Source organism: Gymnoscopelus microlampas (genome assembly GCF_963454915.1).
Source record: "Gymnoscopelus microlampas genome assembly, chromosome: 11".
Classification (NCBI taxonomy): domain Eukaryota; kingdom Metazoa; phylum Chordata; class Actinopteri; order Myctophiformes; family Myctophidae; genus Gymnoscopelus; species Gymnoscopelus microlampas.
The window spans coordinates 55,398,768-55,470,856 of NC_139948.1; the positions used below are offsets into that span (position 1 = coordinate 55,398,768).

The following is a 72,089-nucleotide window of genomic DNA, read 5'->3' on the forward strand; positions in this document are numbered from 1 at the left end:
CTAGAATATATACTAGAACTAGACGTTCGGGCCGCTACGCGGCCCGAACGTCTAGCGTGACGCGTCGTTCACTTTGCAGTGCCACCTTACAGGCACCTCACAGTGTGAGAGAGAGTTTTGTGCTCTCCTAAATCCACGGCAGGCTTTGAAAGTACCCACTTCAGAAAGAGGTGACGTGCATCACCTCTCCAATGACCAAAACCCACTTTGTGATTACTCAGACCTGGTATGGCAGACCTGTGGGGAGTGTGCAGTGGTGTACAATGTGAAAAGATAGTTGAAATCGCAGGAGATGAAGTTAGCAGTTTATTTGTGTAAAGGGTCGTCGGCGTGGGTTGTGTTGAGGATGGAAGCCGTCGAACTGGTGCATCCTACCTATTTATAGGTAGGATGTGATGTCATGCTGTCGTGAGATTACGTCACACTGGCGTGTCTCATCGTGATGTCACGACCGTGATGTCATATGACGTCACACTGGCTACATACGTACATACTGACAACCGACATGGCGCAGGATTCAAATTGTATACGCGGCCCGAACGTCTAGCGTGACGCGTCGTTCACTTTGCAGTGCGCCATGTCTGGCGTTGTATCTCCAGCCGTTGTGGCTTTGGTGAAGTTGTCGTCATTGTGGTGGAGAGAGTTCCTTGTATAGATTATTACTATTTATCACTATGGAAGCCGTCGAACTGGTGCGATCTGACGGCATCCTAGAATTTATAGGTAGGATGTGATGTCATGTGATGTCATGCTGTCGTGAGATTACGTCACACTGGCGTTGTCATCGTGATGTCAGATTACGTCACACCGTCACACTGGCGTCGCATACGGACAACCGACATGGCGCAGGATTCAAATTGTATATATATATAGATAGATTAACGACTTCCACCTGTAATGATTCATTTTGTCCACATGAGGGCGACAAGACCCTTGAATCCAAAGGGATGAACGGAGTCAGATGTTATTAGGCTACGGACCCCCATTTAATGGCAATTCTATCTCTAGGACCCCAATTCATATCGTAAAATCAATGTTAATGTAACTCTGAGAGTGTACAAATGGAACCAAATGGTAACGGGTCCATTTGGTTCCATTTGTACACTCTCAGAGTTACAGACCCATAAGGGTCCATTTGGTTCCTATCCATTATTTAGCTGGGGACCCCCTGGAACCCCCTCAAGTACCCCTGGGGGTCCCCGGACCCCCACTTTGAGAACCAATGGTCTAGATTCAGTCTATATCTAGACCAAATCTAGCCGATTGAATTTAAACAATTATTCCATAAATATTGATAAAAAACAACAACTGTAAGTTGCATAACTGATCTCCAAATATTGGACAAAAATATTTTGAATAGCCATGATCAAATATACAGTATAGTTTAGATTTAGCCTTGATCTAGATTCTAGACGTTATATCAAAACTACATATCAACGTTCAAATGTAGACCATTTCTAAACTTTTATTTTTTATTCATGTTGTTTGAAAATCTTTATGTTAGGGTGCTAACATTAGGTTCAGAAATGATTATATCTTACTATTATCACTATTGATCAATATACAGTATAGTTTAGATTTAGCCTTGATCTAGACGTTTAAATCAAAACTATATATCAACGTTTAGATTTAGACCATATCTAAACCATTAAATGTATTTAATGTTTTTGTCATGTTGTTTGAAAACGTACATATGTTTAGAAATACTATTACAGCGAAATAATGCAGTTTGCATAATGGTGATAATATGCAAATATATTTAAAAAATATGTATAAATATAACAAATAAAGGCAGTTTGCCCTAATGGTGATAGGCTAATATAAAATACAGAGGAACGAGTGAAAGCCAAGCAGTAAACTGCTAACCTCTCGCATCACTAGACTTTCTACACTAAACCGCAGATTGGGTTTGGAGGTCGTTTTGCTTGTTTCTTTCACAAGACTTGGCAACGTTGGTTTTGCTTAGCGGTCTCACAAGACGTGGCAACCCCTGGAGTAGTTTTGTAAGGTCACCAGACCTGTCGACCCAAGACAGGTCAACCCGGACCGGTCGACCCGCTGTCGACCCGCTTGGACCCGACAACTCGACCCAAATTCGACCCTGACCGAGAGAGAGAGAGAGAGAGAGAGAGAGAGAGAGAGAGAGAGAGAGAGAGATAGAGAGAGAGAGAGAGAGACAGAGAGAGAGAGAGACACAGACAGAGACAGACACACAGACAGACACAGACAGACACAGACAGACAGACAGAGAGAGGGAGAGAGAGAGAGAGAGAGAGAGAGGGAAAGAGACATAATAATAATAATATGTACATTGATTTACCAAAGAATTATTATTTGTCTGTCAAGGCTTTCAAGCAAGCACAGCCATTGAGATAGACACCTCCTTACCTCAAGCCCTATTGTCTTCTTGATGTGATAAGGCTTTCAAGCACAGCCATTAGACACCTCCTTACCTCAGCTCTAAATCCTTACAGTGTGTCTATTATCAATTGGTTCAGCCTGGCGATCCTCAATCTGTGTTGTCTGACAATTATTCTTGCACTCACTTTATTCTCCCCAAGACTGTATTGGTGTGGGACTGTTGGTGTTTTTGTTGCACTCGTTACAAAGCTAATGGAGGCTAATGGAAGCTAAAGGGAGCCACCCAGAGGCCGTTTACAGAACATCATAAAGTGACGTTCAGTCTACACATTAGCAGCAGCTCAGTCAGTGTTGTCGTATATGAGATGCAAATATTATAATTGGGATTTCATTTATATTGCATATTTCATCTTACTTACATTTTGTTTACCAGGTGAATATGTATGCTACACAGCATATGACCGTGTCCTTGTTTAAGGAAGGATAGGCTATCATAAATGTTTAGCTTCAGCCTATTTCCTTTTGATCACCTCAAACACTGATGGATGTAAGACTTGTATACATGTATGCTTGTACTGTCACAGCATAGCAGAGTAAGACCTGTCCTAGGGGTTTTGTGAATAATCACATGAAGTATAAAAGTCTGATATATAAGAAGTTATAGTTATAATGGTAATGCCTTTATTGATTGTATGCTGTGCTTTGAATACACTATATTATTTGTATGTGTTATGGAAATGATTATTTTGTCATTCAGTCATAAAGTGACGTTCAGTCTACACATTAGCAGCAGCTCTGTGTTTGACAATTATTCTTGCACTCTATTTCCTTTTCATCACCTCAAACACTGATGGAAAGTAACTAGTAACTACAGTTACTATAGGCTTTTTTGGTTGGTTATATCATTTTAGTTGACCTTGTAACAGTAAACTCATGTACTGTACTGGTACCTTTTCCTGTGCAAACTTCAATCAATCTAAAGGATCTGGTATTTCTATTATTGGCATATCTTTTTAATGTTAATAATGAGAGCTATACATTTAAGGAAGGATAGGCTATCATAAATGTTTAGCTTCAGCCTATTTCCTTTTCATCACCTCAAACACTGATGGATGTAAGACTTGTATACATGCTTAATGTCCCTTTAAAGTTAAAACTGTATATAGAATGCAGATATATGCAGAGAAACACAGAGACACTGGCCATCAACAACATCAATCATATTCCTAAGGCTAGCACCCATCATCAGCACCATCATTCATCCCCATAGCTTGATGGATGTAAGACTTGTATACATGCTTAATGTCCCTTTAAAGTTAAAACTGTATATAGAATGCAGCTATATGCAGAGAAACACAGAGACACAGGCCATCAACAACATCAATCACATTCCTAAGGCTATCAGCCATCATCAGCACCATCATTCATCCCCATAGCTTGATGGATGTAAGACTTGTATACATGCTTAATGTCCCTTTAAAGTTCTTTTGACAAGATAATTTCAAGATTAGAATTGTTAACCACATTTTCACAACTGAGGGAAAAAGGTTTGATTGGCCCATACTCATTGTGCTTGAGAATGGAGGTTTCCAAGTGATGAGCAATGGTCATCTGATGCTTTTTAGCCAGTGATTTTGTTATGTTTTTGAATTTTTTAAAATAATCTTTATATAGCAGATGGATAATGGATCATAAAGTGATGCTTCAGTATTACATTTCTGTGTGGATACAAATGCTTAGATAGTGTGTGGTGCTCCAAAATCAAATGCTTTAAATATGTTGTCATGCCTAGAGTGAGAGAAGGTGAAAACACAATGTTCATTATTTGAGGTAGCAACAGTAACAAATTCCAGTTTTTTGTTATTTGTTATTGTTATTTGTACACAGCAAAAAGTGGGGTGTTGTTAAATGTTTTACTCTTTATACCAGAGTTAAACACTAAAGGGATTAGACAAATAACACTTTAAAACAGTTTAAAACATTTATTTTGGCAATAATATCCCAGTCCAGTCAGTTTTTCTGTCATTCATTCCAACATTATGAATGAAGGTATAACATACAAACTTTCATCTGAAACACTGTATGAGCTCTGAACATCAAATGGTGTATACATTTTAAGTTCAGACAGTTTAATTATACACCTTGCCTCACTTTTTGATACTCTGAATGCATGATGATGCTCATCAAACTTCTCTGTAAATAGCTTGCTTGAAAAAAACAAAATGTGGTCCTCTACTAAAAGTATGTCACTTATTTGACAAAAGACTAGCATGTCTTCTTCTATTGCACTGCAAACAACAAGTCCAGCTTTATACTCAACACCATCTACTTTAACCCAAGTGGTTGAGAAAACCTCTTTTGACAAGATGCTTTTTAGCCAGTGATTTTGTTATGTTTTGAATTTTTTAAAATAATCTTTAAACATCTTGTGTTTAGCTTCAAACCTCATACACCACATATGTAGTAATGGGCCAATTTTCCTTATAGCAGATGGATAATGGATCATAAAGTGATGCTTCAGTATTACATTTCTGTGTGGATACAAATGCTTAGATAGTGTGTGGTGCTCCAAAATCCAATGCTTTAAATATGTTGTCATGCCTAGAGTGAGAGAAGGTGAAAACACAATGTTCATTATTTGAGGTAGCAACAGTAACAAATTCCAGTTTTTGTTCCCTGCAGGAGTAATGTCACCAAACAACAGTGGGATGTTTTTCACAAGACACAGTGTCTGAATAGAATTCAAACCAATGCCATTGCCAGCACTCTCCAAAATAATCTTTGTGGGACGGTTCTTTCGTTCTAAAAATCCATAATCAAATGAATAAATCCTGCAAAGTAAATCCTGTTCTGAAATAGTGTTGTGTGAGATATCCAAAAAAAATCATCTTACTTACATTTTGTTTACAAGGTGAATATGTAGAAACACAGAGACACTGGCCATCAACAACATCAATCACATTCCTCCCCAATCATCCATCCCCAATGGCCCATTTCATCAGCACCTTTGATACACACATAGATTCACACCTCACACCTCTCGCCTAATGGTCAATTAATGGTATGCAAATGTCTCCTGAAATCGTCTTTAAAAGCACAGCATGTCTGCTGCTATGCCACACAATCTCTGGACAGTGTGGTGTAAACATGTCTCGGCAGAGAAACGCAGGAAAACCTAGCCGCTATAATGACTATGTTCTCCAGGAGAAGAAGGAGAAGAAGGGTCGGAAAAGAATAGCTGTGCCTATACCAACTACAACTTCACCTGATTCTATTCTTCGGAGAGAGAGAGATGCTGCTTCACCTGAGCCTGTAACTACAGCACAGGTGTCACCACCACGACCACCAGGGCCTGTTCCTGTGCCTCGGAACAGAACGCGCACAACAGCTCCTCCAGAGACAGATGCTGCTTTAACTGAGCCTGTAACTACAGCAGTGGTGTCACCACCAGGACCTGTTCCTGTGCCTCGGAAAAGAACACGCACAGCAGCCCCTCCAGGGACAGAAGCTGTTTTACCGGAGATTATAGACCTAACTACACCACCACGACCTGTTCCTGTGCCTCGGAAAAGAACACGCACAGCAGCCCCTCCAGAGACAGAAGCTGTTTTACCGGAGATTATAGACCTAACTACACCACCACGACCTGTTCCTGTGCCTCGGAAAAGAACACGCACAGCAGCCCCTCCAGAGACAGAAGCTGTTTTACCGGAGATTATAGACCTAACTACACCACCACGACCTGTTCCTGTGCCTCGGAAAAGAACACGCACAGCAGCCCCTCCAGAGACAGAAGCTGTTTTACCGGAGATTATAGACCTAACTACACCACCACGACCTGTTCCTGTGCCTCGGAAAAGAACACGCACAGCAGCCCCTCCAGAGACAGACGTTGCTTTACCGGAGCCTACCGAGCCTGTAACCGAGCTTGTGCCACCAGCGCCAGCTGGCCAACCAACTGAGACTGTTTACACGATCATACCGCAAGGCACGCAACGTGGGGGGCCACTGCTAGTCGATACCAATGGACACAGCTATATTATGAGGCTCCCTGCTAGCGCGAACCCTACATGGCGTTGCAGTGTGCGTAACAAAGCGATGTTATGTCTCGCTACGGTTAAGCAAATTGGTGTTGTCTTTACGCCTGGGATACACGAACACATTCATTGCGGGGAGCCTGGAAAGGAAACAAAGGTGAACATATACAAAAACACCATTGCAATGGCTAAGGAAAACCCGTTCCGGTCCGCTGGAGGCATTGTGGAGTCTGTACTGAGAGACGACATGCCTCAAGATTCGACGTGCACAATCAGGCTGGATCATCTCACGAGGGCAGCCAATAGACACAGAGAGAAGGGCAGGCCCAAGCATCCCACAGATGTGAACTTTGAGGTGAATAATCTGCACATACCAGAGGACTTTCTCCAGGGCGACATCACCATCCCAGCGGCACGAGAGGCAGACAATGCCCGGCACCTGATTTTCGCGACACCCCAGCAACTTGATCTTCTGCAGTCTGCAAAGCAAATCTTTATGGATGGCACTTTCAAGGTAATTACTATTGCATTATTGTAACAAAAGTACGAGAGTAGGCTAATATGTGCTTATTTAGCTGCATTTTTATTGATTGCACATTGATTTTAATATTTGATTTGTTTGTTTTGTTTTAAGGTGGTGAAAAAAACGTTCACTCAGCTCTTCAGCTTCCATGCCTTCCTGAATAACGACCGAGGCGAGGACATCAAACAGGTGCCTCTGCTCTTTGCCCTGATGACGCAGAGGAGGAAACGGGATTACGTCGCCGTTTTCGAGGCTGTCAAACGCCTTGAGCCGGTGAGATAGTAGACGCATTCAATCGCCACACATCGACGTCGACAGAACGGCTAGAACCTCTTGTGGACTACATCCGTGACACCTGGATGAATGGCCAGTGGAAACCACAGCAGTGGTGCGTTTACCGACAAGCCATCCGAACCAACAACGACGTGGAGGGATGGCACTACAGACTCAACAACGCAGCACAGCGGCCAAGCTTGAATCTGTACCTGCTTGTGTCGTTGTTGTACAAAGAAGCTGGTACAATCTCACACCTACAACGTCTCGTCACAATGGATATGGTGGCACGCTACCAGCGAAAGAAAACTAAGGACACACAGGGCAAACTGGTGAAACTATGGGATGCCTATGCAATGAAGGAGTTGGACATCACCCAGCTGCTGGCAGCTGTTGCTGAGGTGAACACGATGCCACACGGGGTCGGACTGGCAAGAGCGGACAGCGAGGTCTAGCCTGGTCTCCTTTCTCTTTTTTATTCCCCCATTTTTTGTATATAACTATTTTTGATAGTTTGATAGTATGACTGAAATAGTGCACATTCGATCAGACTCAGCCTTTTTGTAATATACTACTATTTTTGACCTTTTTTTCAATCATTGAAATTGTTTTGATAGTATGACTGAAATAGTGCACAAAGACTCAGCCTTTTTGTAATATACATTTTATTTCACATTTTTTTGTATATACTACTATTTTTGACCTTTTTTTCAATCATTGAAATTGTTTCACACTGCCCTGTTTTGTCAAATAAAAGAACAGTTACTTTAATTCATTTCACCTCTTGTGTTGTGTTTAATGATGGCAACTAGTGTAGATCTGCTACTTTCAAATGATTTTAGAGGAGAGGAGGACAAAACAGGCTTACAATATTTACTCTTAAATATACTATAACACTTCTTAAAAAAAAGTATGCAACTGGGGGAGCATGCTTACAATATTTACTCTTAAATATACTATAAATACACTCAGGACCTCCCTCACCGTCACCTTGTACCTTGTACTCTACTACCCTCTAGGGGTTACACAGATATATACTCAGGACCTCCCTCACCGTCACCTTGTACCTTGTACTCTACTACCCTCTAGGGGTTACACAGAGCTACTACTTCAGACAACCAGACCCGGTCGATCTTGGTCGAGCTGTCTCAAAATCGCGGCTGGTCGACCTGTCTTGGGTCGACATGTCTGGTGACCTTTTGTAATAACACGGAAGTCAGCAGCAACGCATTGTCGCGTTCTAAACATATATATATATATATATATATATATATATATATATATATATATATATATATATATATGTGACAAGGGTGAAATGAGGGGTTCTTAAAACTTTTGTAATTTGTTTTTATTGGTGCTTAATGTGTATAATTGCCTCATTTAACCCCACCATCTTATTATTTTTGTACCAATTATTATTACGCACTGTATTGTTTATAATTGTTTTCCCCATGATCCCCTGGTCACATGGATTGAGAGACATTGAGTGGCAGAGCGGCAGTCACGCGGTCACGCCCAAGGCCACGGTCATGGCCAATGTCCCCAGACAGACTGTCACCACGGACAAATGAAAGAAGAGGGAGGTGTGGTTTGGCAGGTACAAAAGCGGAGGCGGGACCGTTTGAAAGAGAGAACAGAGCACCCAAGTGACAGAGGCGTCAGTGAGGAGAAGGACAGCAGAGGGGAAGGTTGTGCCGAGACACGGAGTAGAGGAGTGCATAGATGAAGTAGACATACCAGCCACCTAGGAGTTTGGAAGCCGAGGTGTGCCTACATTCAAAGGAGAAACCAAGAGGAGAAAGCGATCGAACCGAAGGGGAGGAAGAGGCGAGTGAGACCAGACCATATGAGAGACGAGTGAGACCAGACCATATAAGGAGCGCTGAGACTGGAAAGTGGCGATAACGTTGCATACGCAACCAACTCAGCGCCAGGTGTAAAAACCTGGCTGGCGAGTGAGTATTCGAACAAGCAACGTTGAATCCTTGTATAACCACTGCCTGAGACAACGCAAATGTATCGTGTAAATGCACAGTGAACTGGTCTAGATCTCTATAATTGCAGGCGGAGAGAAAGAAGAGAGAAGACGAAGACGACTGGCCTCAAACCCTTTCCCATTTTACCCCCATATATGGACATGCAGCATTACCCCTGAACAAACCGTGTTGAGTATCTTGAAGCACTTTATTGGCACAGCACTTTACTTGAAAAGTATTTGTTGCACAGAAACCCCCCATGCTAAGGAACCCTTGTGATTAAGCCCCGCGTAATTTGCACAACTTTATAATTTATTTTATAGTTGTTGTGTAGATTAATTGTGTTTTGTATGTTTATATAGGTTTTATTAGTATAGTGTTTATTTGATTGTTTTTAAGGCACAGAAGCCAATGTATTAGGGACCCAATAAATATGACTTACCTTTTTTGATACACTGTATTCGTGTCCAGTTTCTTAAAGGGACATTCTCATGCCAGTGTTGTATTCTCAAAACCAAAAGTATTGAAACTTACCAGTTAACCTCGAACCTGTGAAAGCCTGAAGAAGAAGTTAAAGTGTATTCAAAGGGGACTTCCCTCTATAACAAAAGTGGCGTAGTTGACAAACAATTAGTTCAGATAGGACTCACAGTAATTACGCACCCAGCACTTTATTGTGCATTTATATTTTATTGTTGTGAGTTTTATTCTGGATTATTTATTAAAGGAGAAGAGTGCAATAGTACAAACAAATTGCAAGTCAAATGTGATACAATTTCGGCCCTGTTCACATATTTGGCGTTGGCGGCAGGACTGGTTGAGAACAAACACATGAGAATACCCTTAAGAGAAACTGTACTGTTTTGTTGTTTTTGTTGCTTTTTGTTTTTTGCTTTACGGATTCAGAATGATGATGATGGCGGTGTATCCCGGTGCCCCATGGTTACCCACCTTTGGTGGAACAGAAGGCGAGAGTAAATATAGGGAATGGAAAGACCAGATTAGAGGATTATTAAGTACCCAGGAACTACCAGAAATCAGGAAAGTTGCTATTATAATTAAAACGCTAACCAACGAAGCTAAACGGCAGATTAGTGTGGTTGAGGAGGGCGAACGCGACACAGTGGCAAAAGTTTTTAAATACTTAGATGCTTTATATAAAGAAACTGTCTCTGTCGCAGAAATGCGCTCACTATTCTATCGGTGCGCACAGCGCGCAGGAGAGAATGTACAAACTTACACCCTGAGACTTAGAGAGCTGTTTTGTGGGCTGCGGCAGCACGACCCAAGCACCGCTCCCTCCGAAGCCATTCTTCGTGATCAGTTTGTTATGGGTTTAGCTGAGGGCCCCCTGGGCCAAGCCTTAAAAATATATGCTCGACGACACCCAGATGAAGATTTTGCTGCTTTACGCGAAGAAGCCTACCTGTTAGCTGCTGAACATGGAACTACTGAAATAACGTGCCACGCTGTTAATCCTATTTCTGTCCCCTACCCTTCTCAGGACCCTGCTTGGAGAGAAAAATTAAAACAGGAAATCATGGACGACGTAAAAACTCAAATGCAAGGATTCACGCAGGAACTCATGAAGGAAATCAGACCGCTCCTCCGCACTGGCACCAATGACGCACGAGCGCGCACTCCACCGCCACCTGAGCGACGGTATACGGCCCCTCAGCGCTACGAATGGGATGAAGGAGGTAGGCCGATATGTAGCCAGTGTAGACAGGCGGGTCATATAGCGAGATTCTGTAGATCCGACCGAAGTCAGTTAAACTAGTACGCCCTGTCGCCGAGGTCCGGGGGGCAGAGGTGCAACGTTCACAAAAAAAGTTAAGGGCCAATGAAGTGTTTGTGGGGGAATGTCCGACAATTGGGATAACAATGGGGGGAGTCCAAATGAGGGGTTTATTAGATACGGGGTCTCAAGTCACATTGATGCAGCAGAGTTTGTTTAACGGAAAGTTCTCGCAAGATAAAATGGAAAATGGGCCTCTGGTGTTTAGCCTACGGGCAGCAAACGGCCTTGATCTACCCTATTCTGGCTATGCCATATTCGATTTAGAATTAGAAGGACTGAAAATACCGGGAAGAGGAATCGTAATTGTAAAAGATGAACATTGTATTGAGCCGCTGATCATTGGGATGAACGTAGTCCACGCAGTGTGGCATGCATTATTTAAACTCTCTGGGAGGTCTGTGTTTCCATGCCAACAGGAGAGGACACCATGGAAAAAAGCATTCGCCGCCTGTAGGAGAGTGGAGGCAGTGACCCACGAAGACGGAGCATTGGGCTATGTGTGGCCTGTCGGCCGACGGAGAATCCGAGTCCCCGCCCGCAGTGAGTTAGTAGTATGGGGCCGTGCCTGGAAAGGTCCAAATGGAGCCGAATACGAGGCCCTGATGGAGGCCATGCCGGAAGGAACTGATCTGGGAGTGGCCCGAGCGTTGGTCACCGTGCGTAATGGCCGAGTCCCCGTGCGCATCTGCAACCCCCACGCGTATAGCGTGACCGTGGGCAGACATCAAAAGTTAGGGAAGCTATATCCAGTGGAGGAGGCCGACGTCCGTGGACGACGAGACCTGAACCTGTCCCTAGGAACCGACGGAGCCGTGGAAGTGTCCCTGGTGAGCATCGAAGACGAGGGACCCGTGAAGACCTTACCTGAGGAGATGGAGGCGTTGACCCGGCGAGATGACCTACCTGACCAGCAGAGAGAAGAGCTGCATGCGATGATGTGTAAATGGAAGAAGGTGTTTGCAGTCCATAATGAAGATTTTGGGCAGACGGACGTGGTGCAACACCAAATACCAACTGGAGACGCGGCACCCATCCGCGAGAGGCACCGACCGCTGCCGCCCTCCATGTATAGAGAAATGAAGACCTTATTGAGTGACATGCTGGACAAGGGAGTGATAAAAGAGAGTTGCAGTCCCTGGGCAGCGCCCATTGTCCTGGTGAAGAAGAAAGATGGCAGCTGGCGTTTCTGTGTCGACTACCGTAAACTGAATGCCGTGACGCACAAAGATGCCTTCCCTTTACCTCGGATTGAAGAGACTTTAACAAGCCTGACCAAGGCTCAGTGGTTCTCCACACTCGACCTGGCCAGCGGTTATTGGCAGGTGGGTATGGACCCTCGGGATCGAGAAAAGACAGCGTTTACCACCCCTTTAGGACTGTTCGAGTTCCAACGTATGCCGTTCGGTTTATGTAACGCCCCCGCGACCTTCCAAAGATTAATGCAGCGATGCTTGAGTGGCCAGGTGACAGAGTCATTATTAGTGTACCTCGATGACATTATTGTATATTCACCTGACTTTTCCTCTCACATGCAGCACCTTGACCAGGTTTTCGAGCGGCTGTGGAGACACGGATTGAAACTGCGCCTCGATAAATGCAAGCTTCTCCAACCGGAGGTAAAGTTCTTGGGCCACGTTGTAGACAAAGAGGGAGTGCGCCCGGACCCTGAAAAGTTGGCTGCGGTAAGAGACTGGAACCCACCCTCGACTGTCCGCGAGGTCCGCGCTTTTCTAGGTCTGGCTGGTTATTATCGCCGCTTCGTGTCCTCATTTGCTGCCATAGCTAGGCCGTTAAATAGTTTGTTGATCGGAGTCCCGAATGATGTGAAGTCCCATCAGTGTAAAATAGAGTGGTCCCCTGAATGCCAAAACTCGTTTGATGCTCTTAAAACTGCCCTTACGCAGGCTCCAATACTGGCTTATGCAGATTATGACCGACCGTTTGTAGTGTATACTGATGCGAGTGGCCGCGGGCTCGGCGCCGTTCTGGCACAGGTCCAAGATGGCCAGGAGCGAGTAATCGCCTACGCCAGCCGAAGTCTACACCCTACCGAACAAAATGATGCAAATTATAGCTCCTTTAAATTAGAACTCTTGGCACTTAAATGGGCAGTGACCGAAAAATTTAAAGATTACTTAACTGGCGCTCATTTTACGATTTATACAGATAACAATCCTGTTGCGCATCTTCAAACAGCTCGACTAGGCGCGGTGGAACAGCGCTGGGCAGCCCAGCTAGCATCATTCACCTATGATATAAAGTACCGACCTGGAAAAAGCAATGCGAACGCAGATGCCCTGTCTAGGTTCCCTGTTCAACCTGTAGGAGTGGCCGTAGTGGAGTTGGCACCGGTGGAGAGAGAGGACGGGTGGGCTGGAGCTGAGTGGCGGGGAACACAGGATCGAGATCCGGACATCCAGATGGTGAAGAGTTGCGTAGAGCGGAGGAAACTGCCTACCCTTATGGAGAAGAGGAGTTGGTCACGGGAAGCCAGGCAAATGTTACGACAGTGGGACCGGTTGCGCATCAGAGACAATGTGTTGTATAGGCAAGTGATTGATCAGCATACACAAGAATGTTACTTACAGCTTGTTTGTCCAGGGGCGCGACGAGAGGAGGTGTGGAAAGGACTCCATGAGGCCTCGGCACACGCCGGAGTGGACCGGACTTTGGCGCAGCTTCGGCGCCGGTTCTACTGGCCGGGCATGGAGGGGGCGGTGCGACAGTTCCAGCGAGGTTGTGTTGCCTGCAGCCTACTGAAAGACAGGATAGAGCCCAGGGCCCCCTTACAGCCATTCGAAGTATCGTATCCTATGGAGGTAGTGGCTATTGATTTTCTCACATTAGGTAGGCCGAATGACGCATGGCAGAATATTCTTGTAGCAACCGATTTATTCACCAGGTACAGTTGGGCTATTCCAACGCGTGACCAAACTGCGCCCACGACTGTCCGTGCGCTTTGGACACATATTATTCAGCCATTCGGTTGCCCGGCTCGTTTCCATTCGGACCGAGGCCCGAATTTTGAATCCGAATTAATGCAGCAATTGTGTCATACATACGGTATTACTAAGAGTCGCACCACCCCTTACCACCCAGCTGGTAATGGGGGGGTGGAGAGGTTTAATCAAACACTGTTAAACATGTTGCGCTCTCTAGATACTGATCGCCAAGGCAGATGGAATGAACACTTACCTGAGTTAGTACACGCTTATAACAATACTGAACATGGTGCGACAGGTTATGCGCCTGCATACTTAATGTTTGGTCGCCACCTGAGGCGTCCGGTAGATGTAGCATTAGGAGTACCGTTGTCACAAAATCGAATGGGAGTGGGAGATTGGGTGCAAGATCACCAGAAACGAATGGCCACAGCGTATAGGACAGCCGAGAAAAAAATGGTGCATATAGCAGGACAGCGTAAACAGGTCTATGACCGCCGAGCCGGTATGCCACCATTGTTACCTGGAGAGAGGGTGTGGGTACGAAACCGGAACCGACAGGGACAAGGTAAACTGGGCCCATGGTGGGACCCAGAACCTTTTGTGGTATTGGAGAGGGTGGGGGATGCGGGCCTAGTATACAGGATCCGACCTGAAAAAGGAGGGCGAGATAGAACGATCCATAGGAATGCATTAAAAGTGTGTATAGCCCCCAGGTCACCGATGGAGAGCCCCGAACCTGCCCCAGTAGCCGAACCGGTGGGACCAATATGGCCGCCTTATGTAGGGTTTTTCCCCGGTCCTAGGGAACCTGAAGGTCCGCGGCGCTCTGGAAGAGCGAACCAAGGACAGCCACCTGAGAGGTACGGGCATGACGTTTAGAACCAGTTGCCAGGGACTGCCAACAAAAAAGTAGGGGGGAATGTGACAAGGGTGAAATGAGGGGTTCTTAAAACTTTTGTAATTTGTTTTTATTGGTGCTTAATGTGTATAATTGCCTCATTTAACCCCACCATCTTATTATTTTTGTACCAATTATTATTACGCACTGTATTGTTTATAATTGTTTTCCCCATGATCCCCTGGTCACATGGATTGAGAGACATTGAGTGGCAGAGCGGCAGTCACGCGGTCACGCCCAAGGCCACGGTCATGGCCAATGTCCCCAGACAGACTGTCACCACGGACAAATGAAAGAAGAGGGAGGTGTGGTTTGGCAGGTACAAAAGCGGAGGCGGGACCGTTTGAAAGAGAGAACAGAGCACCCAAGTGACAGAGGCGTCAGTGAGGAGAAGGACAGCAGAGGGGAAGGTTGTGCCGAGACACGGAGTAGAGGAGTGCATAGATGAAGTAGACATACCAGCCACCTAGGAGTTTGGAAGCCGAGGTGTGCCTACATTCAAAGGAGAAACCAAGAGGAGAAAGCGATCGAACCGAAGGGGAGGAAGAGGCGAGTGAGACCAGACCATATGAGAGACGAGTGAGACCAGACCATATAAGGAGCGCTGAGACTGGAAAGTGGCGATAACGTTGCATACGCAACCAACTCAGCGCCAGGTGTAAAAACCTGGCTGGCGAGTGAGTATTCGAACAAGCAACGTTGAATCCTTGTATAACCACTGCCTGAGACAACGCAAATGTATCGTGTAAATGCACAGTGAACTGGTCTAGATCTCTATAATTGCAGGCGGAGAGAAAGAAGAGAGAAGACGAAGACGACTGGCCTCAAACCCTTTCCCATTTTACCCCCATATATGGACATGCAGCATTACCCCTGAACAAACCGTGTTGAGTATCTTGAAGCACTTTATTGGCACAGCACTTTACTTGAAAAGTATTTGTTGCACAGAAACCCCCCATGCTAAGGAACCCTTGTGATTAAGCCCCGCGTAATTTGCACAACTTTATAATTTATTTTATAGTTGTTGTGTAGATTAATTGTGTTTTGTATGTTTATATAGGTTTTATTAGTATAGTGTTTATTTGATTGTTTTTAAGGCACAGAAGCCAATGTATTAGGGACCCAATAAATATGACTTACCTTTTTTGATACACTGTATTCGTGTCCAGTTTCTTAAAGGGACATTCTCATGCCAGTGTTGTATTCTCAAAACCAAAAGTATTGAAACTTACCAGTTAACCTCGAACCTGTGAAAGCCTGAAGAAGAAGTTAAAGTGTATTCAAAGGGGACTTCCCTCTATAACAAAAGTGGCGTAGTCGACAAACAATTAGTTCAGATAGGACTCACAGTAATTACGCACCCAGCACTTTATTGTGCATTTATATTTTATTGTTGTGAGTTTTATTCTGGATTATTTATTAAAGGAGAAGAGTGCAATAGTACAAACAAATTGCAAGTCAAATGTGATACAATTTCGGCCCTGTTCACATATATATGATTCTAAAGGCAAGCAGAACACTGAACAGAAGAGAATATAAAGAACAGAATTGCAAAAAACATTCATTCTGAACTGAAGTCAGTACACTGCATAGGTGAGTGATAAAGGATACCTTATTTGTGTACTTCGTAACGAAGTACAATCACTTGAGTTTAGATACATTTAAGGCTGCCAACTTTCAGGAAAATCTAGGAGTGAGACTCATCAGGGACGCACACACACATGAACGCAGTTCTTAAAATGTAAAATTCTCTATTTAGCTGTCTTAGGGTCTTCTTTCATTTGTATCAGTCATTGCCATCAAACAATATGTGTGAAGAGTGACTCTCACTCTCAAAGGGTGAGACTTGGCAGCTCTAACTTTAACAATAAAAGTATCGTTTATGTGTAATGTTTAATCTGGAGTTAAAACTTTACAGAACATTGTGAAATGTTTGATTAATGTATTATTTTTTCTTTCTTTTTTTTATAACCTGTACCAGCAAAACCGATAAAGAACAATAACAATGGGCACAGGTAATTATTCATTGAATGTTTCGTGAGTTTTAACTGTAACTGGCCATTAAAACAATGTATCCTATCTAGCTATTTCTCACCACTAGTAACATAACATTATTCACCTTTGCTTGAGTTGGGCCATGTGTTGAATGTTTAAATCAGGGGTCTTCAACAGGGGGTCCGGGACCCCTAGGGGGTCCTCAGAGTTACTACAGGGGGTCCGGGACCCCTAGGGGATCCTCAGAGTTACTACAGGGGTCCGCCAAATCTTTATGTGATTTTTACACTAACTTCAACCAAGCATCCCTTTTCTGAGGAGAACTTTAGCCAAAAATAGCAGATCTACAAGCACACAACGCCTCGTGCTTGTAGATCTGCTATTTTCGGCAAAGAGGTTTGGTGGAGGGGGGGAAAAAAGCAGACCAAGTACAGAGTGGGTCAAGTTTACTTAGTATGGACGGTGTGTGTGGTTAAAAGTCTGAAAACACACATTAACACGAATCCAACACTGATGACAGTGTCTGTCAAACAAGTCTATGAAGCTATCTATGAAATCTATGAAAAGATTATATTCTATACAATATATAATGGGGGGTCCCTGCTTTATCTCACTCTCAGCCAAGGGGTCCTTGGCCTGAAAACGTTGAAGACCCCTGGTTTAATTCAATCAGTAGCCTATTTACATGTTGTTAGAAAGGCTCCCTTCATATACGTTGATTATTATTTCAATTATTACGTTCCACCTTAAGAGTAATACGCACCTGCCCATCTTAAGTGCGCAATGCATTCTGGGGCGTTTTCATTCATTCAGCAGTGCCAGCGCCTACCAGAGCAGTGTAAACATTGTTCCAGTCGTGCAGCACTGCAGTGCCAATATGCGTCATTGACTACTGTAAGTTCATCATTTAGTTCAGTGATGTCTGCAACTGTTATTGTCTACCATGATTATTTGAGTGACTGACGTTTTGTATGTTTATTGGGCTCCTGTTCTGGTTTGAGGGATAACCAGGGGGTCAATGCACAGTGGACGGGGTTGCACGCCGAGCAACCACTTATTTGGCCAGGGGGATGAGCAGGCACACGCACAGATTTAAAACTACTTTAAATTCACACTTCATCAAAGTTTACAAAGGCTCTCGACTCACGCCAGGTAGCCTATATGCATATCAATTGTCCATTGTGTGACCTGTACTGTAGGTCCATGGTTCTCAAAGTGGGGTCCGGGGACCCCCAGGGGTACTTGAGGGGGTTCCAGGGGGTACCCAACAAAATGTGTTAATATAGCATCACAATAATTATGACCTTTTATACTTTGGCTTTTCAAAAATATCAGATATACAAGCTCATAGCGCGGCACCGATATCTGTATATCTGCTATTTTTGAAAAGTTGTGATTTTTTTTTGCAAATCTTTGAATATATATTTTTTAAAGCCAACATTTGTAACTCAAATATTTGCTTCTGGGGGTCCCTGGAACAACATATTTTGAGATGGGGGTCCGCGGCCAAATGCATATCATTTTGGGGGTCCTTGACATGAAAAAGTTTGAGAACCACTGCTGTAGGTGTTAAGCGACGTGCGCGTCACGTAGAGAGCAACCACTTCTCAAATGAGCATAGCATCACTGGGGATAACTATTGATTGATTGTATATTTCCTTTCATGTTGATTCCCCACATTATGTGCTTTAATCTTTCCTTTACGTTTATTTACCATATAATGTAAGAGAGTGTATTTGGGTCTGACGTGCACGTTTATATGTTTAAGTACTTTATAGCACGTCAGGTGTGGGAAATGTTTGGTCATGTGGATCTGACGAGCGCAGTCATTAGCGTAACGTCCCGCAGCTGCGGTTGGCCCAATTAAGCCCCTTTAGCCAAGCCACTTTAGCGACTGCCGTGAGTATCACCATAATTGGTTGTTTGATGTTAGCAGCTCATGGAAGGTGTATGGTTAGAGGTGTATGATGTAGTTAATTCACTATTGTACCTCAGTGATGTTATGCATATCTGACCACTCCTCATAACTGTGCACTGTAAATGTATACTATAAACTATTTTAGGATAGTATCATATGTGATATGACTATGTGATATATTGGAGGCTTATGTATGGGTTTGTATTCATTACTGTTATTTGTGTGTTTATTGCAGAACCATATTCAAATCAGTGCTTGTACCATCCTTCATTATCCATCCCATGCCTGTATCACCTGTGCCTACAACAACAGTAAAAGGCTGTCATAAACCAACCCATCAAATCTCATTGTCAATGTGTCCTGACCGACGCCCCGGGGGCGAATGAAACTTACCATACAGACTCAGTTCAGATTATACAGTCCTTTCTAACCCTCTCCAACACATGTATTTACAGCTCTCTTCTAGGTGACGTCTAGAAGTGGCAAACTGCTGACTTTTGTCACATTGTATCTCTCTCTCTCTCTCTTTCTTTCTTTCTTTCTTTCTTTCTTTCTCTCTCTTTCTGGCTATTCCACGACAATGACTGCAACTATTTGTGGATCAGTTACTCTGCTCTCTTCCTTATGATAGTAAGGTCTAGATAATCTGGATGGTAAAGTGCTGAGAATGTAGTAGGGTTTAACATTTTCCGGGAAATAGCTAATTTTAATTCCCGGGAATTTTCAGACCTTTTCCCGGGCTTCCCGGGAATTCCCGTTAAAGGGTAAAAAAAAAAAAAGTGCCCACTAAAATGCATTTATATGTAGATACTTAAATAGCCAATTTTACACCGAGGTGCCCAAATGTCCCTATTGTGTCCACCTATGAACTTGCACTAATAATGACTTAATTTGATTTTTAAAAAATCATATAAATATAATATATAAATATAATAGCCTATAGTGCCCTGCCCTGGCGGAGATCTGCCCTGTTGCGCAGCGGGTGAAGACAATTAACTTAACGAGGAGCTGCGCTCAAAACGCACTCAAACAATGTCAAACTCTAGCTGCTGAAATAAACGTTCCATTTGTATCATTATTGACAAGAGAATTTGCAAAAGGAATATGTACTTATTGTCCATCAGAGCGCCGGTGAGGTCACAGCTTTTCTCTACTTTTGTAGGATATTGATTTGATATCCTAAACTTGTCATTTGTTTGCAGTTATTCATTTATATTAGGCTACTTGCTGGATATTATAAGACTCCATTTTGGGATGTTGGCTGTATGTTGTCTATTAATCTATATTTTGTTGTTGATCAAATGTGGGGTTTTGTAGTGTGATTTTGATGTGCACATGCATGCGCTGCCAGCACTGACAATCAATGAGACAGACAGCTGTTGTGCAATTCACTTGTTCTACTGGGTAGTTCTAGTAAAATGGTAGTTTGAACGTTCTAAAATGCAAGTGTAGGTAGGGTAGGCTACATTAATGATGATAAAAAAATCGGACCACATCGGTCTAATACTCTCTCTCTCTCTCTCTCTCGCGCTCTCTCTTGCTCTCTCTCTCTCTCTCCAGCTCTCCGGTCTGTCTCTCTCTCTCTCTATCAAAAGCATTGCTTGGCTTGTGCGCATTTTAAGCTGGAATATAGGCTCGATCAAACCTACCTACTGTTTATGCAGCGTTTCACTTGATGATGTTGAATCTGAACTAGTCAACTGGTGTCTACCATATTGACAGCAGAGGAAACAGTGAAATCAGCGTGCGTACTGCGCAGGGCAGGCATGGGGCATCACGGCCACTTGTGTTTTATTTTGTTCATTACTGTTACATTCATTCAGTGCGTCCCATATTGGTTCACGATGGGACCCTGCCCTGGTCGGCCACGCGGCAAGTAACTTGCCTAATTATAATAGTAATTCCTCCACGCTGTAGATAGGGCTTTCTACTAATTTGTATTCATTTCTAACAAGAAAAAAAAAAACGGGAAGCCCGGGAACCGAAGTGAATTCCCGGGATGGTAAAAAAAAACGAATTCCCGGGAATCCCGGTGTTAAACACTAGAATGTAGCATCTCCTACCTGTCATATTATTCATAGATGTTAGGATGTGGGTCTATGTCAAAAGCTGTGGAAGGAGGCTAAGGTTATTCCTATAAGTATTTGACCTGTTTTGAGCAAAATCATGGAAAAGTTGGTGCATTCACAAATTCAAGCTTATTTTGTTTCAAACAAGCTTGCAACATATTGTCAACATGCCTATAGAGCTGGTCACTCTACTTCTACTGCTTTGATACAGCTGACTGATGACTGGCTTAAAGCTATAGATAACTCCATGCTGGTGGGAGCTGTGCTGTTAGATTTGTTTGTTATTTTGTCCTTTTTATTTTGGGAGTATTGTCATATTCGTTCATTACAATAATATACATCTGGCCTAATTATCTTCCCCAGGTGAATCAGTGCCCAGTGCCCAAAGCTAAGACAGTTTTGACAGCCCCTCTACACACCTCAACACCAGGTACATTTAAATGCTATGTTAATTCATTTAAGCCCAATGTTTAATATATATATATTGTAGATGGAAATTACAGCCAGTATCGGTGTTAATGTTCAACAAAACCTTAAGAGTTTTCTAATTCCTTCATTTCTTTTTCTGTGGTAGATCTTGACAAAACTCCGGTCAGCCGTAAAAGAGGAAGAACTGCACAAGGTACCTACATGAATGATTAACATTTTAAATATCAGGAATTACATTTTGAAAGTTTTTGTTTGTTTGTTTACCCGCCTGCATTATCGTTGGGACTACTACTACTATGTTTTAGGTCCTCTAGAAGAAATGAGTATAACAGAACGTTTAGCCGGAAGATTAAAATAAAAAGGTATTAAAATATATTACGTATTTCAACAACAGTACATCTACTGTGGGGGCCTTACTCCTGAACAGAAACAACTTGGACTCCACAATGAAAATGTGGATAAAGCACAGCATATATCATACATGACTTGATGGTGTAAGAAGGTGTAATTTCAATGTGTTTTCACACCCAGCAGAATATTGAAGCTACACACCGGTCCAAGTCAGATCCTGAACTACACAAGGTAACTTTCAATTGATTGTAGCAGTGAGCAAAATGGGTTGCAATCTCTCCCCTACAGTGAAGCCGTAATCTGGGCCAAGAAAATGTCTTGACTCTACTCCACCTTTCAATTGACTATAACAGTAATCCTCAATGGTGATGTTGCACGTATGACATGTAGCCTAATTACCTTGTCTTTCACCAACAGGAAATCTTATCAGAACTCCCAGGAGAAAGTCACTGGATTCCAAAAGGTACACTTTGATAAAGTTTGGAAGTCATCTTACTCTGGCAAAGATTTAATTGGGGAGAGATAATGATGTTGAACTTGAAAACAAGTAATGTTGTTTATTAAGATCTGCACCAGCCAAAGTATAGCCTCAAATTCTAAATCACAGGCAGACTGTCACATGGTTTGTTTCTTTCAGTTTCCCATGTCGGAGAAAAGTAAGAATGGAAGTATTATTTATCACTTTTTTAACACTTACGTGTTAGTGTATTATTTCTGTTTCATATCAACATAATTGTCTTCATTGCAGGTTGGCAGAGTGTGCCGTTTTTCTTTTTGCAATTTAGCGTTGCGTTTTCTTTTTGTTTCAGACTTTTCACCAATGCCCTGATGAGTCCTTTCTACTTGCATGGACAGCAGGAGAGAGCTTTCAAAAGCACTGCCTTCTATCTGTCATCAATGGTAAAAATAACTGTCAGTGCTAGTTATTTGTTGATTGCTTCTTCACGTTGTAAACGTGTGACTGACATATACTAGATAACCTCTGTAATGTCTACTGTCAGCCTGAGAGTTATTCGTCATTGTTTTGACTGCAGAAGCCGTTCAGAAGACATTCAGAGAGACAATGGAGAACCTGGTCAGCGCTGCCATCTCTGACCACTTCAAGCAGGCGCCTGGTAGAAGTGGTGGAGGGGGTTACAAGAAGAAGAGGACAACGCCTTGAAGCAAATCCAATGTTATTATTTGATCAAAACATTTTGTTAAGACTTGTCTTTTCTAGTTGTTTAACCCATTAGGACAGGGAACGCATCTGTGTCATGATAAAGTCTCCTAGCTAGGAACAGGCCCGGCGTCACGGGGGGCGACACCCCCTCAACCCCCCTCAACCGGACGATTATATTAGCAATATCAGTTGGTCAGTTTGGTTTGTCTACACATTATACACACACAAAATCACTAGTTAATTTACCTTATTGGCAATGGCAGGCGTTCCGCTGTGACAGCTGTGGTCAAGTCTGCCCACAGCAACAAAACACTCCCCAACCTGCTTCACTAAGACTTTTCACTTGAGTGCACGTTGAGTGCAACGCCACGTGGTGTATTCAGATGGCGTCGTCACCGTCTTGTGCTTGCCATATGTGAACCCACGGTTATATTAGCAATATTCTAATGTTGCGCTTGTCTTCAGAGCAGGAAAACTCTTCGGTAAAGAGCCTGAAATCTCTACGGGACCGTCCACCGTCCACATCGGAGGAGGACAACAGCCTGCCCCAGCCTGGGGCCTGGAGGTCGCCGAATAAGGAGGACTTTCAGCCCAAAATAGCCGCCAGTTAGCGGCTAGCAGGAGCTAGACCCACAGAGAATCAGAGCAGGAAATCTCCACCAAGAGCCTGAACTCTCTGCCTGCCGGCGGTACATATCCACGCACTTTTTTGTTCCTTGCTCTTCCTAAACAATGGAGTTACTGCAATGGCAGGCGTTCCGCTGTGACAGCTGTGGTCAAGTCTGCCCACAGCAACAAAACACTCCCCAACCTGCTTCACTGAGACATTTCACTTGAGTGCACGTTGACTGCAACCCCACGTGGTGTATTATGGTTCCGTCTTGTGCTTGGTGTAGGTAAACCCACGGTTATCAACCAAGCGCTCCTTTCCTCGCTTTGTGCCTCCCCGGACGATGGTGTACGAGACTGCTGACTCTTCGCCCCTGGGCTAAAAAGTAAATCAGTAAGTAAATCAGTGTTGCAAGTGTCTTATTCCAAATAGTCCTTATGAGTATGAGATAGATTTCAAAACATTTCAATAGTTTAGAATAAATTAATTATGATGAATTAATAATAATAATAATGATAAATAAATATATAAATATATATATATAAATAAAAATAATAATAATTAATAATGATTAATCGCTGATTAACTAGACACATTTAGGGTCCTAAAAGACATATGGTAAAAAAAGAATACACCTTAGAAATGTTGTACAAGGAGAAATATAGATATGATTTCAAAATATTCTGCTATTTTTTTTGCTGTTTCTGTCCTCAAATAGAGTCAAAATGTGCTTGAATCTTCATATTAACCACTTTAATGAATTCCTTGAGTCCAAATGATATAGAAAGATGTGTTTATTTGTCTCTGTAGGTTGTTTACTTCAAGAGTTATGGTATTTTCTGTTATCTTCATTTTATGGTTTGATTGGGAATAGGTATCATAAAGGGTTAAAATTAACCCCATGGGCCATTATTTGACCAGAGCAACAAGAATACATCTGAACTAGACACCATAAAGGTCCTAAAAAACATATGGTAAAAAAGAATACACCTTAAAAGTTTAGTACAAAGATAAATATAGATGTGATAATTGTGATTTGAACATTTTCTGCTAGTTTGATGTTTATGTAGTTGTAGTTATATAGTTAATGAAGTAAATTAATACACTTTTCCACATAAAACCCCCAAACTAGTTTTGGGTGACCGACACATTGTAACTCCCAGTTAAAATGTCTGTCAACTGAACATCTTAATTGTCTGTCAACTGAACATCTTAAATGTCTGTCAACTGAACATCTTAAATGTCTGTCAACTGAACATCTTAAATGTCTGTCAACTGAACATCTATCTTAAATGTCTGTCAACTGAACATCTTAATTGTCTGTCAACTGAACATCTTAAATGTCTGTCAACTGAACATCTATCTTAAATGTCTGTCAACTGAACATCTTAATTGTCTGTCAACTGAACATCTTAAATGTCTGTCAACTGAACATCTTAAATGTCTGTCAACTGAACATCTTAAATGTCTGTCAACTGAACAGTGTGTAGTAGCCAGGATATTACTGAAAAATATGTGATATGCTCAAATAAAGCTTCAGTATAGACCAATTATTTGTTTACTAACATTGAGCCTGGACGCACAGGTGATTGTTTCACGCAATCAATTCCCAACCTGTTTCGGGGTGCACTGGTTTCAGCACACCCCAACCCCCTCTTGTGTGTGTTGGCTAGTGAGACGCGTCCTAACGAGACCTGATATAATGGGTTTCGTTGCGCGCATACTGGCTGCACGCAGCCAGTATGACGTCGTCTGTTAAGGGGTCTATATCAGGTGACTATTGACTACATAAGACGCAAAAAGTCAAGTTTCTTTGCATTTTAAAACGTGGAGAGAGTGACTGCACATCTGACCATATGGAACACAGGGAGATAGAAAACTATTTTATTGTATACGTTCAAGATGAGCAGAAAATCACTTCACCCCTGAATCAGTTCCAGTGTGTATTACAGGACTGGTAGCAAATCACGGTAAATAGTGTTAATTTTACTCTGAACCCACGAGGGGCTTAAACACATTTCAGAATATATAGTGCCTGCTATTGAGAAGGGAGGGGAGAGACATGTGTAGAAAATATTACATTTTATGTGATGGTATTTACTAAACCATCTGTGGTTCTAATGCCATAGTTTGTAGTATGATGGGGGTCAGAACCTGCTGTCTTTTAGCAAACCTACGTTGTCTAGTGGTGGAAAGGACTCATTGCCGACACATTCATAAAGCTACTTGTCTTTATTTACTCACCATATAACATCTGCAATAAAGGATTATCTTATCTATCTTATCTTATCTTGTGTCAATTAACCCATTGAGACCTGAAGCCGATTCTACATGTCTCCTAAATCCCAACAGTTTTCTGAAAAACGTATGTTTCTATATCAGTGGTGCTCAAACTTTTTCATATCAAGGACCCCCAAAATGATATGTATTTGGCCGCGGACCGCCATCAAAATGTTTTGTTCCAGGGACCCCCCAGAAGCAAAGATTTGAGTTCAAAATGTTCGCTTTAAAAGTATTTATATTCAAAGATTTGCACTCATTTTCACGATGTTTCAAAAATAGCAGATCTACAAGCTCGTATCGCGGTACCGAGTGCCGCGATACGAGCTTGTAGATCTGCTATTTTTGAATAGCCCAAAGTGTAAAATAATGCTTTTTTAGCTCAAAGTAAAATGCTAGCATATGCCAATTCAGTATTCCATGACATACATTCATAGTTTGGTATGAAGGATGATTTCCATTTCAATGCTATAAATCATTCACCAGTGCACCACTGGAGATGGTTATGGGACAGCTCATTGCTTACTCTGTCCTGAGGAGGGTTCAGCATTTATTCAATGTATTCATTTATACAGCTGTTTTACAAAAGCTCTCACTTTCTTACAATGTTGGTGTTATAGCTCCCCCTGCAGGTCACAAAAATACATAGACTTGTCATTTTACACAGGAGTTGTTGTGTCCGGAACTGATCTTCTGTAGTGTGTTGTTGTCAGGAGGACACAGTTAGGTGTAACACCTCGTCCCTTTGAAGAGGAGCTGCGGGAGGAACGTGTGTTTGTTGTTAAAGTTTAAAACGTCTAAAACAACGAGGTATGTTTATTTAAGCTGTGTTTGTCTTTGTGTTCATGAGTTTTACGTGTGTTGTACAAATATACATGTTTACGTTATGTGTGCGTGTTGTGAGAGCTTGTTTACATGGACGTTGGATTGAGGCTGATGTTAGAATGGTGTTTAAATAGAGATGTTAAATACATGTGAGTAAAGGAACAACCAGTGAGTTGTTTAACCAGGATGACAACGTCATCTTAATGTAATTAATGTCGTTAATCATCGTTAATGTAATTAAACATGATTAGAGGATGCTGGAACATTCGACGATTAAGGCACAATATTTCTATAATTGGCTACAAATCGCTACAAAACCTGTATACTCAGTCATTTTGGGCATAAATAAGAAGTTGAATGATAAGTGTAGGTCTGATAATGATGTAATGTATACATTATTATTATTATTATTATTATTATTATTATTATAATGATGTACCTGCATGTTCACATCATGTATACTTTAAGAACATTTAACAAATTCGTCCAATTAAACATGGAGATGCCCACTCTTCCTTAGGGCCCACTCTCTTCCTTAGTGCCCACTCTCCTCCTTAGTGCCCACTCTTCCTTAGGGCCCACTCTCTTCCTTAGTGCCCACTCTCTTCCTTAGTGCCCACTCTCTTCCTAAGTGCCCACTCTCTTCCTTAGGGCCCACTCTCTTTCTTAGTGCCCACTCTCCTCCTTAGTGCCCACTCTCTTCCTTAGTGCCCACTCTCTTCCTTAGTGCCCACTCTCCTCCTTAGTGCCCACTCTCTTCCTGAGTGCCCACTCTCTTCCTTAGTGCCCACTCTCTTCCTTAGTGCCCACTCTCTATCTTAGTGCCCACTCTCCTCTTTAGTGCCCACTCTCCTCCTTAGTGCCCACTCTCTTCCTTAGTGCCCACTCTCTTCCTTAGTGCCCACTCTTCCTTAGTGCCCACTCTTCCTTAGTGCCCACTCTCCTCCTTAGTGCCCACTCTCTTCCTTAGTGCCCACTCTCTTCCTTAGTGCCCACTCTCTTCCTTAGTGCCCACTCTTCCTTAGTGCCCACTCTCCTCCTTAGTGCCCACTCTCCTCCTTAGTACCCACTCTCTTCCTTAGTGCCCACTCTCTTCCTTAGTGCCCACTCTCTTCCTTAGTGCCCACTCTCTTCCTTAGGGCCCACTCTCTTCCTCAGATCAATTTGGGTAAAATAGTTATTTTATAACTAACTTAGCAAATGTAAAGAATACCTCACTAATAATAATGAGTTCGGTTTTATATCATGCTTTTCTGGGTACTCAAATGCACTTTACATAAGAACTTAACTAACAAAACAAACAATCAAACAAGAAAGTCAAGTAAGCAAACTGCAAAAGGAAAACGCATTGGAAGAAGAGAGAGGGTGATGGCAGAGGAGGATTGTCAGATGTAGGTTATCTTGATGGGATTTGAGTTGACATTTGCATGAGGGAAGTCAAGAGTTCTAGACGGCAATGGCTGGCGATGGTGAAGGCTCCAGGGTGTGGTACTTGCTTGGTGATAGGGGTGAGTGGGTTGGTGTCTGCAGAGGCGGCGAATGAGGGAGTGGCGGTGGAGATCAGTCAGGTATAAGGGGGCAAGGTTGTTCAGGGCTTTGTAGGTGATGAGGGTGATTTTGATGTTGATGCGTTGCTGTCTTTTTTTTTTTGTCCTCCTACAGATGCCAGGGGAGAAGTAGCCCTGATGCTGCTGCCTGTCATGCTCCCTCCGCCTGTTTATAGACATGGCAGAAAAGTGGTCCGCGCCAGTGTGGAAGAATCGAAAAGATTCTTCATTGATGTTAAGCCTGTAAGTAATTTACCTTTGAACAGAAATTATAATATAAATTCTTAGCTAAATGACTGCAATTGTTCTTTTACACTGTTGGAAAGCCTGATTCCTCTTTACAATGAGGTGCAACTATTCGTGGAATGAGTGACACAGCTTAACGTTTGTCAGGATACTCATTTCATGAAGCACTATTCTTACAAGTTGTAACTCGGTGTAAGTTATCACTCCATAGTGACGTGGGATGTATAAACCACAGACCACACATAAGTAGACTGGCCACACACCCAGAATAAATTGTTTAAGACTACGCCATTGAATTTAGGGCCGTCACGCTTCTTTCTCATAGAGCTCTATTAAATCAGATGATGGGGGTGGGAGGGGGTTGAAAGAGCTTCAGTAGAGAGCTGATGACAATTGCTCTGCACCGGTAGAAATAATTATCTTTTTTCTTTTCTTTCTCATCATAGGTCGGAACTAACATGGTGGAGTATTTGGAGCAGGCCAGAGCGTCCAGGTCGTGCCCGTTCGTGCTGCTGCTATCGGATGGGATGCAAGCTCTCAAGCCTTTGTGATCATCTCAGGGAAGGCTATTGAGACGGAGACGGCTCTTGCAGCTGTGGACACATGTTTCAAAACCTTTTATGTCTTTGACATTCAATATACATGTCAGTGTTTGCCTACTTGGCAATTCTTCCAGGATGTCGTCTATGGACTCGAGGGAACTGTTTCCCCAGCGGTGAAGTTCCTGAAGACGCAAATACTTGCTTGCAAGTAGACTGACCTGGATCCCCCCCACCATCTCTGCCTTTCTCTCCCCTCTCCCCTGCTCTGATCACATCCTTGGTAACTTTAGAAAGGGTCCACTTTAATTGTTAACTTATCAGCCAGATGTTGTCCAGTGCCACTGAATTCCTGTGGTGATTTGGTGGCAGAAAGATTAGAAATCTGTCTGGCGCAGTCCTCATTCAAGTCCTTGTTCGAGGACTTTAATGATTCGAGGGTTGATACATTGCTTGTTGCCATATTATTTCTAGGGTTGTAATGATTCCAGTTACATATTGTGAAGAATGGCAGGCTCCGTTCACTTAGAGCACTGTGCACTCTGTCTTCTCCTTTCAGAGATGAGACGTTTTTCATTTGTTCATACATAACGGTTGTTGTTCATAAGTGTTTACAAACTCCTATGGTCATTCTCTAATCTCTAATACATTTTGTCAGTGAAAGCTGATGTTTTGGAGCTGTTACAAAGAGGAGAAATGTTGTGGAATTTTATGTGACCGTTTAGTGTCATTACATTTTACATTTTATGTCAGTGAAATGGAAAGCTAATGTTTTGATGCTGTTTAAAAGGGGAGAAATGTTGTGAAATTTTATGGGAATTTTATATTTTGATGTGTTAAATTCTGTGACTAGAATTTTAATAAATCATTATTGTTACATTGGTGTGAGAATATATTTGATCAAGAAAACAAACAAAGGATCAGAGGTGAGTAAATGCCAACAAATTGTGATAATGTGATACTTTTGTTAAATTAATGACCATCAGTTGTGCCAATGAAATGTCGATTATAAAAGGGAACAACCCGTTATAATTAGTAATAAAAAATAATAATGCATTAACAACCTGACTTGCTGGGTTTAAAGAAGTCTTAATTGGGTTATATGAACAACCTATTGTTGGGTATAAATAACATTTAATTGGGTTATATAAACAACCTATTGTTGGGTAAGTGAACCAACCCAACAACCCAACTTGTTGGGTTTAAAGAACCTTTAATTGGGTTATATAAACAACCCAAACCCAATAAACAACCCAATCTGACAGACCTCTGTCTGTCTGTCTGTCTGACAGACAGACAGACAGAATGACACGCACGCACGCACGCACGCACGCACGCACGCACACGCACACGCACACGCACACGCACGCACACACACACACGTCACATGATGTATTTATTGTTCTGAATGTTTTGTCTTTGTAACATATTTGTTTTGTCTCACACAGTAAAACAATGAGTTGAGATGAATGAATATGTAATAAAATAAAGTCTGACTTTGTCTGTTTCTTTATAGAACTGAACCACAACACACCTATTATTATTATTAAACATATATTGAAAGTAGCCGATCTACAAGCTCACAACACGTCACACTGCGACGTGTTGTGAGCTTGTAGATCGGCTACTTTCACTATATTTAAATAGGGGCTTAAGTGGTCAAATATAATATGTTTTCCCTTCCTACAAATGTAGTCAAAGTCATGTGCTTGCAAATAATAATAATAATAATGATGACAACAATAATAATAATATTGTCCATAAAGTGGGGAGTACATGTACTTTATTACTTTAGTTACTGTCAGTACATTAGTTCTAGCTCTATGTACACAACAGCAGCTGCAGTACACACATGTGGCCCGAGGAGGGCAGTGCTACTCCGTATATTAAACCGTTACCTCTTGACGCGTAGAGCTCTCTGCTATAAAACTACACGCACGCCGTTTGATGACGTCATCTAAAGCGACAACTGCAAGTGAAGGAGCAGCAGAGAGAGCAGAAAGCATTGAAATCACTTTAATGATCAGATTAAAGAACATTTATAACAGTTAATATTAACTCTAAATGGACGGAATAATGGAGGTGGACGGCAGTGTGATGGAGGGGGTGAGTTTATGTATTAACAATAACATACATACATACAGCTAAAGATAGCATTACTCAGCTAATGCTAGCTGTGCTACCAGGAAGACTGGGCACTAAGGGGACTGGGCACTAGAGAGACTGGGCACCAACATGTTAAACTGGTTCATTTACCCCCAAAGAAATGTAAATAGTTAATAATCAGGAAGTAATGTAATTAAACATGATTAGAGGATGCTGGAACATTCGACCATTAAGGCACAATATTTCTATAATTGGCTACAAATCGCTACAAAACCTGTATACTCAGTCATTTTGGGCATAAATAAGAAGTTGAATGATAAGTGTAGGTCTGATAATGATGTAATGTATACATTATTATTATTATTATTATTATTATTATTATTATTATTATTATTATTATTATTATAATGATGTACCTGCATGTTCACATCATGTATACTTTAAGAACATTTAACAAATTCGTCCAATTAAACATGGAGATGCCCACTCTTCCTTAGGGCCCACTCTCTTCCTTAGTGCCCACTCTCCTCCTTAGTGCCCACTCTTCCTTAGGGCCCACTCTCTTCCTTAGTGCCCACTCTCTTCCTTAGGGCCCACTCTCTTCCTTAGTGCCCACTCTCCTCCTTAGTGCCCACTCTCTTCCTTAGTGCCCACTCTCCTCCTTAGTGCCCACTCTCTTCCTTAGTGCCCACTCTCTTCCTTAGTGCCCACTCTCTTCCTTAGTGCCCACTCTCTTCCTTAGTGCCCACTCTTCCTTAGTGCCCACTCTTCCTTAGTGCCCACTCTCCTCCTTAGTGCCCACTCTCTTCCTTAGTGCCCACTGTCTTCCTTAGTGCCCACTCTCTTCCTTAGTGCCCACTCTCTTCCTTAGTGCCCACTCTCCTCCTTAGTGCCCACTCTCCTCCTTAGTACCCACTCTCTTCCTTAGTGCCCACTCTCTTCCTTAGTGCCCACTCTCTTCCTTAGTGCCCACTCTCTTCCTTAGTGCCCACTCTCTTCCTTAGGGCCCACTCTCTTCCTTAGTGCCCACTCTCTTCCTTAGTGCATGCATGCAGAGCTTTGAAAAGGTCAGTCATTTCTTATTCTCACCTTACCAGACGATCAGAGGTCTCTGCCTATCAATGTGTCAGGGGTCTTCTAAATGCATGTTAGTTTCTAGAGTAACTTTCCAATACATATTTGGCATCTACTGTATGTGTGCTACTGGCTGGTAATATGCATAGTTATTATATAACGTTGTTCCAGTTGGATTAGTAAATACTTGGTGTTCTATGCATTCTTTTAGGTGCTACAGAACATCCATCTGCCTCTCGTCAGTCCCTCCTACCTCCTCACTGTGGTTGAGCCTCAGAGCCAGAGGTTCATCTCTGAAGCCAAGGAGCGTCCCTACTGTAACACATCACGCCCACGCAGGACCACAGGTACCCTGCTGAACACATGCATGCATGTTGGCCCTGATGATGCTGGAAAAAGCTTATCTGCCAATAAAAAATAGGTTTGTTATTCAGGCTTCATAATGGTTATTGTTTCCGCCAGGCCGAAGGCATGGCCAAGACTATGTTTTGCCAGCTTGGTTCCAGATGTATCTGCCATTAGAAAAAAAGAAAAGCCCTCGCCAGTGATATTGTCTGGCCACTCGAGGCTAATGTTTTGCACCCTGTCCGTGTGTCTGTCCGTTAGCTCTTTTTGAACAGCTAATTTCCGACACCGTTGGTCTGATTGCAGCGAAACTGTGCACGCACACTCCCTGGATGTCAGAAGAGAATCTCTGCCCCCGAATTTTTCAGATGGGCTGTTTCTTTGCATTTTAAACATGGTGAGAGAGTAACTCCAAAACTCCATTCGTTCACATCTTACCACATTATAACAACCTCATTTCACTAATGCTCAGCCTGAGTTGAATTAAATCACTGTGATAAACAGGCAGTTAAAATACGGAGACAGGTGAATCACGTTCATTCCATCAAGGTTCCATTTGTACCCTCTCAGAGTTAAATGAACTGAGGATTTCACTGTGTAACCACATGTAACAGTAATGTTGTGTGTTCTCTCTGCAGGCGAGACCCACTCCACCTCACCTCACCTCTAGACATGGCTGACAACATCCTGGATGCTGCCTTCCAGAGAGAATCACCACAGGCTGCCAAGAGGATGAGACTGGACACTGACCATGTGAGTGACAGCCTTCAAGCATCATTACTAGATCAGCAACATTACTCGCAGATGAACAGTAGTTTATTTGTCTGATTTATAAATGTCCCTCTGTCTGGATGTTGTTGTCGTTGCACTTCAGGAGGACGACACCAGTGTACCTCTATCCTCCCTGGATGCTGAGATGTTTGTGGACCCCAACCATCCCAACAAGGTCCTAGAGGGTCTCAACAGGCTGCGTCTCAACAGAACCTTGTGTGATGTGGTTCTGTGCTGTGAGGGACAGGAGGTCCCCTGCCATCGTTATGTACTGGCCTCCTTCAGCCCTTACTTTGAGGTAAATACACACTCAGTGTTTCCCCTAGGATAACGTTGTTTTTTTAATTTAAATTATTTTCCTCAAAATATTATAATTATTTTCCTCAAAACATTAAGTCGTGTGTCTAAGATTGACAGTCTCACTCTGGCTATTGACAACCAAAACAGCAGCTCAGCTCAAGTCCTTTATGTCTGTTTATCAGTCATCATTTCAGTGACGCAATACCACGACCGCTTTCTTTTTCTCCCAAATGAAGGGGGTCTTTCTGCAACTAGCGTTAGTTACCTTCCACTCCCAAATCATCGCTCCTCATTGTAACAGGTGATTTGGGCAGAGATAGTACAGCTATCCACTGCGCACATAGCTCTGCGTTTGGAAAGCTCTACCATAGCAGCTACAACCAGCGTCAGCGTGGATATATTTTAATTGAAAAGGCCTGCTGCTTCGATGGGACAAGTGGGCTAATTAATGAGGCTTATTGAACAGCTGAGAAACCTGCACATTTAACCACATAGAAAAGTAGTGCAAATGAAGTACAAATGTCTATGCATAATTTTGTTACCTGTTTCTCTAGCTCAAGAATTTGGGTTGAAAATAGTGAAGTGAGGAGGGTGGGGGGCGAGGGGGCTTTTGTACTGTAAATACCAAAACTGGAAAAGCATGGACTTAGCGCGACTCTAGACAAAACAAATACATCTGTTGCAACTTGATTTGATATGCTGCGATGATCTACAGGCAAGCTATTGCCTAAAAGTTATTTGGAGCCTAGTGGGTTGGGTCATTCCAGAATTGGAGGACATTTGGGCTTCAGAATTTTTGAAAAAATAACCTTCTATTTGGCCATTTTCTGTTATATATTCATCAATAATAGGTAATATACTATCAAAAGCTTGATTAGCTCAGCTCAGGCATCAAAGGTATTTTTTATTACATGTTTTATATGTGTTATAGTAACAGGGCTGCAAGTAATAGTAACAGGGCTGCAAGTAACAGGATTGCAAATCTATGCTAATGTTAGCTTTTTCTCAGGAATAGAAGCTAGCTGTTTAGCTAGATGTTAGCATTTACCAAGAGGACAAACTCACATAAATAAATAAGTAAATCTTTTTTTGTCAAGTATTTATCTTATTCTGGAAATATGCATAACAGGGTTGCGTGAGGTAGGTTGAGACATTCAAGTAAGGCTGACAATGTTATAAAAATATGAATAATAGAAGTGAGGAGATGCCTTTGCTCTACCTATGATGTTAGGAAAGTGTTTGATGATGACACTTCTAGTGTGTCATGTGACTCACACTTTTCTTCTTCTTTTACCATGCTAAAAGGTTTAAGGTAACAGGGTTGCATGCAAGTTGTGGGACACAGGTTCCTTGCATAATAATACTTATTTAAAATATTAGGTTAATTAAAACATATTTTAATCACATCTATAAGAGACATCTATGAACAAAATAATGCAAAAGAAAGTAGATTTAAATGTCATTTTAACAGTTTTATCTGAGATTCAATTTGGCAACCAAGGGGTTGGGACAAGAGAAAACTTGCATTTTAGGGGTACTACAGACTTATTTGGTATTTTTTTTTAAATATGTTTTAAAAAAAAATCTCCAAGTTGATTTAGATTTGGTCTAAGGGCAAGTACAAGTTACACGACAAATGCATTATTTAGTATTTTGTAAATGGATTATTTGACATTTCTTGGGTGGGACGTAAAATGTCCTCCAATTCTGGAATGACCCGGTTACTGAAACCTTTGTAACCCATAGAAAGATGTTACCCTAGGGAGAACCGTTTCACAGGAGACCTACAAGCTCACAACTCGTCGCTTAAAAAATCAAGCTGTGGCAACCAAAAACTAGGCATAGCGTGCCGCCACTGTTAAATGCATATAGGGGAAACACTGACACTTTTATTGACCTGCTGTTAAGGAAATATATTTCAATTCTGCTTAAGGGGAACCGATCATCATGCTATTTCCATGCTATATCCAATTAATTCAATTAACCGTTGACACAATGTAAATAAGAAAGGCCTAAGCCATGAACACACCCAAGCCAACCATTCAGCTTTTCAACCTGCACAGGCCATGTTTACATCTGGTATGAAGGAGTCCACACAGGAAAGGGTGACCATCAGAGGAGTGGAGCCTCAGATGATTGGTTTGCTGGTGAACTATGCCTACACTTCTAAGGTTTCCATCTCTACTGATAATGTGAAGGTAATGTATTATCATAATAAACCTCATTCATTGTGTCCATCCATGTTTGTCCGACATGACGTCAGTGCTTAATAAAGACATTGTGTTCATTTGTTCTAGGCCCTGCTAGCAGCATCAGACTTGTTTGATGTCACTGCTGTTCGCGAGGCCTGCTGTAAATACATGATGTGTCACCTGGACATAAAGAACTGTGTAGAGACTTACTGCTCTGCTGATGACCACTCCTGTGAAATGTTGGTGAAACACAGCATGGATTACATACTGGAACACTTCAGTGTCATCTACCAGCAGGTCAGTGATTGAGGAATCATACTTTTCCCGAGTTGATTTTGTCTGTTGTTGGTTTTTTTATCTGCTAAAACTTTTTTTTTATTATTATTTATTTTTATTATTACTCAACCTACCACCACCACAACTGACCCAGACCTGGGTAGAAACATTCAATCAGTCACAGTGCCAGTCACAGTGGTCTCTAATCTACTGTATTTTGTTTTCTACCAATAGGAAGAGTTCCTGTCTCTCTCTGTAGAAAGACTGACAGAGGTTCTCTCCAGTGACCATCTCAATGTGCCCAAGGAGGACATGGTGTTTGAGGCTGCCATGCTGTGGCTAGACAAGTGTCCTACCCGCATGCAGAGCTTTGAAAAGGTCAGTCATTTCTTATTCTCACCTTACCAGACGATCAGAGGTCTCTGCCTATCAATGTGTCAGGGGTCTTCTAAATGCATGTTAGTTTCTAGAGTAACTTTCCAATACATATTTGGCATCTACTGTATGTGTGCTACTGGCTGGTAATATGCATAGTTATTATATAACGTTGTTCCAGTTGGATTAGTAAATACTTGGTGTTCTATGCATTCTTTTAGGTGCTACAGCACATCCGTCTGCCTCTCGTCAGTCCCTCCTACCTCCTCACTGTGGTTGAGCCTCAGAGCCAGAGGTTCATCTCTGAAGCCAAGGAGCGTCCCTACTGTAACACACCACGCCCACGCAGGACCACAGGTACCCTGCTGAACACATGCATGCATGTTGGCCCTGATGATGCTGGAAAAAGCTTATCTGCCAATAAAAAATAGGTTTGTTATTCAGGCTTCATAATGGTTATTGTTTCCGCCAGGCCGAAGGCATGGCCAAGACTATGTTTTGCCAGCTTGGTTCCAGATGTATCTGCCATTAGAAAAAAAGAAAAGCCCTCGCCAGTGATATTGTCTGGCCACTCGAGGCTAATGTTTTGCACCCTGTCCGTGTGTCTGTCCGTTAGCTCTTTTTGAACAGCTAATTTCCGACACCGTTGGTCTGATTGCAGCGAAACTGTGCACGCACACTCCCTGGATGTCAGAAGAGAATCTCTGCCCCCGAATTTTTCAGATCGGCCTGTTATAGCGCCACCAGGAGGCCGATCTCTGCAAAACCTTTTTTTTATTTTTTATTATTCATACAGATTTTGTCCAAACATCACACAAATCAATGCACAGTATCTCTATAGTCATTAAATCAAACGGGTCTTTCGGATTTTTCATATTCCATCCTGATTGGCTAAGATTGGCTTCCAAATTTTGCAGGAGTGGTCAGTTTTGAACAAAATGCCTCAAATCATGAACACAGTGTGCAATTGCCGTGAAATGTTGGTCATGTGATCAAGACGGATCCGTTCAATTCTTCATTATTCCTTCCTGATTGGCTTCCAAAGTTTGCAGGATTGGTTTTGAACAAAATGCCTCAAATCATGAACTTCCGTGAAATTTTGCACGCACATTCCCACTATGCCGAGGAAGAAATGCCACCCTTTTCACATTGGCCTATTATAGCGCCACCACGAGGCCCCAATAACCTACCTGATCTGGTGAAGACCTTCTAGTTGCATCATGATTTCATTATTTTAAGTTTACAATTCAAGCTTTCATTTAGTTTTTTGCGCTTTTATACATGTCAAAATGCATACCAATTTTCTCCATGAGATTCATTCAGTGACTGCTAATTTGGTGCTGCCTCTCTGGGGACAGAGTTCCAGAGGGTTGGGGCTACAACACTGAAAGCTCTATCCCAGAAGGTTCTAATCTCCATGGGGAGAGGGTTCCAGAGGGTTGGGGCTACAACACTGATAGTTCAACGAAATACATTTGGTTCCTCCTTCAACTCTTAAATCTACTCTGTCTCACCTGCTCCTTCTCCTCTGTTTGTTGAAGTGATCGTGACGTTGGGAGAGACTAAAACTTTAGAGGGCTTTGATAAAGTTTTCAGCTTTGATCCCCTGACCAATCAGTGGAAGGCTCTTGGACGACTGCCCGTGGATGTAAACGGATATGCTGTGGTTACATCAGGTGAGGATTACCATCAGAGTCAATCAATTTAGGATCTGTAATCTGTAACCAAATTTACACATTTCAGATTATAATTCCAGACAATATCAGTTGCTTTTATATTTAATATCTAATTATATGGAAATGTATTAAAATGAGCAGGTTCTTAAAGGGTTAGTTCAGATTTTTTGAGTACTTTCTGTAGGAAATACTTACCATTAATGTAGTGGTTGCAAAGGTATTAATTGATTGCCTGAGTCCCGTGGTCAGAGTTATGGTCCGTTTCTGATAAATATGAAGTAGTTTCGGTAGATTAGTAGATTTTGTGGGGGCCGCTCATTAAAAATAAATAAATTTAAAAAACTAACGTCATTTGTATTGTTGACCTATTTCTACCATATAGAGCAGGTTTCGTTCAATTTCGACCCCTCTGTCACATGGTACTAATGTTTGTGTCCAGAATCACTGCGCCGCGGCAGCCTACTCACTCACAAAATATATGACACAAAAAATAGTACCATGTGACAGAGGGGTCGAAATTGAACGAAACCTGCTCTATATGGTAGAAATAGGTCAACAATACAAATGACGACTACATTCATATTTATCAGAAACGGACCATAACTCTGACCACGGGACTCGGGCAATCAATTAATACCTTTGCAACCACTACATTAATGGTAAGTATTTCCTACAGAAAATACTCAAAAAATCTGAACTATCCCTTTAAAAGGCGTCTCAGTGTTTCCTCTAGCCAGCAGCTGAAGGTGTGGGGGAGGAATGCGCCGCGCGGGAAAAAACATTGTGTTCTCAAAATGCATATTTATGCTCAAACACAAAGTCTTATTTAGTACATGTGCACAGTAATAATCAGTCAGTCACACATCAACAACTAGTGATGGCACAGATGGCATCCTGCCTGAGAGCATTTGAGCATTATAGCATTTTTTCTGTAAAAAAAAAAAAAAAAAACCTATTTTAGCTGCTTGGACTAAATCAAGAGGCAGCCAAAGGAATACAATATGATCTGGGTTTTTTTTTCAGGTAGGAAACTCCCATTCAATGTACTGCAGCTGATGTTTAAATCAAAACCAAGCAGGGCTTTTACTGACTGTGAAATTGTATTATGTGACTGACCGCTTATGAAGTGAAATGGTTTATTATATCACAAGTCTCTTGCGGCTTGTGTGAGTGGAGCTGTGCATATGCACATGCAATAATACATAAATAAATACTGTGAGCTCGGAAATCTCACAGTATCAATACCGTGGCTGTTCATACCGCGGTAATACGGTATACTGTTGCATGCCTATTTATGAGAATGCCAAATTATAACATAGATCATAGATAGTTTTTTCACATTAATCACATTTCCAGCATTTAAAATGAGCTGTTGCCCTGTCTTTGTTTTGGAATAACCGCAAAGTGTTTTTGCCTTGGTTACCCAATGAGATGCAGCATAGTGCATATGGCCAAGGTCAGGGGCGCTGATTTATGATTTAGCCAATGGGAGTCGAAGTTGTGCAATTTGATTATTGGCGGATGATAACTTTTGGAACAAGGAATTAATAATCAGACTTTAAAGAGTACAGAGAGAGTATTAATGACAGACATCTCTTCAGCATTACGTGTGGTATAAGACCGGCCCATAAGACCCGTAAGACCGGCCCAGACCGGCCGTCATGCATCCTGCGCAGTGTGCATGTTACAAAGCATTTTAACCGTCCGACCGGCGCATTCCCAGTGGGTGCTCGCTGTCTCCCGTGGGGTGCTCGATCTCCTGAGCACCCACAGGATCGGCGCCTATGGCCAAGGTAATCACTTAATCATTTTTACTTTTATTTTTTCTCTGCTCAACTCCACATGTTACATAGGTCTGGTGATGCTGGATGGATATGTGTTTGCAGTGGGGGGCTGGGGGGTTGCCAACTCGATGGAACGCTACGACCCCAACACAAACACCTGGCAGATCATGCACTCTGTCGGTGTGGCAGCGCATTACGATTCTAACAGCTGTGATGTGGTCGCACTAGTTGGACAGCTCTATTTTATTGGTATGGAACAGATTTATTTATCTTCTGGTTCAGCCTGCTGGGTTTCATGAAGTTGTGTTTTTCATGTAGTGTTAGTGTATGTCAAGCATAATGGTTCACTGAAAATGTACAAATCCTTTGGTATTATTATGTATTCATGCTTCTCCTGTTGACGGTGATCAATGTTTTGACGTGTGTGTCCTCCTGGACTCTAGGTGGTGCATCAATGCTCTTTGAGGTGGCCAAGTACAACCCTAAAACATCAGTGTGGACAGAAGTCGCTCCTATGCAGATTCCACGTAATAAATCAGCTGCTTGTGTTCTGAATGGAAAGATCTATGTTACAGGTATCTTACTTCTATTTAGTCAGTGGTGGAAGAAGTACTCTGTTTTCTTTTTTACTTGAGTAAGAATAACAATACCAGAATATAGAAATATTTTTTTACTCAAGAGAAAGTACAAAAATATAGGCATAAAATTCATATGTACTTGCAATACTAAACATAAAAATACTCAATATGCAGAATGGCCCCTTTCACAGTTTCACAGTTGTATATTGAATTGTAATAAGTAATGCATTAATGTATTCATCACTGTAATGTTAGATCTGGTACAGGTGGAGTAGCTGTGTAGCTCAACCTATAATAATAATCATCATTTATCAGTTAATGTTTGTTTAGTATAAATAATCAAAATGAGCAACATTAATAAGTAAGTAGTAAACTGTTTAATTGCAAAAATAAATAAAATAAAGTATTTGCCTCTGACTTGTAGTGGTGTAAAAGTACAGTGCTTGAGTAAATGTATTAAGTTACTTTCCACCACTGATCTTAGTTCCATAGTAGACTCACCTAATAAAACACACTAACAGTTACTATCCTGTTAATTTGTGTTCGTCTATAGGTGGTCTGTATGATGATGAAAGGACAATGGAAAATAGGATGGAGTGCTACAAGCCTAAGACCAACCAGTGGACCATGTGTGCCCCCATGCAAGTGAAACGCTTCTCGCCTAGCATGGCTGTGGTGGATGGATTGATCTACTACGTACTAGGAGGGAAGGACTTCGCTGTCGACGATTATGATAGGTATGACACTGCTGCTACATGAATCAGGGTTTCCGCTAGGCATTTTTTGGGCCGGCCACCATGGCTGGCAGGATTATATTTTACCGGCCAAAGAATACATTTACCGGCCATATATTATAATTAACGTCACATGCGTATTTGCACTGCATACATGCACTCAACTGATCATTACACCTTGTTACGTTAGAGCTGCGCTTCTTTCCACTTATCACAGATGCAATCTGTTCCTGTTTTTATAGATAACTAAATTATATGATCTACTATAGTCTATATCATGCAGAGATGTTGCTTGCCAAAAATGAAATGAATAAAGTGGGCATGAGTGAACTGCTGCGAGTCGAATACCAAAACTCCCGCTCGCGGCTCGTCCCCAAACAAAGTCGCCCCGGGGAAAATCCGGCGGTGTTCCTAAACATATCCGTAAACTATGCCTAACCCTAATCTTATTCCTAATCTTAACCTCAGTAAAACTATACCTAATCCTAAACCTATATCTACCCTTATCCTCAGTAGGCTAAAACAAATACAAGAATACAAGAACCGCTGGTCCGACTGAAAAATGGGGGCGAGGGTGTTTTGGGGCGAGTCCTAATTACCCTTCGGGCTGTGGTTTCCCTGCGCAACACCGTCGCACAGTATAAACAAATGAATATATATTTTGGGCTTTACATCGATTCTCATTCAACCTTGATATGCAAAAGTAGGTTTTGTTTTGTTTTGTTAACGTTAATTATATATGTCATGATGTGGCCTTGCGCGAGGTTGATTACTTGCCTCTATAGTTGCTTTCACCAACTTTCACCACTTTATCCATTGCAGACAGACAGTCACTGTGATTGCATAATATCCACGACCCACACGTGTTCGGAACGAGTCCCTTTATCGACAATTGGGTCCGGCTTGGTACAGGTTCTATCACCTCGGAAAATCCCGGTTCTGTTTATCAACACCCGAGCGAGCCAGAGCAACCCTACTCAGCGCTGATCAGGAGGAGACACAGCTGTGTCTCTCAGCTGTGCTCAAAAATAGCAGACATACAAGCTCACAATGCGACGCGTTGCGACGTGCTGTGAGCTTGTAGCTCTGATATTTTCAACGCGCGACACCATCGTACAACAAATAGGCTATTCTATAACTGCAGCGCACAGCAGCAACCGAGCAGGCTGTCGGAATTAAACCACAGTCAGATCATGATATAAACTTTAAATGATTATGATTGTAACGGTTGTAGCCAACTACTTTAATGCAAATTATAATATTAATAATAGGCTTAAATGATAAAATAGCCTCATTTTCCCAACCGGCCACGGTGGCCGGTGGTGTTTATATTTACCGGCCAATTAAACATTTTACCGGTCAATGGCCGGTAAATACCGACATGAATGTCTGAGAAAAGGTGTCGTTTGCTCCACACCAGACATGTCTCTCACGGTTGTTTGTTTGTGTCTCTTCATGTAGTTCTCTCCGTAACATCGAGTGCTACTGTGAAGAGAAGGACACGTGGGAAACTGTGGGGCAGATCTCTGATGCTTACTGCCGTGTCAAATGTGTCTCTCTCAAGCTGAGGAGGGATTATAGTCAACCCATAGATGATGATGACTAGAGTTGGGGTCCAGAACCGGATGGACCGGATCCAACATTGAGCAACCGGAATCTGTTCCATCACATTTGGAACCGATTTGTCACTCTGTCAGATGCTGGTATGTGGGCTTCATGTCTGCTATACAATTACAACACTAGTGGTTCTCAAACTTTTAATTTCAAGGACCACCATAACTCTTTGAGTGTAAGGTCCCATTTAGAACCTGCATGGTATTGTCCGTTTGGCTGGGACCTAAGGACAAACGGACGGGTCCCAGCCAAACCTAAGGACAAACGGACATACCATGTATGGACATCACTATTATGTCACAAGTACAAATACAGATGGTATATATACTGTAAGACACAAAGGGTTAGGCCTAGACACAAGCTGACACGTCATGTAATTCTGGATAGCACCTTTAAGTTCGACAAACACATCAGTTCCGTTGTTAAAGCTAGTTTCTTTCAACTCAGACTTCTCGCTAAGGTCAAGGCCTATCTCCCCCGACCACAACTAGAAATAGCTATCCATGCCTTCATTTCCTCACGACTCGATTACTGCAATTCCCTCTACACCGGTCTAGAACAGTCATCTATCAGGCGCCTACAGCTGGTCCAAAATGCTGCGGCCCGCCTTCTTACTGGCACAAAAAGACGTGAGCATATCAGTCCAGTCCTAGCCTCACTTCACTGGCTCCCGGTCAATTTTAGAATTAATTTTAAGGTCCTTTTATTTGCTTTTAAATCTCAACATGGGCTAGCTCCACCATACCTCGCTGAGCTTATAGAACCACATACTCCAGCCAGGGTCCTAAGGTCTGCTGATCAGTCATTACTGATCGTCCCTCGAACCAATAAAAGGACCAGGGGTGGCCGCGCTTTTGCTGCTGCCGCCCCCGCACTTTGGAACGGCCTCCCTCTCCCCATCCGATCCGCCCAGTCCATAGGGTTTTCAGATCCCTCCTTAAAACCCACCTTTTCTCTCTGGCTTTTAATTGCCCTTGATCCACTACTGTGTCTTAACAATGTATTGTTTTTGTCTGTGCGCCTACGTGCGCTTATTGAATTATGTTGATGCTTTGTTTGTCTCAACCCTGTACAGCACTTTGGTCAGCTTCCGTTGTTTTAAATGTGCTTTATAAATAAAGTTTGATTTGATTTGATGTGAAGTCCGGCTTAGCCTGGATCTGGTAGAACCAGGGGTCTATTTCACGAAACCTGGATTAGGCATAAACCGGGTTTAAACCGGGTTTACTCGGCTATCCTGGCTTAAATGAAAGCTGAGTTAGCTCGGCAGATTAATTTAGCCAGTAAACCTGGATATGTTTATCCATGATCCGGTTTCACGAAAGAAAATTGATGCAATCCTGCCTTAGTTACTATGGCAATTTAGCTGTGAAGTTAGCCTGGTCCGGACCAGGCTAACAGCCAAGCTTTATTAATCCAGTGCCTTGTTCTTCAAGTTTTGTGAAATAGCTGTTAGTCCAATGACTCCAATCGTAAACCAATGAGTTTTTCCACACTTATTCAATTCTCATTCAAATATGTTCCAAACCGTCTCCTCAGGTCATCTAGTGCTGACCTCCTCAAGGTGTCAAAAATGAAATATAAAAAATATGTTGAAGCAGCTTTCTGCTGTTATGGGCCAACGGCCTGGAACAAGCTCCCATAGACCAATTATTTGTTTACAAACATTGAGCCTGGACGCACATGTAATGAATTCCCAACAGATCCCCAAACCTGCTGTTTTGTGGTTCTGCTGGTTTCAGTTAATTCAGCCTCCTCTGTGTGTAGGCTAGTGAGGTGCGCCCTAGCGAGACATATGTACATCATCGCGCAACGGTATTGCGCACCGAGAACAGCTGACATACAAGCTCACAACCGCGTCACGGATGCGACCGCTGTGAGCTTGGAGATCTGCTATTCTCGGCCGTTCTCTGCGTGGGAGACCTTCTGATCTGGTGCCATGATCACAGAGCACTCCCTCCGTTCTTATGACAGACACTGGAGGAGGGGTTTGGAGGAAACTGCTTTGAGTTGTTATCATTATTTACACACAACAGAAACCAAGGATTATATACAGTATGTCAAGAGGGAGAGATCACAGTAAACATCCTAAGCATTCTTCCTCCACACTGGGAGAAAAACATCATCTGAAAGTTTGATGGGAAGCATTTTAACATGTGAGGCTGTGACCACTTTTACATTACATCTTATGAGCGGTGGAGTTATTTTGCTGCTGACCTGTGCGAGCATATACTGTTTCATATCAGTGTGACGTTGTCTGTTAAGGCGTCTATTACATATAAGACAGACAACGACCACAGATAGCTTTAAAACAAGTTCAAGACCCACTTTTTTACTCTTGCTTTTAGTTGATTACATTGTATTTGTTGTTTTGTTCCTGGTATTTTCCCAAGAGGTTTGACCCGGAAGGGCAAAGGTTTTTGACCTTAGGTTACTGCAGGTTACCGCTATTCAAACAGCCTGTGGCACAAATTAATTTATCTGATCAGTGTATGGAACCCCAAAAGATGCTGTTTGCACGGTGAAGTAAATAAATAGTTTTTTGCATGAAGAAATGCCTGCATGGTATCATTAGAACACTGAGTCACAGCGAGCGGTTTGGTATCAGATCAAACATAGTGTCGGCGCGTCAGCCAGGTCCAACCACAGGTTCATCTCCTCAGTAGCTCTGTATGAGACAGGAGCTCCTTTAATAGTATCCATAAAGTAACGCTAGTCCTCCCTGTGCTCAGATGTTTGACATTCTAGTGGTCAATAAACTTTAAGTGACGGGTTGAAACAAGCTTCTTTAGTTCTCTGCCATTTTCCCTCTGCGGCCGAAACAGGAGCAGTACTGACACCTGCTGGACGGAGGTTGACTGGACACAGGCTGAATAAAAAAGTGATTTAAACTCTTGTTTCAACACGTCTGCTTACATTCTATTAACCTCTAACATGTCAAACATCTGAGAGCAGGAAGAAAGACCTTTACCATTTTGATAGGATGTGTGTAAAAAGGTACAAATCTGTACTGTTGGTGGAGGGAGAGGTTCTGATAGGAGATAAGACAACCACAGACCACAGCACCAGTATCTACAGCACAGACAAGAGGGTTTATCAGTGTTAGAAACCCTTTTAGGTCTACTCACTGTATAGGGATGGATTGGTAACATAATGAAACACAGTTTGTATAACCGGATGTTGAGCAATGTTAAACAAAAAACAACAATGTTACAATTCATACAGTGCAAAAATACCATATAAATACAAGCAGCGATTAAAACATGCATAGCAGAACATAGTGTGGTACAGACAATAGTTGTGATGTAACTGTTTAACTGTGTTCAAAGGCCAGGGAAAATAAATAGTAGAAGTCTTTAATAGTGATTTATAAATGTCTATGGACTGAGAGGCTCTTATATTAAAAGAAAGGCTATTCCAGAGCCTCAGGGTGTCCACAGTGAAGGCTCGGTCGCCTCTAGACCTTTTGTTAGTCGTGAGCTCAATTAGTAGCAACTGATCAGCTGACCTTAGGGGTCTGCCTACCTAACTACTCTAACCAACCAATGTTCAAACATACATAAGTGACAACCCCTCCTTACCTAGTGTGTTAACAAAGGTTCTGCCTACAGTACATGGTGTCTATGTATAGAGGCCTCTGTGTTTCCTGTTCCAAGGCAGCAGCATATACAATACAAGAAGAAGAACAGATGTATAATAAATACCTAAAGTTGCATGACATTCTCATGCATGTCTCTACTACTGTAATGTACTTAGTTCTGTCCTTCATAAGTAAAGCACTGACAGAGTCACACTACAACTTGTTCAGAGTTTTAACTATAACCAAGATGAGAAAACATATCACTACAGGTTTAATATCTTTACACTGACTCCTGGTAACTTTTAGGATTGATTTTAAATGTGTTTTAATAGTTTTAAGGCACAATTGTTTATCACATTCATACCTTTTAGATCTCCTGTCCAAATATGTTACAAATCGTCCCCTCAGGTCATCATACTAACCTTCAAAAATGTATTATTAAAAACATGTTGAAGCATCTTTCTGCTTACATACAGTATAAGACAGGCAACCATCATAGATAGCTTTAAAAACAAGCTCAAAGACCCACTGTTTCACTCTTGTGTTTATGTTGATTCCATTGTATTTGTTGTTTTGTTCTTGCTATTTTCCTGTATTGTTTTAATTAGATCTTTGTCTCCTTTTGATTTGTTCTTCATCTTGTTTTTAATCTGAATGTTTGTGTTGTTTAATGTTGTGTTCATGTTCTTTTGCTTAGATTTCTCTTTTGTTGTTGTTTTTATATATAAAGCCCTTTGTGCTGCATGTGATGTGATGAAAGGTGCTTCCTGTATACTAATAAAGTTTATTGTTATTATTATTATTTCCACAGACTAGTCAGGTGATGAGGATCCACCAGACATCAGTGTAAAGCAGAGACAGCAGTGTTTTTAGAACCAGCAGCCTCTACAGACCTCTGCCACAGCAGATCAAGAAACAACCAACTGTACCCGTAGACGAGACAGCTAGACCACACCACTCCCAGGTCCTACAACACATGTCTCTGAGGTATACAACCTTATCAACTTGTCCAGTGGGGGGTCTGGACCCAACTAATGATTTAGGGGTTTATCTTTAATGTTCTCACTCAACAGTAAACAAACCAACATACAGTAGTGTTTGATTTTAAAATAGTTTTAATAGTTTTTAAGGCACTTCATTGTTCTAAGCCCCTTCATACCTTTTAGATTGCCTGTCCAAATATGTTCCAAACCGTCTCCTCAGGTCATCTAGTGCTGACCTCCTCAAGGTGTCAAACATGAAATATAAAAAATATGTTGGAACAAGCTCCCATAGACCAATTATTTGTTTACAAACATTGAGACTGGACGCACATGTAATGAGTTCCCAACAGATCCCCAAACCTGCTGTTTTGGGGTTCTGCTGGTTTCAGTTCATTCAACCTCCTCTGTATGTAGGCTAGTGAGGTGCGCCCTAGCGAGACATATGTACTTCATCGCGCACCGAGAACAGCTGACATACAAGCTCACAACCGCGTCACGGTCACGGATGCGACTGCTGTGAGCTTGGAGATCTGCTATTCTCGGCCGTTCTCTGCGTGGAAGACCTTCTGGTGTCATGATCACAGAGCGCTCCCTCCGTTCTTATGACAGACACTGGAGGAGGGGTTTGGAGGACAACTGCTTTGAGTTGTTATCATTATTTACACACAACAGAAACCAAGGATTATATATTTCAAGAGGCAGAGATCACAGTAACAATCCTAAGCATTCTTCCTCCATACTGGGAGAAAAACAGCATCTGAAAGTTTGATGGGAAGCATTTTTACACGTGAGGCTGTGACCACTTTAACATTACATCTTATGAGCGGTGGGGTTCTTTTGCTGCTGGCCTGTGCACGCATACTGTTTCATATCAGTGTGACGTCGTCTGATAAGGCGTCTATTACATATAAGACAGACAACGACCACAGATAGCTTTAAAAACAAGTTCAAGACCCACTTTTTTACTCTTGCTTTTAGCTGATTACATTGTATTTGTTGTTTTGTTCCTGGTATTTTCCTGTATTGTTTTAACTCATTCAATGCCATGCTTATTTATGGCAGTTTGGCTCTGAGTGCCACAGGCAAAATTCATTGTAAAAAAAAAAAGTGCTTAGGAAGCGAGATACAGCCTTTTTAAGTTATAGGTTAAACAAGGAGTGGATGGAGCAGCACATCTTCAAATCATCATATTTTGGGTTCTGAACATGTTTTTTTTTTCTTTCTTTTTTTTTCCCATGACGTCATGTGGCGCACGGGGCGTCAGGCCACGTGACGTCTTAGACGTCATGTGGCACAAAATGAGTTAATTTGATCTTTGCCTCCTTTTAATTTGTTCCTGATCATGTTTTTGGTCTGTTTTTGCTTGCATTTCTCTTTTGTCGTTTTTTTAAATATATAAAGCCCTTTGTGCTGCATGTGATGTCATGAAAGGTGCTTCCTGTATACAAATAAAGTTTATTATTATTTCCACAGACTAGTCAGGTGATGAGGATCCACCAGACATCAGTGTAAAGCAGAGACAGCAGAACTAGCAGCTGCTACAGACCTCTAACACACCACAGATCAACCAGATGAAGAAACAACCATCTAGACCCAGAGAGGAGAGACAGCTAGACCACACCGTGTCCACATCCTACAACACATGACTCTGAGGTATACAACCTTATCAACTTGTCCAGTGGGGGGTCTGGACCCAACTAATGATTTAGGGGTTTATCTTTAATGTTGTCACTCAACAGTAAACAAACCAACATACAGTATAAGTGTTTACAGGGTATCTGTATGTTTATATTTAGATTACGTAAGAAAGATATTGTGAAAATAGTAGATCTACAAGCTCACACTGCGAGGCGTTATGAGCTTGTAGATATTTAACTCACAGGACCCATTTCAATTCGCTTACAAGCAGGGTCGTAGTACAGAGGATGCAGTTGTCACATTGGTTCACGTCATCTCTAAACATCTTGACAAACCAAAATCCTATGCTAGAGGACTTTTCCTAGATTTTTCTTCTGCTTTCAACACAATACAGCCGGACTTGCTCCTCACTAAAATGGTTCAGTTACACATTAATCCTTTTGTTATTCAGTTTTATCTTAAGTTCCTCACTGACAGAATTCAGTATGTAAAGGTAAACAAGACACTCTCCTCTCCCATCAGGACCAGAGTTGGTGCACCCCAAGGTTGCATTAGCTCTCCTGTATTGTTTACTCTTTACACGGCAGACTGTAACACCTGCGAGTCAAATCAGTTTCTTCTGAAATATTCAGATGACTCTACGCTAATAGCTCTGATGACTGACAGTGATGACCCGAAACAGTACCAGTGTAGCGTTGACCGGCTTGTGGAGTGGTGTGACAAAAATAATCTGATTATCAACACTAAGAAAACTGAGGAAATTATATTTGGTCCTGCTCCCGGTGATAAGACACCACCGGTGACAATCCATGGTTCAGCTATTGAACAGGTCCCATCTTACAAATATCTGGGGGTGATGATAGATGCCACCTTAGCATGGTCATCTCATATTGATTATATTTGTAAGAGGATACAGCAGCGTATGTACTCCCTACGCCGACTTAGATCGTTTGGTGCTAGCAGTCAGATCTTGTCTCTTTTCTATGCGTCTGTTGTTCAAACTGTGATGTTGTACTGTAGCACGGCCTGGTTTAACAGCCTATCAATGGTATATAAGAACAAACTGTATAGCCAAATTAAGATCTGCGCTAAAATAGTTGGTAGGCCAGTCGAGGCTGTGTTACGTTCCTTTAAAGAGGCCCAGATCAATAGTATGCTTAGACTGGCAAAGAGCATCTCCTCTGACCCCTTACATGTTTTAAATGATGAATATCAACTGATGCCCTCCGGGAGGCGGTTTAGAGTCCCTAAATATAAGAAAAACAGGCTAAAGAACTCTTTTGTACATCAGTCTGTTCTGCTTTTAAACCAAAGTCGGTAAACCAAGAGGATTTGTTCTACTGTTCTTGTTTCTGTCTGCTTCTGTGATGTATGTCCTGTAATGTACTTTGTGTAATGTATTGTGTATGTCCTGCCTGTATCTTGAACGGTGACGTCATGGACACAAAGCAAATTTCGGTGAAAGCTGACAATAAAGTTGTATCGTATCGTATCGTATCGTAGATCTGCTATTTACCCAAATCACTACTCCCAAATACCCAAATCACTACTTTACATAACAGGTTTACAAGTGAGTGTGTAAATGTGTCCTCACTCCTCACATCTATAGGCTACACTATATATATATATATATATATATATATATATATATATATATATATATATATATATATATATATATATATATATATATATATATATATATATATATATATATATATATATATATATATAAATAAAAAAAGACACAGACCTCACCCCACACACCCCAAAGTGAAATGGATCTTTTTTTGGACCAGAGCCTTTATCTCTCAAGATGAGTTTAACTTTATGTTCACTAACATGTATTATCTGTCTTATCCTGGTCAATCACTAGCATTTACAACTTATTACAACTGAACACAGTCTGTGTCTCTAGAATATAATCTAATGAAACATCAGTATAATATTGATCCAGAGTTAATTAATAACAAAGTGATCATTGTGTAAGAGAGTCTCTTTACATCCTGTTCACTGGTAGAGATTAAACTATAATAAATATGTTGTTTGTTCATAAAGTCTTTAATCTATGATCAGTGAAACATTATGAAAGATCTGTTTACTAAACAATGAACACAATAATATGTAGAATTATTATGTTTATGTTTTATCATTAACTGTTCTATATACAGCCATCTAGTTGGAGAAATCACTTCAGTTAGACTGAGAACCTGGTCCATTATATGTTGTTAGACTGCCATCTAGTGACCAAACACAGTAATGACCTAAGTACTTTATGCACATTGAACTAGACATGTAGAGAATGTAGACATAATATAATGTACACTTTAATGATATTAAAGTGTATATTATATAGAGATGAGACATTTAAATTGTGTTCATATTGAGGAGAGACATTGTAATAGTGACAGAGCTGTCATTCAGGGTAACCAGACAGTCATTCAGTTTAATGTTAATATTTATATATGTCCTCTCTCTCTCCTCATCTCATGCAGGACGTTCCAGACCAGAGCCCTCCAGACCTTCAGGTTCTGTTACGTTGACAACACGTGTGGCTTCACCTTTCTTAAGTGTAAGACCCTTCATTTGTTGAGCATGGCACCTCAGACATGCAATGGCTTTGGCAGCTGCTCTTTCCCAACCAGAGAACTTTCTTAGGTCTAGTAATGTCCCTTCTTCCTTAGTGTTTGTGTTGTACACCTGTTCCTTTTCTTCTTTTGCCTCCGTGTTATACCCCTAGCCTGGCATTGTCCAGACTGATAACGTGGATTCACCCTCTCGTTCCTCCCCGGTATCAGTCTGGACTTCAGCCTATAGGGAGTGAGTATGAGAAATAAGAAAATGATCGGGCCAATCAGTGACTGCGTCTCAACTGCTGTCCGTACAACAGTGAAAAGCATCAAAATAATGTTCTGATTTCTCATACTCTCTCCCTATTGAATAGAACGTTTGTATAGACATGTCCTCAGAGACAGAACGTTTATATAGACATGTCCTCACAGACAGAACGAAGCGTCTCTTGTGCTCCTTGTTGTACGAGTGAAGGGACTGGAGTCTGTTTAGCGGGGCTGTTGTCGTCATAGTGTCAACAGGATATACCAGTCATGTATCTGGGCTTTCCTTTTGTCAGGTTGATGGTAAGCTGCCTCTGGCTGGAGACCGGCCGGGGAGATTCCCCACAAGGACTGACAGGTGAGACACAGGCCTCAGGCAGCCGCTTATTATCCAGAGAGCTTTGTTGATGCAGCATCAACCTTCTTTGATTGATTGATGTACTTTATTTAGTAAGACATGACAACAGTACATGGAAGTACAATTCACTATACAAGGTCTACTAAACTGGAAGACTCATTAAGCACTGAGCTTGTTTAAAATGAGTCCCCACACTACTGATGCGACGGTCAGGTTTTTCATACCCCGCCCTGCCCGCCCCGCCACGGAACCGAACCCGCCCCAACCCGCCCCGCAAAACAATATATAAATCAACGACTCGGCCCGCCCCGTGAGTGAGTGTGAGTGAACTGCGGCGTGACACCGTACATCACACATCAGTATAAACACATTAATATATGTTTTGTTTTTTACATCTCATTCACCCTGACAAGCACTTGCAATGTTGTAGTTGAGGCATTATATTTTGTTTGACTCGGTTCCCCACATAAATGTTGTGAAAATAGCAGATCTACAAGCTCACCATGCCTCACGTTGCAAGGCATTGTGAGCTTGTAGATCTGCTAAGTTCACAAATTTTGCTTCTTATAGTATTTGATGATTTGGCCAATGTTTGATTGTTTTTTATAGTATAGTTTGTTAGATACTTTTGATTCCGTAATGGTCTTTTCCCCCTTTCATTTAGGTATTAAAAAGGTCTTAAAAGTCCTTGAATTGTCACTTCACTGTGATCTGGGGAACTCCCCAAAATCATGTCGGGTCCCGACCCAGAGGTTGAGAACCACGTGCTTTGAAAGCATGGCCATAGACATATATGGGCATGGCTTCCTGCTCTGAAACCCTCTCTGCGCATCTCAACCAATCACAGCCACTTTGTGACGCGTAAACCAAGGAAGCTTTTGAACACTCCGCGGTGGCTTGAAAAACAGGATAACGGATACAGGCTTCTAAATAACCAAATTAAACCGTTAATTAAAAACGGCTAGATTAGATACAGTACATATTGTGTCATTAGCAACACAAAGGAATATAAGGCAACGCTTGGCACAAGTTAAGACATGGCTTTTTTTAACTGTGCACTGCCTTTTATTATGTGGTTAATAGAAGTGGCTTAAACGTATTTGTGGGTGAATTTGGTTAAATGTGTGCTGTTGGCTTTAATAGCCTGTAGATCCTGTGTAGTGGAAATACTGTGACAGTCACAAGTTGACAGGCTGGGAGAGTGTGTTGTTACTGTTGTCCTCAGATTGCTGGTTTTATTGTTGTTTGAGTTAGAGGTAACATCTTCAAAATAGAGGGTGCGAGCACAGCTCCAACTCTTTTCAACAATACTCAACTTTCTCGCCGGGTGCACGGTCAGGAACAATAACTTTGCAATAAGAGAATACCAGCACTCACGGAACAGTCCTTTTAAAGGTACATTTATTTATATATTTTAAGCATTTTAAGCATGGTAATAAGCTGCAGAACAGTAAACAACGGACGCGTTTCGGCGTTAAGCCTTCATCAGCGTTGTGTGCTGTGGGCACCGGAAGTGTCCAATTTATAGGGTCCGGGTAAGACAAGCTCCCCCTGTCCATGTAGAGATCATCAACTTCCAACCAATTTGTACACCAAAAGCACAGTCATAATCCAAATACATAACACCACATCAATAGGTCATTATGGTCATCGCATTAAATTACACATAAAGTCCTTGCAGTCTTCAAATACAAATAATCTGAGTCTGTTCCAATAAAGGGGTCCAAGTAAAGACGAAATAATGCACAAACAGCTGAGTCCTCACAAAAGAGGGTTAAGGTACTCATGTATACATTTAGCAAACAGCAAAAGAGTAAAGAGAAAGAAAGCAGTGCTTAAAGATAATATGGTAGTACTGCATGTGTCTATCCCTTATCCAGTCCTTTTGTTATAAAAAGAAGCAAACATAGTATTTCCACTAAATAGTATTACGACAAAAAATGTATATAGCAACAACCAATGCAAACTGTAAAGAACAAAATAACGTGCAAAAGTAGCTCCATTCAGGCTCACTCTTTGATAGGAAGACAGGTTAAGACACATACCCCAACTAGAAAACATAATATTAGGCCTTTTTAGTGTTTTACTATTAAAAGGGCAAGTCGAGCCTCTCTTCTCAATGAAAACTCAATTTAACTCCACCCCTCTCTTGAAAGGTTGTCATTTAATCTACACAATAAAGACAAAGAGACAAAAATAGCCTATAACGTTTGTTAGTTCGGGTCCTCGTCATAAAGTCTATTTATAGAGAGAATTCATGTTTAACCTACATATTTTTAAACTCATACATCACAAAAAAAAATATTTTAAATCCAAAAATTTCAAAAATTATACATTTCAAAGTCCTTATAAGAGGCTAATAGTGTCCAATCCTCGGAACTTCATTCGTCCTGTCTTTTTGGTAAGGATTAGGCAAAATGCCTGGATATTCGAGAATTCATGTGTTCATATACGTGTAAAAGTGTAAACAATCACCACCAGACGACCAGGGGCGTTTCTTAAAAGTCGACCATAGTTCCTTCACAATAGTCAAAGTAGTTTCATTTTTCATTTATAAATTGGTTCTATCAAACCAGACCTGTCGCAGTGTGTTTATTTCCTCAGTAGGCTACTGTCGGAGGAACCGAGCGGTCCGTTCATGTCGGCCTCATTCACAAAGTGTTGACGGTGTAGAGTCGACAGCGCGGCGTCCTCTATCGGGTGAGATGCGTCATTTGGAGACGGTAGTCTCCCAGGATCAGGAGTCAAAGTGGTGCAGAACCACGTCGCGTCTGTGACTTTGTAGCTCATCTGGTCTGTCATGAGTTAGAGGTAAAACATGCATTATTAGCCTATCTGCCTTAATAACTGCAATATAACCGTTTTTTTTTTTTATATATTTAAGTTATAGGTAAAACATGCATTATATTAGACGTTTTTAGAGACGTTTTTAACCAGAAAAAAAACTATTAATTTCCCTTAATCAGGGGCGCCGTTGTTTGTGCGCGACCCTGGGGGCTGATGGCTGGGTGGGGGTGTTACATTCCTGCCTATTGTTCTATAGGTGTTAACGGTCGGCTCGTTGAATGCGTCGCGGCCGTCGCGGGCACCATTTAAACCTTCAGAGAGCTGCTTTGCCTATAGTCATGGAAATTAGATTGGGCCCCGATCTGAGGGTCTCATCAGTTGAGCGTGGGGGCTGTGGACCCGGCGCCCCCACGTGATCGGCGCCCTTGCCCTTAATAACTGCAATTTAACCGAAAAATGTCATTGTAACGTGTGTTTCAGGTGGTCAGAAGAAGATGGAGGAGGATGAGAAACAGACACACATCCATGATGGAGACACCAGCTTCAGGTTGGAACACAATGTTCTCTGAGAGTCTTTTCAGAACCATGAACCTCAGCTCCAGACAAAGCTCCTGGAACACAAACATTCATTTTGTTAAAGAAGTTAAATTGTCTGAGGAGGAAAAGCATCATTTTCATTATTTTTATCAGGTGAAAACAAGTCAGTCAGCTCCATATAATAATCATAATAATAGTAATAATATCTGGAATTTATATAGTGCTTTTCTAAGTACTCAAAGACACTTTTATGGCCACAAAAGGGGGGTTATATCCTACGTGAAAGCTTCTTGTACCCCCTACTTCCTAAAGGACCCCCAGATGGACACAGGTCCATTAGGCAGCTAAACCTTGAACATGATGTGAACATACATGTTACATCATTATCAGAGCTAAAGTTACCCTTCAGTTTGTTTATCTATCACAGGTTCTGTTATAATGTAGCATTTGAAGAAATATTTGGCCTTAAATGTAATTTAGACCCTCATTTGTAAATAGAGAATTAAATATAAGATAAATAAGTATTTCAGTCAGACAACATTTGGATTGGATTAGAATATATTTAAGCAAGCTTGAGCATAGATATAGAAAGCATGAGGAAGCATAGTTTGGCGTCAGGCATCTGAATCCATTCATTCCCTGTAAGAATAACATTCTAATGAATGTTACATGCCAAATAGCATTTACAGGGAATGAATTAAACCCCCATGGGGATCTAGAAACAGAACCTACAGGTGGATGCCGGGGAGGCGGTGGGATGAGATTATTCATGGTAGCAGCATACGTAGCAAGCAAAGGCAGCAGATCCGGCAGGATCTCAGTAACAGATCAGCAGCAGGTACGGCACGTCAGCCCAGCAGAAGAGCGCAACTAGAATGAACAGGTAGGCAGAGCAATGCTTATAACCCACCGACCAGGAGAAAAATGCATGTGACTTAGTCACCTGATCGGTTGGCCCAATCCCTGAGTTGCCTGGCCTGAACTAGCTCCGTAAACTGTGCCTCATTTAATAAAATGGTGGTCAGTGTTGTCAGTGAGCCTCTATTCTGGTTAACCTCCCAGACACTGGTCTTGTCCCAACTGTCTCATCACCTGGGGTGTAATGTATATTGGTTATTGATCATGTTTGTATTCATAGACAAAGAGCTATAGGACTGTTTGTTCTCTAAACTCAAGGCTCATCAGGGCTGAAGACATGTATGAGAGAGTCCATCATGAAAGTCCATGAACAACAAACAGGCTTTTCTCACTGAGAAATGAACATGGAGGCTCTTTGGGTTCAAACATAATCTTTTACAAAAGTTTAAAAAGTGACCAGTGTTGATGATGGTCTGAGGACAAACATCTACTCTCTGTGTCACTTTATTTCACCATGTCACTGGTTGTCACTTTTGTAAGTAAAATACTATTCTTTGCATCCAAAGAGCCTTGATTTTCATTTTTCAGCGCACAAACAAAGCCTTTATGTTGTTTGTGTATTCATAGGCAGCAATGTTTTTGTTGATTGATTGATGTACTTTATTTAGTAAGACATGAGAACAACAGTACATGGAAGTACAAATTCACAATATAAGATCTACTAAACTGGAAGACTCATTAAGCACTGAGCTTGTTTAAGATGAGATCCCCATGCACACAAATCATGATGGCATATAAGAGACAGACAGATATACACACTACTATACAGAATGTCATACAATCAGTTTACAGGTTACTGGTATAAAGAGTGAGAAATATGTACAAAAGAATAAAGAGAGAGGGGGGGGTAGGTTAGGACTTGGACAGACAAACACTGACACACACTCTTTTTTTGCTGTGTTTTAGTTTGATGAATGAATTATGAATATATCTTCCAGTGTTTGAATTCCAGGCTCTGAGGTGCATTTCTGAAAAGACAACGTTTAATACTTCAGTTGTTACTGTGTGTGTGTGTGTGTGTGTGTGTGTGTGTGTGTGTGTGTGTGTGTGTGTGTGTGTGTGTGTGTGTGTGTGTGTGTGTGTCCTCCTACAGAAGAAACAGATGGGTACATCACTACATGACTCTACTCTGACACCATACTGTGTGTGTGTGTGTGTGTGTGTGTGTGTGTGTGTGTGTGTGTGTGTGTGTGTGTGTGTGTGTGTGTGTGTGTGTGTGTGTGAGGAACTCTGTATCATCACAGAGACACCATGGACCAGAAGACGCTGAGTTCTACTAAAAGGTGGAGTGAGATTATAAATAATAATGTTTATTTGATTTGATACTTTTAATACAATTCAACGTAGAACCTGAACTTGTTAAAACACCCTCAGAGAGTGGAATAAAAAACTAAATGAATGATAAACTGAATTCCACGAGATATCAGATAAATGTTCAACATTAACACATTCAATCCGGGAACGTGTCCCTTTAGATTTATTGGGCTATTCAAAAATAGCAGATCTACAAGGTCATAGCACAGCACCGAGTGCCACGCTGTGAGCTTGTAGATCTGCTATTTTAAGTGTTTGTGGGGCCCTTGGCACAAAAGGGTTTGAGACCTCAGGTCCTAATCAGGTCCTAAACACTTAAAATAGCAGATCTACAAGCTCACAGCGCGTCACTTTGTGCTGTGCTGTGAGCTTGTATATCTGCTATTTTAAGTGTTTACTGGGCCTCGCCTCAAGCGCAGTGGTGGAAGAATTACATTCCATTACAGTCATTTAGCAGACGCTTTTATCCATAGTGACTTACAATAAGTGCATTCAACATAGGTAGGAAAACTACTAATCACCAGAAGTATGAAGTGCATTCTCTTCTAAAACAAGCAACTAAGAGTATACCTAGCGCTAAGGTATAAGTGACATATATCAGCTACATACTTACTAACAGATGAGACAAAATAGGAACATCAAATGAGCAAGAGATAAAACAAATAAGTGTATTGAATAAATAACATCCAATAAAACAAGAACATCAGTGAAATGAAGATGTATAAACTCTGTAGCCACACCCTGGATTATAAACACTAGACCATACCCGGTGAAGTGTGCAGGGAAAGTAGTTACAAACGTGGGGTTATCCTGTCCTAATTACTCTAACCAAACAATGTTCAAACATACATAAGTGACAACCCCTCCTTACCTAGTGTGTTCACAAAGGTTCTGCCTATGTGGTGTCTATGTATGTATAGAGGCCTCTGTGTTTCCTGTTCCAAGACAGCAGCATATACAATACAAGAAGAACAGATATATAATAAATACCTAAAGTCTGCTCTGGGAACATAAATGAGGGTTACTGTACACAACAAGGCTACACAACAAGGCTACAAACAGGTGACAGGCATGACATTCTCATACATGTCTCTACTACTGTAATGTACTTAGTTCTGTCCTTCATAAGTAAAGCACTGACAGAGTCACACTACAACTTGTTCAGAGTTTTAACTAAAACCAAGATGAGAAAACGAGAGTTATGCATATAACTAAGGTTCTACGAATTCCGGATGACCGCCAGAGGCAGTGTTTTCAACACCTGGATATTCATCGCGCGCTCGCGCATAGGTCGAATATTAATACCAACAAAGTCACTCGTGACCTGTGTGCGTGCACGCTACCTACATAGGTGCGGTGTACACAGCGATCATCCTCTTTCATCTTTTCGCCTCCAAGAGGCGTAGGTCGATACAACTACAGCTGCGCGTGGAGTCTCGCGACCAAGAAGGTTGGGGCTACGGACTAGTTCGTCCTCCAGAGACTGCGTAGTCTGTTTTATACATCGGATAGAACCGAAAAGGAAGAGAAAAGAGGACAAAGGAAAAAAAAGAAAGGAAAACGAAGCATGTAGGAGCCTGCAGCGGTGAATGGAGCTAGCTTGCTAGCACTGAAGCTAACAACAGATAGCAGCGTGAGCTTCGCCCGCTCCACCGTTGTTGCTTGTCCCGACACGGATAACGTGGAGTAGCCGTACATTGGAGCGACGGTGAGTGCAGTTATTGTACTGTTTACAAAAAAAAAAAAAAGCGCTCTGCCGCTTTTAAGGGACCACGCCACCGCGGCGTGTGGCCCACCGCCATAGAGCCTCAGCATTGCGAGTGTTTCCCACTCCCTACTGCTCGTCGCTGGACCAAAGGGAATATAAAGTATTAGCGTTGAGTGTTTCCCATTCTGCCGCTTTACAGCCACTTTACAACATAGCGTCAGCATTGCGAGTGTTTCCCACTCCTTACTGCTCGTCGCTGGACCAACGGAATATAAAGTATTAGCGTTGAGTGTTTCCCATTCTGACGCTAACCGCGTGCGGACCACCGCAACATAGCGTCAGCATTGCGAGTGTTTCCCACTCCTTACTGCTAGTCGCTGGACCAACGGAATATAAAGTATTAGCGTTGAGTGTTTCCCATTCTGACGCTTTACAACCGCGTGCGGACCACCGCAACATAGCGTCAGCATTGTGAGGGTTTAGCCCATCCACTGCTGCTTGTCGCTGGGTAAAAAGAGAAAGGAAAAAGAGAGCAATGTATGACGGCTGTGACACCTGTAACACATGCTCGGCTGTTATGGGATCGGAAGATGGCCATGACCTGTGCCCACACTGTCTTGGCATTGGGCATCTGAGGCAAGGCTGAGGAGGACACCGAAATACCTTCCTCAGGAATGCCAGTCTTGAGCCCTGTAAAGGGTCTTTCTAAGCGCCAGCGCCCAGGTACTGAGCCCTCAGACACCAAGAGGAGGCGTCGGGAGGATCCGTTGTCTCGTAAAGTGGACACATTGACCACTGAGTTTGCTCAAATTAAGGCCCTTCTTCTCAACCTGCAGCCTGGTGCTCCCCGCACCGATGCTGTGGCCCCAGCGCCTCCACTCCAGGTCAGTGATGGGAACTATGGCCATGATACTGTCGATGGTGCTGATCAACATGAGGACGATGCTATGTCTATTGCAGCCTCGGACTCCCAGTTTACGTCCGGAACGGCACAGCATGAGGACGTGGAGGAAGCGGGCGGGTCCCCCACCCGCTCGGGGACAGGCTCTCAGGGATCTGAGGCAGAGCCTCATGGGCCTGGGACTGGGCTCTCTGCAGCTAGGGAGGCTGTTCAGCTGGCCTTATCACGACTTGGACTTGATGTCCCCCCTGGGGAAGCCCCCCCCTCCTAATGCCTTCTTCGGGCACGCTCAGCAGCCCTCTTATAGAGTGCCAGTGTCTGAGGACTTCATCACCGAGCTTCAAATGTGTTGGTCGGATCCCAGGTCCAGGGCCAGTCTCAACCTGTCACGAGACTGCAGGGCCTTTGCGGCCATGGACAAAGTGGGAGAATATGGATTGGACCACGTGCCGGCTATGGACCCGGCCGTGGCGTCCTTAATAGTGTCGCCGGATGAGGCCCTCAGGCCGGATGCTCGTTGCCCACGAGCACAATGCAGGGTAACTGATGACTACCTCACCAGGAGCTACGATATAGCAGCTCGGGCGGCACGTATCGGGAATTCTCTTTCTCACCTTATACTGGCACTAGGCCAGTCCCTCCGCACGGCGGAGGGTGATGCCCCGTCTCAGAGCCTGAGTAAGGCCTCACTCGCTGCCTTCGGCTATATGACTAGAGAACTTGGCAGACTGATGTCCACCCTGACTTTGGCCCGTCGCCAGGTGTGGCTCGCCCAGGCCCCGTTGACAGAGGGGTGCAGAAGGACACTCCGCACACTGCCCGTCATTCCGGGCCAGATGTTTGGGCCTGCAGCTCAAGAGGCCCTGGAGCGTAGTGTTCAGGCGAACAGGTCCAGACGGCAGTTTGCAGACTTACGCCCAGCCCCGTCACCTCAGCCCAGGCGCACAGGCACTCCTTACCCAGCAACCAGGGGCCAGAGCTCCTCGGGAGCCAGACGTCCCTTTCCGAGGCAGGGCCAACCCCAACAAGGCCCCCAACAGCCTTCCTTCCGGCCGCCCACAGGCAGGGCTCCTAGGCGTGGGGCTCCTGCCAGCCGATCCTCTAAACCATTTCAGGACCGGGGGAGTCGGAGGTGACTCTCCCGACCCGGTCCTCAGCCGGTTCACCCCACAACATCTGAGCCGCTGGGAAGCCTTGACTTCAGACCCTTGGGTGGTATCAACGCTATCCAAGGGTTACAGAATTCAGTTCAGTCGTCGGCCCCCAAGTTTCACTGGGGTACGGATGACGGTGGTCGACGACCCGCTGAGGTCTCAAGCCCTCAGTCGGGAGATTTCAGAGCTCCTAGAGAAGAGAGCAATAGAGAGTGTACCTGGTTCAGCTCAGCTAAGAGGGTTCTACTCCATTTATTTCCTTATTCCGAAAAAGGACGGCGGCCTCCGGCCCATCCTCGACCTCAGGCAGTTGAATCAGTACCTGAAGGTTTTTCGTTTCCGAATGCTACGCACTGTGGATGTTCTCCAGGCCGTATCAAAGGACGATTGGTTCACAAGCATCGACCTGAAAGATGCTTATTTTCAAGTGCCAATAGCACCACACCACAGACAGTTTCTCCGCTTTGCTTTCAAGGGGCGGGCTTATCAGTTCCGGGTGCTCCCATTCGGGCTCTCTCTCACCCCCCGGATCTTCACCAGATGCGTAGCGGCAGCGCTTGCTCCGCTGCAAGCCAGAGGCATGCGGATCCTCCCGTATTTAGACGATTGGCTGGTATGTGCTTCGAACCAAGAGCAGGCACTCAGCGACACGTCCACCCTTCTGACCCATGCCGCTCAGCTAGGGCTCACGGTGAATCTCGCCAAGAGCTCTCTGGCTCCCAGTCAAACCACTGTGTTCATCGGCATCGCCCTCAACTCAGTTTCAATGCGGGCCTGCCCCTCCCCGCGGAGAGTGGAGGATATTGTGGGCCTTGTTGCTCGTGTACGGGGGAGTACAAGGCTGACATACGGCCTGCTCCTTCGTCTACTGGGCACATTGATTGCGGCATCCGCAACTGTGCCCCTGGGACTCCTTTCGTTGCGCCCCCTGCAGCTGTTGGTCAACGGCTTAGGCCTCGACCCCAAGAGGCACCAGAAGAGGCTGGTGAGGAACTCCAGCCAGTGCCGTGGGCTTCTAGAACCCTGGAGAAGGAGGGCGAGTCTGTGCCGGGGCGTCGCCATGGGCTCACTACCCTCTCGCCGGGAGATAGTGGTGACGGATGCATCTCTCTCAGGCTGGGGGGCTGTGTGGAAGCACAGGACAGTCAGAGGAACCTGGGCCGCTCAGCAGGGACTACATATAAATGCACTGGAGCTCCGCGCAGTGTACTTAGCCCTCAAACATTTCCTTCCAGCCTTGGAAGGGAAACATGTCCTTGTCCGATCAGACAATACGTCAACGGTCTACCATGTGAACCATCAGGGAGGTGTCAGGTCCAGGCAGTCTCTGCAGGAGGCTCAGAGACTTCTTCAGTGGGCTTTTCCTCGCCTTGCCAGTCTCAGGGCAGTACATCTGCCAGGTGTTCACAACCAGGCTGCAGATATGCTTTCTCGCCAGAGTCCACCTCCAGGCGAGTGGAGGTTGGACCCCTCAGTGGTCCAGGAGATCTGGGAGAGGTACGGGAGAGCAGAAGTGGATCTGTTTGCTTCGAGCACATCAACACACTGTCGACTGTGGTTCTCCCTGTCGGATCCAACCAGTCCATTGGGGCAGGACGCATTAGCCTACCCATGGCCCCTAGACTGCCTCTTGTACGCATTCCCTCCAATCCCACTGCTCGGGCTGACACTTCACAGAATCGCCACATGCGGTCACACGGTGCTGCTGGTGGCTCCATACTGGCCGGGGAGGATATGGTTTCCCATGATCCGACGGCTTCTCAACGGAGCACCTTGGCCTCTCCCATCGAGGCCGGATCTCCTGTCGCAAGTAGGGGGCCGCATTTGGCATCACCAGCCAGATTGGCTCCAGCTTCATGTTTGGCCCCTGAGAGGCCGGGTTCACTGCTGAACTCCTGCGATCAGGCGGTTGTCCATACATTGCTCAACGCTCGTGCACCCTCCACTAGAGCGCTGTACTCTAACAGGTGGAAATTGTTCCGTAGTTGGTGTGAGGGCCAACATGTGGATCCAGTCATGTGCTCTGTACCAATGCTGCTCCGCTATCTACAGACATTGTTGGATAAGGGGCTCTCAGCCTCTACAATGAGGGTGTATGTTGCCGCCATTTCGGCTCAGCATGGGCTGGTGGACGGTCGTACTGTGGGATCTCATCCCTTGGTGAGTCGCTATCTGAAGGGAGCTCTTAGATTGCACCCCCCGCATGTCACTCGGGTGCCCTCGTGGGACTTGCCTACGGTCCTGGAAGCCCTGTGTTCTCCGCCGTTCGAGCCGCTGGAGCGGGCCGATCTCAGGTGGCTGTCGGTTAAAACCGCCTTCCTCCTCGCCATTACATCTGCCAAGCGAGTGGGGGAACTCCAGGCCCTGTCTGTCGCCAGGGACGGTTTGAGGTGGACTTCGGATGGGTCTGAGGTTACTATGTGGCCCAACCCCTCCTTCCTTCCAAAGAGGCTTTCAGCTTTCCATGTCAACCAGCCTGTCAGATTGACGGCTTATGCCCCACAGCCAGGGGCAGAGGGATTGCATCCTGATGGTGGGTTGCTGTGCCCCATCAGGGCCCTGAGGCAGTATGTGGACGTGATTTCTGGGTTTCGGAAGTCGGACGCACTATTTCTCTGTTATGGAGGGCACAGGAAAGGGTGTGCTCTGTCCAAACAACGACTCTCTCACTGGATTGTTGATGCCATTCTACAGGCCTACGAACGCAAGGGTTTGCCTGTTCCTCCTGTGAGATGTCATTCGACCAGGAGCGTGTCCACCTCCTGGGCTGCATTGAAGGGTGTCCCACTGGCTGACATATGTGCTGCAGCAGCGTGGGCTTCTTCCTGCACGTTTGCCCGCTTCTATAGGGTGAATGTGGCCGCCCCTCATCCCATGGCGATGGCGGTGCTGTCGGCCTCTTCAACCTGCAACTGATGGTCAGGTAAGGGCAGGTTCCTCGTGACTATGTTGGTATTAGTCATCCAGGTGTTGAAAACACTGCCTCTGGTGGTCAGAAGGAATGAAGTAGAACGAGAGTTATGCATATAACTAAGGTTCTACGAATTCCGGATGACCGCCAGAGTTGACTGTCACTCGGGATCCCATTCTCGACGAAAAGATTTCAAGAGGATGATCGCTGTGTACACCGCACCTATGTAGGTAGCGTGCGCGCACACAGGTCACGAGTGACTTTGTTGGTATTAATATTCGACCTATGCGCGAGCGCGCGATGAATATCCAGGTGTTGAAAACACTGCCTCTGGCGGTCATCCGGAATTCGTAGAACCTTAGTTATATGCATAACTCTCGTTTTCCTGTGTGCAGTTACACCCACCTGGACATCTACAGTGGTCTGAACAGCAACCTGAACCGACAGCACCACCGTCTGGAGTCCAGATATAGCAGCAGCTCTGGAGGCTCCTACGAAGAGGAGAAGAGTACGAACACACACTTTAACCACTTAAACCCTTTATGCTGCAAGCTTATAGAATTGTCATTTTTGCTTTATATTGATATATCCTAGATCTCATTGCATCCTCTTAGATGTAAACAGAATCAAACCATTCTAGATGGGGAATCTACTTTATATACAAGGAGACATCACTTTGTATGATAATCACAATGAAATATCTGGTTTGTCTGGACAGCCCATTTTAACAAGGGTGATTTTGGACATCTCATCTGTTTTTTTAAGTCTGGATCAGACTAACAGATCTGAACCCATTTGATTTGGCATTAGGGGCCTGTTATATATGTCTACACTAATATATATATATATATATATACAAATATATTATCTAGGAGCACCACATTTTCTCTCATCAAATTAAAGCTCCATTACAAATTTCCATGAAATATTGGTACATCTAGAGTTGATCTAGTGTACCATCATCATAATGACCTGTGTGTGTGTTTGTGTGTGTGTTTTCAAGGTGACTCCATGCCTCTGTACGCCAACTGGCGTCTGAAGGTGATGGACCACAACCGGCCCGAGCCTCTGCCCTTCGCTCCTACTGGAGGCTGCTGGGCTCCTCTGGTAGACTACCTGCCTGAAACCAACACCCCTGCTGTTCCCCTGCACAGGTAACACACACACACACACACACACACACACACACACACACACACACACACACACACACACACACACACACACACACACACACACACACACACACACACACACACACACACACACACACACACACTGTTCCCCTGCACAGGTACCACAAACGCACACGCTCTATTCCCCTGCACAGGTAACACACACACACACACACACACACACACACACACACACACACACACACACACACACACACACACACACACACACAAACATCTTATCTACAATCCATAACAAAATAACTTATAAAAAACAAACAAATAAATAATATATATTAAGAGATATCTTGCCAAGTATGTAACTGTTCATTTGTGTATTTGTTTAATTTGACTGGACTTTGGGATTAGAATGTTAATTCTAAGTCTTTTTGTACTAATTTATTCATTTTTATTTATTTTATAATTTAATTTGTATTTTTAGTTGTATGTATTGTATGTATTGTATGTATTGTATGTATTGTCTTTGCTATGCTCAGGACCCCAGGAAGACTAAAGGCTCATTCATGTGTCTATGGGGATCCTTTAATAAACATAAACACTGTTCCCCTCCTTAAGTACAACACACGACACCCGTCCTTAACCTCTCTCACTGTCACATACTGTAACTGCAGCGTCCCGCTGTCAATTCGGCATTTTTTCTCTGTTTTCCAGGTGTAACATCGCTGTCATCCTTTTAACGGACCTCATTGTGGATCACGGGGTCAAAGTAGAGTGGAGCGCCTACCTGCACCTCCTGTTGCACGCCATTTTTATAGGTAAACACACCTGTTGTTGCACGCCATTTTTATAGGTAAACACACCTGTTGTTGCACGCCATTTTTATAGGTAAACACACCTGTTGTTGCACGCCATTTTTATAGGTAAACACACCTGTTGCATGCCATTTTTATAGGTAAACACACCTCCTGTTGCACACCATTATCTGCCTTGTTAATTTTACAAATCAAGGCAGATACTGAAAAGGCGTACACTCAGTACCTTCCATGCATTTACACAGGAGCTTCCTTGTTTGTGGAGGCAGTCGCAGCGATTGCTTTCTTGTAGAAATCATTCTTGTTTTGAAAACGTTTTAATTGAGATGTGTTACCAGTTTGGTAACCGTTTTTGAGAAACAATAAGTGAGGCCGTTATTTGCTGTGATTTTGGAACAGGTAATGTTTATTTTTTAGGCCCTCTGCTTCGCATAACCACATGCCTTCGCTGTCCTAAAATCCATGGTAAACCACGGCCTCTTGTGGTTTATTATTGCTTAGTATGTAAGCAACGAGAACGAGTTGTACTCAACCTGTCATGGTGACTTTTCGGACACTTTGGCCTGCGTTCTCCCTCCAGGGTTTGATCACCAGCATCCAGAGGTCTATGAGCATTGCAAGCGCCTACTGCTCCACTTGTTGGTCGTGCAGGGAGCAAACAGCAGTGTCCAGTCCCTGGCCACGGTGCTGCTCCGCAACAGGGAGTACAACTACCCCCGAGTCCTGACTGTGAATATTCAAAGATTTGCACACATTTTCACGATTTTTCAAAAATAGCAGATCTACAAGCTCGTAGTGCGGCACTCGGTGCCGCGCTATGAGCTTGTAGATCTGCTATTTTTGAATAGCCCAAAGTGTAAAATAATGCTTTTTAGCTCAAATCTAAAAATGACACAGTTCCAGGTCTTAATGGGTTAATACAAATATTTTTTATACTTAGTTTCGGTTTCCTATAATAACCATGCCTGGGACTAACATATTGGTGTGTCAGTGTTCATCATCATCATCATCCTTGTTACCATGACTAATTTCTTCATCCCACTCGTGTGTTTGCTTTCATGCTCACAGCTATGTCTGAACGGATCTGGTATTGTCACATCGCATGGCTTTTTCGTTTGTGTGGTTTGACTTTTGATATGTTACACATGGTTTTGATTTGACTGTACGTGATAAACTCATAATAGAGGTGGTGGGTGTGGTGACGTGTGTCTGGCTGTCTGCCCTCCTAACATGGGTTGTGTGTGTGTGTTTGTCTGGTGTAGGAAGCGCGGTCCGCTGTGGAACCACGAGGACGTCTCTCCCAAGAACCCCAACATCAAGAGCGCCGATCAGCTCAGCGTCTTCCTCCGACATGTAGTGACTGTGTTTAAACAGTCACCGGCAGGTCAGTATTGTCTTATATGGTCTTGGTCTTGTCCGTAGCTAGTCTCGCAAACCGCAGGACCGACCTAGGCACCACATTTGTTGTGCACACTGTCATTAGGCTAATTCTTGTCCACATATGCTCTATACTTTTATAATGAAAGTGAAAGGGGCTCGGATTGTCCTAATTTGGGCACGGGTGACATCAGTTTAGTACCGAATTCTACGACTGCCTGTCTAAGAATAACTATTCAGATCATAGATTTCACTCTCTCCACTTTTTAAACATTCTCTCATTAGGCCAACTTCTATCTACCTAGCCAGTGAAATAATGGTGAAATTAAACTGTTAATCAGTTCACCAGTCACACTAACGGGTATGCTTCCTTCCCATCAGGCTTCCAGCTAGAGTCACTGCTGAGTGAAGTAGCCCTCCAGACAGCTCTGTCGTGCTCTTCTCGCCACTATGCCGGCCGCTCCTTCCAGATCTTCCGGGCTCTCAAGCAGCCCCTGACAGCCGCCACGCTGTCTGACGTCCTCTCACGCCTGGTGGAGACCGTAGGAGACCCCGGAGAGGAGGCCCAGGTAAGAAGAACATCACAACCAAAACGCTGCTCATGCTGAATGATTTATGTGTCTAAAATGAAATATTTCTGTTCAGAGAGCAAACAGGTGCCTCTCTGGCCTGGATGGAGAGTGAAGCAATGTATCTGTTGTGTTAGGAGTGTGTGTGTGTGTGTGTGTGTGTGTGTGTGTGTGTGTGTGTGTGTGTGTGTGTGTGTGTGTGTGTGTGTGTGTGTGTGTGTGTTTGTATCTGATAGGATGACCTCTGCTCTTCTCTCTCTCCTCAGGGTTTTGTAATAGAACTGCTGTTGACCCTGGAGTCGGGCATCGACACACTGGCAGACACCGTCAAGAACTATGACCTCCTCACTGCCTTAGCACAGTAAGTCTGCTCAAAAGCCAGAGCTATATCCTCCAGTATGAGAGACATTTTAAACAAATGAAAAATGTTTTAAGCAGATACTAACTGGTACCTGCAATCCAGAACTTATTTTGAAAAATAAAATGTTAGTTTAACCAATCTGTATGGGGGAGAGTGTGTTAATACATGTAACTAGTACACTGAAGGTGGTCTCCCTTGAGACATACAGACCCTGGTGTCAGTTAGGACACCTAACTAGTTGACAAGTAGCACCGCCTTAGGCACAATTTCTCCCCTGGCCAAGCAGGGATTGCCTCTTGTTTGAGCGTTAGACATTAAGGTCTCTCATGCGGGAGAATCAAGGCTAGATAAAAGTTCAGGTTGCATTTTTCATAAAAAAAACTGCTTAAATGTTTATATTGCTGGACCCCTACCCACGATCACCTATTATTGGGAGCCAAGTTTGCAGCCAACAGGAAAAGCACGGGACAGATAAACCTGAGCAGCAGGGGTCTGTTCAACTATGCCCACTACGGCCACGGCCGCAGCAACTCGCTCCGCGCCAGCCTGATGGGCGAGCAGCGGAAGGCCGACCGGAGACGGAGCAACACCCTGGACATTGCCGACCGCCCGGGAGGCAGCCACGGCAACCTGGCGCGCACGCGGAGCCTCTCGTCGCTACGGGAGGGCGGGGGAGGGGGCGGAGGTCCGGGTAGGCCTTGTCATGATTGTTACATAACCGCCTGATTGCAATTATTATTTAGATAATCGCAATTGTTTTTGCGTTCCATTCTACTGTATAAATTCTTCTGTTGTAAAATGTTCATACAACTTCAAATATTTTCAAAAATAGTGGAAATAGCTGATTGACAAGCTCACAACGCATTGCAATGTGGTTTGAGCTTGTAGATCGGCAATTTCAACTATTATTAAAACATTTTGAAAAGTATAAATATATGGCCTGTTTTGGCAATAGTACTTTATTCATTTTGATTATTGGTAGCGGCCATTGTTAAGTTATTTCTTTGTATATTTAAGTTAATTATCTGCCCTGTGCAATTTTTGTTTTCAAAGCCTAAAAGGCAAACAGAAATGTATCGTTTATTGCAATTATTTGTGTGACAATAATTGTCAACTAAAATGCCATGATCGTGACTACCCTAGGTCCGGGCGGGGAGGCCACACCGCCCCCCGTGGACCCCTCCAACCTGATGGCCACGGTGTTCTGGATCGCCGCCTCGCTGCTGGAGTCGGACTACGAGTTCGAGTACCTGCTGGCGCTGCGGCTGCTCAACAAGCTGCTGGGCCAGCTGCCCCTGGAGAAGGCGGACAGCCGCGAGCGTCTGGAGCGCGTCCAGGCCAAGCTGAAGTGGTACAGCTTCCCCGGCCTGCTGCAGCTCTTCCTCAAGGGCTTCACCTCGGCCTCCACCCAGGAGCTCACCATCCACCTGCTCAGCAAGCTCATCAGCGTGTCCCGACACACGCTGGTGGACCCCTCGCAGTTGGCGGGTAAGAGACAAATTTTGGGGGGGTCCGAAGACCAATGTTTTGACCAATATTTCGCATTTTTATTTTGAAATCGGTGTAAAAGTTTCTGTTTGAGAACATTTAACTTTTTGATAGTTCAAAAAATGTAATAAAGTATATCATTGTTGTCGGGAGGAAACCTCTTCTCTCCAATATTTTGTTTTTTGTTTTGTGTTTTTTGGTAAATGAGAGCCCTATGTGATCATACTACAGCGTCACACAAAAGCATAAAAAATAGCAGATCTACAAGCTTTAAACGCGACACGCTTTGAGCTTGTCTATCTGCTGTCACCCGACAGAGACAACATCATGATTGCAGGCCTTTTGCTGCCTTATAGAGGCGACGGGGAAATAACACATTTTATGTAACAGATGTGTTGTAAAAGTGCGACATCTGGTGGCTGAACGTTTTGTCTGGTGTCCCTTTTAACGCCACGCATTCCTCAGGTTTCCCGCTCAACATCCTGTGCCTCCTGCCGCACCTCATCCAGCACTTTGACAGCCCCACCCCCTTCTGCAAGGAGACGGCCGACAAGATCGCCAAGGTGTGTGCCGAGGAGAAGTCGCCCACGCTGTCCAACCTGGCCCACATGATGAGCCTGTACAGCACGCACAGCTACTCGCGTGACTGCACCAACTGGATCAACGTGGTGTGTCGCTACGTGCACGACGCCTTCGCCGATATCACCTTCAACCTGGTCACTTACCTGGCTGAGGTAAGCGCCGCCCCCCCCCCACATCACACGACCGTCGGCATGTCTTAACCGCTTTCACGGCGTCCCTATTTTGGGCATGTCAGCGTAGGCAAACCTTTTCTAACATTTTCTAAAACAGAAGATCTACAAGCTAACGATGTGTCACTACACAAGTTGTAAATTTGTTGCTGTCGTTGTACGACAAAGTATGAAATAAGGCTTGAGTGGTTTAGAACAGTGGTTCCTAAACCTCCAAATGAAAGATGTATTTGGCCGCGGACCTCCATCTGAAAAGATTTTGTGCCAGGAACCCCCAAACAAGATTTGTGTTGATAGAATGTTATTTGAAAAATATTCCAAATGTTTTGTATTTTCGCAATTTCTTTTCGCAATGCACATTTGCAAACACCTATGTCATATATTATCACAGATGCAATCTGTTCCTGTTTTTATAGATAACTAAATTATATGATCTACTATAGTCTATATCATGCAGAGATGTTGCTTGCCAAAAATGAAATGAATAAAGTGGGCATGAGTGAACTGCTGCGAGACGAATACCAAAACTCCCGCTAGCGGCTCGCCCCAAACAAAGTCGCCCGGGGAAAATCCGGCGGTATTCGCCTGGTGTTCCAGGCGAACATATCTGTAAACTATGCCTAAACCTAACCTTATTCCTAATCTTAACCTCAGTAAAACTATACCTAATCCTAAACCTATATCTACCCTTATCCTCAGTAGGCTAAAACAAATACAAGAATACAAGAACCGCTGGTCCGACTGAAAAATGGGGGCGAGGGTGTTTTGGGCCGAGTCTTAATTACCCTGCGGGCTGTGGTTTCCCTGCGCAACACCGTCGCACAGTATAAACAAATTAATATATATTTTGGGCTTTACATCGATTCTCATTCAACCTTGATATGCAAAAGTAGGTTTTGTTTTGTTTTGTTAACGTTAATTATATATGTCATGATGTGGCCTTGCGCGAGGTTGATTACTTGCCTTTATAGTTGCTTTCACCAACTTTCACCACTTTATCCATTGCAGACAGACAGTCACTGTGATTGCATAATATCCACGACCCACACGTGTTCGGAACGGGTCCCTTTATCGACAATTGGGTCCGGCTTGGTACAGGTTCTATCACCTCGGAAAATCCCGGTTCTGTTTATCAACATCCGAGCGAGCCAGAGCAACCCTACTCAGCGCTGATCAGGAGGAGACACAGCTGTGTCTCTCAGCTGTGCTCAAAAATAGCAGACATACAAGCTCACAATGCGACGCGTTGCGACGTGCTGTGAGCTTGTAGCTCTGATATTTTCAACGCGCGACACCATCGTACAACAAATAGTCTATTCTATAACTGCAGCGCACAGCAGCAACCGAGCAGGCTGTCG

General features: G+C 43.2%; 2 protein-coding genes and 1 long non-coding RNA gene across 3 annotated transcripts; all 3 read left to right on the forward strand.

Annotated features, from left to right (window-relative positions):
- Positions 1–26,381: 26,381 nt before the first annotated feature.
- LOC311054882 (kelch-like protein 20) lies at positions 26,382–39,986 on the forward strand (the record flags this gene model as incomplete). The annotated part of the gene is made up of 9 exons (XM_084070878.1): positions 26,382–26,441; positions 32,952–33,066; positions 33,188–33,382; positions 35,448–35,582; positions 35,682–35,873; positions 36,087–36,230; positions 36,449–36,584; positions 37,769–37,903; positions 39,757–39,986. The coding sequence occupies exons 2-9, from the start codon at positions 32,986–32,988 to the stop codon at positions 39,984–39,986; spliced, it is 1,248 nt and encodes a 415-aa protein (XP_083927004.1). The 5' UTR covers positions 26,382–26,441; positions 32,952–32,985.
- An 8,711-nt stretch (positions 39,987–48,697) lies between these two features.
- Positions 48,698–52,006, forward strand: LOC311055035. Its single transcript, XR_014601750.1, has 3 exons — positions 48,698–48,829; positions 51,310–51,386; positions 51,945–52,006. It is a non-coding gene; the product is annotated as an uncharacterized lncRNA (long non-coding RNA).
- Positions 52,007–64,376: 12,370 nt separating this feature from the next.
- On the forward strand, positions 64,377–70,713 carry LOC311054883 (protein furry homolog-like; the record flags this gene model as incomplete). The annotated part of the gene is made up of 11 exons (XM_084070879.1): positions 64,377–64,462; positions 64,632–64,744; positions 65,240–65,390; positions 66,084–66,187; positions 66,765–66,888; positions 67,369–67,568; positions 67,943–68,130; positions 68,397–68,491; positions 68,947–69,182; positions 69,635–69,979; positions 70,445–70,713. Coding segments are annotated over 11 exons (1,911 nt in total), but the record flags the coding sequence as incomplete, so codon positions are not given.
- Between the last annotated feature and the right edge of the window lie 1,376 nt (positions 70,714–72,089).